The 60,948-nt window shown below is 40.2% G+C and overlaps 1 long non-coding RNA gene across 1 annotated transcript; it reads left to right on the top strand.

Moving 5' to 3' along the window:
- Positions 1–52,337: 52,337 nt before the first annotated feature.
- On the top strand, positions 52,338–60,737 carry LOC132654696 (uncharacterized). Its single transcript, XR_009592378.1, has 2 exons — positions 52,338–54,421; positions 58,368–60,737. It is a non-coding gene; the product is annotated as an uncharacterized LOC132654696 (long non-coding RNA).
- The last annotated feature ends 211 nt before the right edge of the window (positions 60,738–60,948 follow it).

Below are 60,948 nucleotides of genomic sequence, written 5' to 3' on the forward strand. Positions count from 1 at the left end.
CAGCCTGGCCTAGAGCTGTATTAACCTATGACAAAATACCTGAAATACTGCTGTAGCTACCTACTCACTGGCCAAGATGTGTAAAAATCTCCCTTTAAAATATAATAACTTTGATCTAACCAAAAAAAAGTACAGAAGATATAAAAATGAATAATATCTGATCACAGTGGATATATCTTTAATCTCAAAAATAAGTAAACAGAGGCAAGTGGGTCTCTATGTATTCAAGGTTACCTTATCTACATGAAACTCTGTTTTAAAATATTAAAACACTGAAATGGTAGATTTAAATGTATGAATTGCATTTCTAATGTTGAATCAGTAATTTAGAATAACATTCCAATTTTGTGAAAAAAAATACAAAAGGTAGGCAAAAGGTATAAATCATCTGATTAAAACCATTCATGAATCATCAAGACCTACACCAAAAGAAACAGACAAAACCCCAAATCCCAGATATGAAAAGAAAATCAGCTCAGCAATAAGATGAATAGAGTGTTAAGCCATTTCCTTTAGCTCAATTCTGAAAATTCAGCTAAAGATTTAGAAGCAAGGTTTCTGTGGGGCATAAAAGGATAAAAGAACTCCAATTAAAGAAGGGAAGGAGTAATGTTTGGAGCCTGTACTCACAAGGACTATTCCTTTGGAAGCCTAACATGAACTGACCATCTCTGCGATTATTGCCTACACTTGAAACACAGTAGTGTGATCAGAATCACAGTGAACTTGTCTTTTAATTCTCTGAAAAATATTCAGCAGGCTTACTTTTTCAAGATTACTAATGCATAAGTCTGAGATACCTCAGTGGTTAAAATCACATAGGGGTTTAAGAAGGCACCAGCAGTACCCCTGTCTGGTGGTTCACAACTGCCTGTAACTCTAGCTCCACAAGACTCAACGATCTCTTCTGAACTCTACAGGCACCTGTACTCACACAAGTAGATACTGCTGCACATATGTACATAATTAAAAATAAATATTTACAAAAGATTATTACAATATAATTAATACAAAATAAATACACACACTTAAAATGTAATTAGATGAGTCTTGGTGTGATAATCTTGCCACAATGAATATTATAAAGACAGAGTGTCTATGCAGCCCTGGCTGTCCTTTTATTCTTTATGTAGATCAAGCTGGCCTTGAACTCACAAGATCTGCCTACCTCTGACTCCCTCCCTATGCCAGTTGCAGGGATTAAATGTGTGCACCACTATGCCCACAGAATTATAAACATGCCTTACCCAAGCTCTCTTTTTTTCTTTTGTTGTTTTTTGTTTTGTTTTTATTGTTGTTGTTGATGATGATGATGAGGAGGAGGATAGAACTGAAGAGTTCAGACATGAAGGATAAGGATAGATTCTACCATCAAGCTATAGAGTTCTCAAGGTTTTTCTTTCTCTCTCCTTCCTCCTCCTCTTCCTCCTCCCCCTCCTCTTCCTCTCTCCATCTCCCCGCCCCTTCCTTAAAGACAAGCTTTTATTATGTAGCCCTTTTTGTCCTGGAACTCACTATGAGACCAGGCTGGCTCCAGATCTGCCTGCCTCTGCCTCCCAAATGCTGGGATTAATATGCCTCACACACCTGGCTTGCTCCCAACATTTCTTTAGATGTGTTTGTGATCTTTGCCTCTTACTTGTTCCTACCTTAAAACCCACACCCCATGCATAAGCAATCTCTATCTTCTTTTTATCACTAAATATTTGTCTACACTTGAGGAATTTTATATTAATATACAAAAGCTATTTTTGAGGAGATGGGAGAGCTTCTATTATGAAGATACAGATAGACCTCAATGTTTGATGCACTTATTCACTGAAGGAAGACATGTGAGTTGTTTCCAGTTTGGGCTATTACAAATGAAGCTATTAAAACATTCTCATACAAGTCTATGTATGGACATAAAGCATGACATTTTTCCAGGTTTCTTCTTTTGTGTGTGTGTGTGTTTCTGGGGATCAAATGTTGAACCTTATCAGTGTTAAGCAAACACTACCACTGAGCTACATTCTCAGTTCTACTTTAAATGTGTCTGGTAACAATGTCATCAGTACCTAAAATACAGCAATAATCAAATGTTAAATTTAATAGACAAGTAAGTAAATATTAACCAAAATAAAACTGTATACCTCTATTCACTTCAAATAGGTTTTCAGGTAAAATGCATTACCCAAAGAGACACTCACAATAACAAAAAGCTTAACTTCCCCATGAAGATGTGATCATTTACTGCCTAATGGCAGCCTCAATATATTAGAAACAAAAATTGAGAAAGAAGTAAAACTGGCATAAATATACAGTATATAAACATGTCTGTGTGATGGTGAAAAGAGAGTTTTTCTCAATCCAAAAGCATGCCATGGCTTATTCTTCACTATAAAGGAACTGAGAAAAAGTAGACCATCCAGGGGTAACTTCAGTCATGATGACGTCATTAAAGAATTTATATCCTGAAAATAGGTTATTGGCTGCTTCAGTTATTATAAAGCATGTATAACTTTCTCTTGGCTCATCTCTACTACTTGACCTCTCTTTAACATGGGTTCACTTCCCTGTAATGCTAAGCTGAAGCAGGATTAATATTCCAGTCAAATCTGGGTGTGGCAGCCCATGCCTGTGATCCCAGCACTCAAGGAGGCAGAGGCAAGCATATTTCTGTGAGTTCAAGGACAGCCTAGTCTACAAACGAGTCCAGGACAGCCAATGATATACATAAAAGGCCTGTAACAAAGACTCCAGCCAAAATCTAAGGAGACCAAGGCTGCCTATTCTTAGACTATCATTGAATACATGAGTGAAATTCTCAAAAGTAAAGGAAAATATATACAGTGAAATTTTAAAAATTTAAACCTATAGAATTTATGAGATATCATCAAGTAAAAAGTATTTGCATCATAGAAAGAAAAGGCAAAGAAGTAAGGGGAAGTTTATTTAAAGAAATGATGAATGAACTGGGCATGGTGGCACACGCCTTTATCCCAGCCCTTGAGAAGCAGAGGCAAGAAGATCTCTGTGAATTTGAGGCCAGCGTGGCCTACACAGTGAGTTCCAGACCAGCAAGGGCTATGCAGTGAGACCTCGTCTCAAAAAAAATTTCTAAAAACCAGGGAGTAAAATGAACTCTCAGATCCATGAAGCCTGGTCAGTAAAACCTAAGCAGTTCTATACCAAAACACATTGTAGGGCTGCCAAGATGGCTGAAAAGGTAGAGATGTGATATACAAGTCTGGTGAGTTGATTTTAATCTCTAGAACCCACAAAAAGATGGAAAGAGAGAAAATCAGCTCCATAAGATTGTCCTTGACCAACACACACACAAAAAGCTGAGCCCACTCAAATCATGCACACAATGATAAACTTTAAAATTATTTTAAGAAGCATATTGTAATTAGATTATCAAGTGAAAGAGGGATAAATACCAAGTGAATTTCCCAGCAGAAATTATGAAGGCAAACTAACAGAGAGACACATTTAAAGTACCAAAGAAGCTAGGTGTATAGTAACAAGAAACACAAATCAGGTGGCTTCTATTAGGGCCTTTTAATAATAATTCAATATCACAGATAAGTTAGCACTTGTTTGCATTTCTTATATTAGCACTTACTGCTTTTAGCTCTACAAATACCCAATTCGTACTAAATTTACTCCATATATCCAAATAACCATTTACTTAAATATTTATAATTATCTTTTTTTTTACTTTTTTAAATTTATTTTTATTACTTTGTATCCCCCCTGTAGCTCCGTCGCTCCTCCCCTCCCAATCCCATCCTCCCATATCCCTCCCCTGTCCAGTGATAGGGGATGTCCTCCTCCCCTTCCCTCTGATCCTAGTCTATCAGGGCTCATCAGGAGTGGCTGCATTGTCTTCCTCTGTGTCCTGGTAAGACTGCTCCACCCTCAGGGAGAGGTGATCAAAGAGCAGGCCAATCAGTTCATGTCAGAGACAGTCCCTTTTCCCATTATTATGGAACAGACGTGGACACTGAACTTCCATGGGCTACATCTGTGCAGGGGCCCCAGGCCATCTCCATGAGTGATCCTTGCTGGGAGTATCAGTCTCAGAAAAGATCTCCATGCCCAGACTTTTTGGATCTGTTGCTCTCCTTGTGGAGCTCCTGTCCTCTCCAGATCTTACCATCTCCCACTTCTTTCATAATATTCCCCGCACTCTGCCCAAAATTTGGCTATGAGCCTCAGCACCTGCCTCGATACCCTGCAGGGTAGAGCCTTTCAGAGGCCCTCTGTAGTAGGCTCCTGTCCTGTTCCCTGTTTTTTGCCTCCTCTGATGTCCATAATTTTTGCCTTTCTGAATGGGGATTGAACATGTCAGCCAGAGTCTTCCTTCTTGAGTAGCTTCCTTAGGTGTATGGATTTTAGTACGCATATCCTACATTATACATCTCAGACAATTAGGAATAGCGCTTCCTCCAGATACAGCTATACCACTCTTAGGCATATATCAAAAAGACTCTCAATTATACAACAAGGACATTTGCTCAACCATGTTTGTAGCAGCTTTATTTGCAATAGCCAGAAGTTGAAAACAACCTAGATGCACTTCAGTTGAGCTATGGATACAGAAATTGTGGTACATCTACACAATAGAATATTACTCAGCAATAAAAAAACAAGGAAATCATGAAATTTGCAGGTAAATGATTGGAACTGGAAAAGATAATCCTGTGTGAGGTAGTCCAGAAGGAGAAAGACACACAGGGTATATACTCCCTCATAGGTGGATATTAGACATATAATATAGGATAAACATACTAAAATCTATAATTATCTTTTAAAGACTTATTTTACTTTTAACTATGTGTATGTGTGTCTGGTGTGTGCTTATGTGCGATTGTTAGTATAAGTTTCTACTGAGGCAAGAAGACAGCATCAGATGCCCCTAGAGCTGAAATTAGAGACACTGTTTTTATATATTACTTATCTACATCATCCTAATTTCATTGGGATAACTCAAATTCTACTTGACAATAAAGAAATTAGTTCAAGTTCAGAAATTTTATAAAATTATAGAAGTCCACAATTTATTAACTAATATGCTCCCACCCATTTTGTGCTAATAAAATTATCTACATTATTGTTTCAAAAAAACTAAAGTATTATGTATCCTTGATAACCAATTTCCTAAACACTAAGGAACACATTGGTATAGAAAAATTATAGCCAATATTTAGGGACTATGACGTACAAAGTAACAATTCAGAAATAAAATGGCAATTGAATCTTACAAATTAGCAACATGATTAACAATAAGAAAGATCCAGATATTTAAAAGTTAAATGAGATGCTAATATGCATTCCAAATATGCTAAAGACTATCAACCACTTCGTGATGAGCCTGAGAGTGCTGTTACAACCCTTACATACTGTATGAAATGGTACAACTACTCTGAGGAAGGTATTGTCACTTCTTATCAAATGAAACCTACAGTGGCCCAAGACCAGAAATTCAACTGAGTGGTATTTATTCAAGAGAAGTTAAAAAATTTTTTCACAATAAAGATATTGGTAGCACAGTTTTAAAATTCATTTTAGCCAAATACAATGAAGCAGTTCAGTTGTCTGTCAATTGCATGGATAAGCAAAACTGGTTTATTCATGCAATAAAATAATGGAAAAGGAGACAAAATTCTAATAGAAAAACATGGATATATTTTAAAAGGGGGATGCTGATTGAAAGAAACTTTGCCAAAAAAGAAGTATAATCCACATGATAACTTTCATGTTACATTCTAAGATGAATAAAATCAGTATGCAGCAGGAAAAAAAAAATCAGAACCTTCACTGCCTATGGAAGATAGCAACAGGAAATGAATGGGAAAAACTAGTCTTGAAGGGAATTAGTTGCAGGGTCTACTGATGTCACCAGTACCATGTAGTTAATCTTGAACAAGTCAATAGTTTTTTTTTTTTTGTTCAAATAAATGTACAGTTTATTATATAGATTAAAATTATATAGTTCTTGTCATGAATTTTTTTTTTCAATGCAGTTTATTCAGGAACATTGAACAATCCTCGGACCCCGGGGAAAGCCAGCCCACAGCTTAAATAGCCTCTGGGTAGCCAACCCAGGCGTGCCACGGGGGCAATGCAGATAGGTCCACATACATGGAAGCAAGCCAGATCCTCGGCCTTAGCCAAATGTGGAGTTGTTCCTGACAGAGAGCACTCACCATCGGGAAGGTGGAAGGCGGAAACCAGCTCCATCTTTAAGGCATAGCATTCTGCAGCTCTCTACAGTTCCCCCTTTTTGTTTTAGATGCATCAGGCAAGAGTAGAGGTCTGATCTCTGATATTAGAAATAAATTGGGACTTTGTACTGATGTTCATTTAGGTGTCATCCACCCAAAGAGCATCAGACCCGTCCAATACCTTTTTCTCAGAGGCGGGACCTGGGGCATCAACCCGCATGCAATCAGACATGCTCTTCTCTGGGTCCAAAGCGGCTGACCCTGAGTGCAGTGCTTAGCCTCGCATCCTGAGCGTATCATTTTAGCTTTTTATGGTATCCAACCATGCTTGGGGAGAATGTCTTGCTTCAATGGCTGTAAAGGCCTGAATGATCATGGCTGCATCACACTGTTGTGAGACTCTAATCTTGCATATATACCACAGGCAAACCAAGGAGACCAACACCAGAAGGCCTGCTAACACTCCCATGCCCGCCCATTCCTTCAGATGATTCATGGCTGCAGCAATCCATGTTGATAATCCTGTGGCTAGTCCTGCGTCCACTCCGGTAGAATTTACTGTGACAATGGCCACTCTCAGCTGCTCCATCGTAGTATCGAATTCTCCAGTCCAATTACCTAAAATATAGCTCGACAATTGTTTAGACAGATTTGCAGCGCAGGAAAAATTCTCATGTTGTATGCTAGTGACACAAAGTCCAGCATACTTTCATTGACAGCCAGGTTGAGCGATTTGCCATAGGGTATCAATTTGCTCCTGCAAGAAGTCAATCCTCTGATTGAATACCATCAAGCTTCCTTTTAGTTGAGCATTAATTCCTTTATGTACAACTAAGGCATGAGCTACATTGGCTAAATGATTATTCAGGGTCTGAGCAGTCTGCCCAGTATGACTCATGGCTAATGCCCTGGTGGTAGCTCCAACAGCCGTCAATGAGATGGTAGTAACAATGGTGGCTGTAGTTCCAAGATCCCTTTTCTGTCTGAAGAGAGTCATAGCGTGAGGGGCATCAATGGGCATAGGCACCCAGTGAGGCATGCGAGTAACCAGGGCATACCTAACTTTACTAGCATTGGGGTTTAAAAAAAAGCGAGTATCATTACCACAATTACTTGGCTCTATCTGGCTAATAATGAATAAAAATGGGGGATATAGACAAACGGGTGTGGGCTTATAGGAAATATTATGAGAAGCCTTAACCCCTCGTTGGAACATCCTGCGTCAGTTCTAGAACTAGCAGTGGTGGTGTCCGAGGTCTGAGTAGGTTCAGGAGACCATTGCCCCCAGGGGCAAGACGTGCTCCATGCCAATTGACTAACTCCATGTTTTCCTCCAATTTTGAAAGTCATTTAAGGTTCTTAAATTATTTTTTTCCCTTTTTTTCTTAAATTTTTCATCAATTACACTTTATTCATTCTGCATCCCCCTATAAGCCCCTCCCTCCTCCCATCCCAATCCCACCCTCCCTCCTCCCTCTGCTTGCATGCCACTCCCCAAGTCCACTAATAGGGGAGGTTCTCCTCTCCTTTCTGATCTTAGTCTGTCAGTTCACATCAAAAGTGGCTGTATTGTCCTCTACTGTGGCCTGGTAAGGCTGCAACCCCCCCCCCCCAGAGGGAGGTGATCAAAGAGCAGGCCAATCAGATTATGTCAGAGGCAGTCCCTCTTCACATTACTATGTAACCCAATTGGACTCTGAACTGCCCTGGGCTACATCTGTGCAGGGGATCTAGGTTATCTCCATGAATAGTCCTTGGTTGGAGTATGAGTCACTGGGAAGTTCCCTATGTTCAAATTTTCTTGTTCTGTTGCTCTCCTTGTGGAGATCCTGTCCTCTCCAGCTCTTACTATTTCCCAGTTCTTACCTAAAATTCCGTTCACTCTGCCCAACAGTTGCCCATCAGGCTCAGCATCTGCTTTGATAGTCTGAAGGGCAGAGGCTTTCAGAGGCCCTCTGTGGTAGGTTCCTAGGTTGTTTCCTGTTTTCTTCTTCTTCTGATGTCCATCCTCTTTGCCTTTCTGGATGGTGATTGGACGTTTTAGTTAGGGTCCTCTCTCTTGCTTAGTTTCTTTAGATGCACAGGTTTTAGTGGGTTTGTCCTATGTTGTATGTCTATATGAGTGAGTATATACCATGTGTGTCTTTTTGCTTCTGGGACAACTCACTCAGGATGATCCTTTCCAGATCCCACCATTTACCTGCGAATTTCATGATTTCCTTATTTTTCATTGCTGAGTAATATTCCATTGTGTAGATGTACCACAATTTCTGCATCCATTCTTCAGTTGAGGGGCATCTGGGTTGTTTCCAGCTTCTGGCTATGACAAATAAAGCTGCTACAAACATGGTTGAGCAAATGTCCTTTTTGTGTACTTGAGCCTCTTTTGGATATATGCCCAGTAGTGGTATGGCTGGATCTTGAGGAAGCGCTATTCCTAGTTGTCTGAGAAAGCGCCAGATTGATTTCCAGAGTGGTTGTACAAGTTTACATTCCCACCAGCAGTGGAGAAGGGTTCCCCTTTCTCCACAACCTCTCCAGCATGTGTTGTCACTTGAGTTTTTGATCTTGGCCATTCTCATGGGTGTAAGGTGAAATCTCAGGGTTGTTTTGATTTGCATTTCCCTAATGGCTAATGAGGTTGAGCATTTCTTTAAGTGCTTCTCTGCCATTCGGTATTCCTCTACAGAGAATTCTCTGTTTAGCTCTGTTCCCCATTTTTTAAGTGGATTACTTGGTTTGCTGCTTTTCAGCTTCTTTAGTTCTTTATATATACTGGATATGAGTCCTCTGTCAGATAAAGGGTTGGTGAAGATTCTTTCCCAATCTGTAGGTGGTCGCTTTGTTTTGATGACGGTGTCCTTTGCTTTACAGAAGCTTTTCAGTTTCATGAGGTCCCATTTATTGGTTGTTGCTCTTAGAGTCTGTGCTGTTGGTGTTCTGTTCAGGAAGTTTCCCCCTGTACCAATGAGTTCTAGGGTATTTCCCACTTTTTTTTCAAGCCGATTTAATGTGTCTGGTTTTATGTTGAGGTCTTTGATCCACTTGGACTTCAGTTTTGTGCAGGGTGACAAGTATGGATCTATTTTCATTTTTCTACATGTAGACATCCAGTTAGACCAGCACCATTTGTTGAAGATGCTATCTTTTTTCCATTGTATGGTTTTGGCGTCTTTGTCAAAGATCAGGTGTCCATAAGTGTGTGGGTTTATTTCTGGGTCCTCTGTTCGGTTCCATTGATCCACCATTCTGTTTCTATGCCAGTACCATGCAGTTTTTAAAACTGTTGCTCTATAGTACAACTTAAGATCAGGGATGGAGATACCTCCAGAAGATCTTTTATTGTAGAGGATTGTTTTAGCAATTCTGGGTTTCTTGTTATTCCATATGAAGTTGAGCATTTTCCTTTCCAGGTCTGTAAAGAATTGTGTTGGTAATTTGATGGGCATTGCATTGAATCTGTAGATTGCTTTTGGTAAGATGGCCATTTTTAATATGTTAATCCTACCAAGCCATGAGCATGGGAGATCTTTCCATCTTCTCATATCTTCTTCTAATTCTTTCTTCAGAGATTTGAAATTTTTTTCATACAAGTCTTTGACTTCCTTGGTTAGGGTTACTCCGAGGTACCTTATGTCATTTGTGGCTATTGTGAAGGGTGTTGTTTCCTTAATTTCTTTCTCAGCCCTTTTGTCTTTTGTATACAGGAGGGCTACTGATTTTTTTGAGTTAATTTTGTATCCTGCCACTTTGCTGAAGGTGTTTATCAGCTGTAGGAGTTCCCTGGTAGAGTTTTTGGGGTCACTCACGTATACTGTATCATCTGCAAATAGTGATAATTTGACTTCTTCCTTTCCAATTTGTATCCCCTTGATCTCCTTCAACTGTCTTATTGCTCTAGCAAGGACTTCCAACACTATGTTGAAGAGATATGGAGAGAGTGGGCAGCCTTGTCTTGTCCCTGATTTCAGTGGGATTGCTTTAAGTTTCTCTCCATTCAGTTTGATGTTGGCTATAGGCTTGCTGTATATCGCCTTTACTATGTTTAGATATGTGCCTTGTATCCCTGATCTCTCCAATACTTTGAACATGAATGGATGTTGGATTTTGTCAAAGGCTTTTTCAGCATCTAGGGAGATTATCATGTGGTTTTTTTCTTTCAGTTTGTTAATATGGTGGATCACATTGATGGATTTCCGTATATTGAACCACCCCTGCATACCTGGGATGAAGCCTACTTGGTCATAGTGGATAATATCTTTGATGTGTTCTTGGATTCGGTTTGCAAGTATTTTATTAAGTATTTTTGCATCAATGTTCATAAGGGAGATTGGCCGGAAATTCTCTTTCTTTGTTGGGTCTTTGTGAGGTTTAGGTACCAAGGTGACTGTGGCTTCATAGAATGAATTTGGTAATATTCCTTCTGTTTCTATTTTGTGGAATAGTTTGAAGAGAATTGGTGTTAGCTCTTCTTTGAAGGTCTGGTAGAATTCTGCGCTGAAGCCATCTGGTCCTGGGCTTTTTTTGGATGGGAGACTTTTGATGACCGCCTCTATTTCTTTGGGGGATATAGGTCTATTTAGTTGATTTACCTGGTCCTGGTTCAGCTTTGGTAAGTCAAATCGATCAAGAAAATTGTCCATTTCATTTAGATTTTCAAATTTTGTGGCATATAGACTTTTGAAGTAAGTCCTAATGATTGTTTGGATTTCCTCAGTGTCTGTAGTTATATCCCCTTTTTCATTTCTGATTTTGTTGATTTGGGTGGTGTCTCTCTGCCTTTTAGTTAGCCTGGCTAAGGGTTTGTCGATCTTGTTGATTTTCTCAAAGAACCAGCTCTTGGTTTCATTGATTCTTTGAATTGTTTTATTTGTTTCCAATTGATTGATTTCAGCCCTGAGTTTGATTATTTCCAGCCGTCTACTCCTTCTTGGTGTGTCTGCTTCTTCTTTTTCTAGGGTTTTTAAGTGAGCCATTAGGGTGCTTGAATGAGCTGTCTCGAATTTCTTCTTGAAGGCACTTAGTGCTATGAACTTTCCTCTTAATACTGCTTTCATTGTGTCCCACAAGTTCGGGTATGTTGTGTCTTCATTTTCATTGATTTCTAGAAAGACTTTAATTTCTTTCTTTATTTCTTCCCTGACCCAGCTGTCATTTAGTAACAAGTTGTTCAGTTTCCATGTGTGTGTAGGCTTTTTGTTATTTCTGTTATTGTTGAGGTCCAGCTTTATTCCATGGTGATCAGACAAGATACATGGGATTATTTCAATCTTCTTGTATTTGTTGAGGCTTGCTTTGTGACCCACTATGTGGTCTATTTTGGAGAAGGTTCCATGAGGTGCTGAGAAGAAGGTAAATTCTTTTTTGTTTGGGTGTAAAGTTCTGTAAATGTCTGTTAGGTCCATTTGATTCATGACCTCTGTCAGAGACATTGTTTCTTTGTTTAATTTCTGTTTGGTTGACCTGTCCTTTGTTGAGAGTGGGGTGTTGAAGTCTCCCACTATTAATGTGTGTGGATCTATATGTGCTTTAAATTTTATCAATGTTTCTTTCACAAATGTGGGTGCCCTTGTATTTGGGGCATAGATGTTCAGGATTGTGATGTCTTCCTGGTGGAATTTTCCCTTGATGAGTATGAAGTGTCCTTCCCCATCTCTTTTGATTAATTTTGGTTGAAAGTCTATTTTATCAGATATTAGAATGGCTACTCCTGCTTGCTTCTTGGGTCCGTTTGCTTGGAAAGTCGTCTTCCAACCCTTTACCCTCAGGTAATATCTATCTTTGTGTCTTAGGTGTGTTTCTTGTATGCAACAGATTGCTGGGTTTTGTTTATGCATCCATTCTGTTAATCTGTGCCTTTTTATTGGAGAGTTGAGTCCATTGATGTTGAGAGAGATTAATGACCAGTGGCTGTTAGATCTCTTGATTTTGATGTTGGCTGTGGTCATCAGGTTGTGTGTTTGGTTGCTTTTTGTTTTACTGAAGTGAGGTTATTTATTTCCTGTGTTTTCTTGAATGTAGCTAGCTTTCTTGGGTTGTATTTTCCCTTCCAGTGTCTTCTGTAATGCTGGATTTGTTTGTAGGTATTGTTGAAATTTGTTTTTGTCATTGAATATCTTGTTTTCTCCATCTATGAGGACTGAGAGTTTTGCTGGGTATAGTAGCCTGGGCTGACATCTGTGTTCTCTTAGGGTCTGCATGATATCTGTCCAGGCCCTTCTGGCTTTCATAGTCTCTGTTGAAAAGTCAGGTGTGATTCTAATGGGTTTGCCATTATATGTTACTTGGCCTTTTTCCCTTGCAGCTTTTAGTATTTTTTCTTTGTTCTGTATACTTACTGTTTTGATTATTATGTGGCGGGAGGATTTTCTTTTCTGGTCAAATTTGCTGGGTGTTCTGTAGGCCTCATGTATTCTAATTGGCCTCTCCTTTAGCTTGGGGAAATTTTCTTCAATGATTTTGTTGAAAATATTTTCTGGGCCTTGGAGAAGGGAGTCTTCTTTTTCCTCTATACCTATTATTCTTAGGTTTTGTCTTTTCATATTGTCTTGCATTTCTTGGACGGTCTGTGTCAGGAATTTTTCAGATTTAACATTTTCTTTGACAGATACATCGATTTCTTCCATTGTATCTTCTACACCTGAGATTCTTTCTTCCATCTCTTGTAGTCTGTTGGTTATGCTTACCTCTGTAGTTCCTGTTTTCTTCCCTAGATTCTTCCTTTCCATTATTTCTTCCATTTGTGTTTTCTTTAATTTTTCCAATTCTATCTTCAGGTCTTGAGTTGTTTTGTTTACTTCCTTCACCTGTCTGATTGTACTTTCCTGTTTTTCTTTTAGTTCCTTCAACTCTGTTTCTTTCATTTCATTCAGTGTTTTAAGCATTTCCTTTCTAAAGGCCATAAACTGTTTGGCTGCAGCTTCCTCTATTTCTTTACGGATGGCAATATTCTGTTTGAGTTTATCTTCCTCTATGTCTTTACGAATCTTATTTGTTTCCTCTGTTATCATCTTCATGAGCATACTTGTTAGGTCATCTTCTTGGATTTCAGTTATGGTGGGGTGTCCAGGGCTACTTGCCCCTGGGTAACTGGGTTCTGGAGATGCCATATTGCTCTGTCTTTTGTTGCTTGAGCTTTTACGCTGGCCTCTACCCATTGTGTTATCTTAGGAGTTTGGGGTTATTTTCTGGTGGTTCCTGGGGATCCTGTGGGGGAGAGAATCCCCTTTGCAGAAAGCTGGATTTTCCTGAAGGATGTCTTCTCAGCTTTTTGGGTATAGTCCCTGGATGGCTGGTGTTTTTTCAGGAGTTACTCACCTCAGGGATATAGACCTGAGTGGTAACTGTGGTCTTTGTTAGTCGAGAGGGTTCTCCTCTCACCCAGGGAAGTCCTGAGGGCAGCTGCCCTGTTTCTGGGTTTCTTGTTGCAAATTTAATGATCAGCTGCTGTGACCCAGTTGGACATCAGGCGTGCCTCAACTGTTTGTGCTTGTGTCTGGAGCACAGCTGAGTGCTGGCGCCTCGGCCCCACTAGACTGCTAGACTTTTTCTAGGGAAGGATTGGGTGATTTAGATCAGTACAGTTTCCTTCCTTCCCCGTGGATTCTCTGGAGACACGGACTCCTAGTGTCTTTTTTTGCCCTGGCGCACACTGCTCAGTGTCCGCCTGCTGGCTGGCCACAGAAATTTGCCTGTGCCTGGAGCACAGCTGTGTGATGGCGGCTCAGTCTCTGCCAGCTGTCTGGTGCGCAGAAACTGCCTGTGTCTGCCTTTGTGGCTTTTGGGAGTCTGAGTGGCTCCCTAAGGTGGGTAATTTTCCGGTGACCTTTTCAGGTTGGGGGTGAGCTGAGTGCTCTGAGATCAGACCCGCCGTTTCTATCTCTGGCGGCGAATCAGGCGCGCAGGCAGGCAGGGCTCTGTGCCGGAACCTGGGTCCCCGGCTCTGGCTCCGGGATGGCTCCTGGGGTGCCCGTGGAACCCGCCCGAGTCTTTTCCAGGGGATGTCTGGGTGACCTAAGGCCGGTCCCAATCGTTTCCTGTACCCTGGGGTTATCTCTCGACTGAAAATTCCAGTCTCTGATAGTGTGGTGCCCAAGGTTCAGTCTGGGACCGTGACCAGAGACACTGGCTTGTAGCTCTGGGCTGGGGCTGGGGCTGGCGGCCGGCAGCCAAGCGTCTGGTGGAACCGGGATCTCTTCCGCGGTTTAGCCGGGTGAGTTAAAAGCTGATTGAATCCACCACTGTGGGGTATCCTCTCACCTGGGAAACACAATGACTGTGTTTTATGGCCGAGAGTTCTGATTGCTGGTCACTGTGCTGATCCTGCTGTGCTGCTGCTCAGAATGAGAGTCCTCCCAGCGCCGCCATCTTGCCCCAAGTCAATAGTTTTAAGTCTCATTAATTTTCACCTACACGGTTGTTGTGAAAAATTTAATGAGACCAGTTAAGTCTAGTACACAGTGTTCGATAATATGCATTTCTACCTGGAACTATGCGTTCCATCTTTCACACATTAAATAAAAAGACCAAATATGGATATTTTGTAAAATTTAATTCATATTGTGACAACTTGACCAAATGCTATATTTACTTTTTACATTTTCTTCATTTTTTTACATAAAAATACCCCACACATTCAATTTGAATAGGACACAGCATACAAAGAAGTTAGTTTTTCTTGCTGTTGTTGTTTGTATTTTCAAAATTCTTCTTCTGTTTTTTTTTTTTTTTTTTTCTGTTCTAAATGGACTTTGTTGTTTCTTTTTGTTTCAAAAGAGAAAAAAAAAGTTTTACTACCTTTAATTTTCAATGTGTTTGTTTACTTGAGCTAAAATTGTTTGGTAGAACATCTGTCTCAAAAGAAAAAAAAATAACATTCTTTTCAAATTCCAGAGCAGACCATGTGAGACAATTATATAAAGCATCCATAAAATTTACTCCAGTACTAACCGCTACTTTCCACTGCAAACTAAATTTCTTACCATTATTCTGCATGTTTGTATGGACAGTGAATTTCACTCTGAATGTTACTAAGCTTTAGCTTCAACAGAAAAAAATACAAAAGATTCATTTGAACCTACAACCAGACATCACTACCTACAAGCAGATTTTTTTTTTTTCACTTAAAAATTGCTCTGGAACTTTCAATTTTCTTTAATTTTTCATTACAAGTTCTTAACTATATTTTAAGTGAATATTACAACAGAATATTTGGTAGAGAAAGAAGAACCTTGAGATTTCAAATTTAAAAGCAAGCTTTTTTCTTCAAACTAAATATTTAAACATGTCAACTAATAAAACAACAGATCAATAGAAAAAATAGCATTGCGTAATGGTCTCATCAGTGGAAACAAGCATTTCTTCATCAGACAAGATACAAATTCTTTCTCTTAATCTGTCAAACATATCACTGAAAAGAAAGGTCTACACCTATCTAACTCAATAATCAGACTGCTAAAACAATAACAATACTCTGCTGAAAGGATTGCTTCTTTTTCCAGTTTCTCTACTCATAGACTACTGGGAAATATCTGGACCATGCTGTGTATTGCAATCTAAATAAATCAGGTAAATACCAAAGGGAAGACTTTAAAATTTTCATAATTCATATTTCTGTTTTTAAAAAACCATTTGGATACAGTGAAGACCAAAGGCAAATGCTGTTTTTAACAAAATCTCAATCTTTTGATTTTACCAATAAAGACTCAGGAGCCAGATGTGAGATGAAAGCCTGCTGGCTCAGAGAGGCAGAGAAAGTACCCAGCCAAAGTTTCAGCAGGAATGCCCCTCTCCTACCATCTCAAACAATCTCCAAACTGATTTTCTCTCCCTTCTACTTCCTGTTAGTCTCTCTATCCATCCTCCTGACTTCCCTTCCTGTCTTTGTCTTCCTCTTTACGTTTTTTTCTTAATAATCCTATGTTCACTTCCCATCAACTGGTTGCTTGGTTCACCTCTTGACCTAGGCTGTATTTAAACCTGTTTACAATATTCAAGCAGAAAACTATTGGATTAAAGGTGTGTTTGAAGGCTGAACCACACCACAACTAAAAACAGGTTTTCCCAATAAACCCAATCTCAGGGTTTACAGTATGATAAAATATCCTGAAACAGGCAAGTACCGATTTTTACTGTTTGTGATATATAATATTAATTAAATATAAAGTCTTATCTTGAGCCAACCGCTTACAAAAATTCTCATCCTTACAAAAATCTAAATTTTCTCTGCTGTTGCTTAAGAAGTAGAAATGGGCATGTTCCTATACTGCTAAATTAGCATAACCTTTCTGGATGACAATTTAGTGTAGACCTAAAAACTATTAACCTAAGGATGACTCTAACTGGCTCCATTTTAGGTGGGGGTTAGCAAAGCTGGATTGTTGCAAAAGATGTCAACCCCTAATTATAGATAACAAAAATCAAACCTAAGTATTACTCCACTAAAGTCCAACTTGCCAAACAAGTGGACTTATTGAACTGACTTATAGAGCATGGATGATCCCCAAAAAGCCAGCAACACCAAAAGTTCCACCACATAGCTGAGACTTTTATAGTCAAACTTGCAGTCTCTATGTGTACACACAAACACATACTTGCACCTGGAAAAATAACAAGCAATTAAGGTGGAATCACATACCACTCCTGCAACATGCAGAAGTGAACAGCAAGAATCTCTGGAAGGGCCCAATGACCCTCACTACCCTTTCTCTCTATATCCTATGAGAGAACCCCAACAGTTAATGAGCCTAATCTTAGGGGTTTTTAAATAGTCACAACTGCTCTAATAAAAACATTGTTGACTGAAACTTGGTCTGAGGCCACAGTACAAGATGCCTAAACCAGCAATGCTAGGCATAAACTGTATAGATTTCCAGGTGAAACACTTATTGTGTGGCCCAGCAGTTCTGCTTCTGTGAATGAAAGCTTATACTGTAATTGTGATCCAGACATGGTTTTAAGCACTTACAAAAAAATTAACTCAATCTTTTCAGTAAATCTAGGAGGTAAATATTGCTAGCCACTATTACTCTATTTTGTAAATGCATAAACAGAACAAAGTAGCTAACCTGTCTAAGGTCAGAAGTATTTAGAGGCAAAACTAGAAATCAAGTTCAGACTACATGGATTCACCCCACACTTTCAACTTCACTAGACCTAAACTTTATATATTTTAAATGATAATCAGACACATCAATAAACCTTAATACTATTATAGAATATGTATTATGTCAAAAGTAGGTATTAAATATGCAGTTAGTACAGACTGTATAATGAAACATACTATGGCCTTGTTTCATAAAAAGTAAAGTAATAATGCTCATACATATACATACAAATGTACACAAATAAGCATATATCTTTGAAGGCACATATATATGAATGCATACAAAAACTCAGGAAAGATCTTCAAAAATGTCAGCAAGCATAATGTATACCACTTTATTGCCACTGGGATAGCCATGACAATAGAAGAACAACAAGGCAAGAATTCTAGAAAAACCAGAGTGTATAATCTTGACTCCTTAGAAGGACAGCAAGGTCCCAGGTGAGGCTTACTTTTAAACCATTATCAACTACTCATGCAATTTCTTTGAGTCCTTTAGCAATGTCTTCAATTGCTTCAAACCTCATGACCACAAATAAACAGTGATTTTCATAGCAGCTTTATTTGTAATAGCAAGAAGCTGGAAACAACCCAGATGACCCTCAACTGAAGAATGGATGCAGAAATTGTGGTACATGTATACAATGGAGTATTACTCAGCAATGAAAAATAAGGAAATCATGAAATTTGCTGGTAAATGGTGGGACCTGGAAAGGAGCATCCTGAGTGAGTTGTCCCAGAAGCAAAAAGACACACATGGTATATACTCACTCATACAGACATACAACATAGGACAAACCCATGTTTGTTAGTTTCTAAAGAAACTAAGCAAGAGAGAGGACCCTAACTAAAATGGTCAATCCCCATCCGGAAAGGCAAAGAGGATGGACATCAAAAGAAGAAAACAGGAAACAACCTAGGAACCTACCACAGAGGGCCTCTGAAAGCCTCTGCCCTGCAGACTATCAAAGCAGATGCTGAGCCTGATGGCCAACTCTCATGCAGAGTGAATGGAATTTTATGTAAGAAGTGGGAAATAGTAAGAGCTGGAGAGGACAGAGTCTCCACAAGGAGAGCAACAGAACAAGAAAATTTGAACACAGGGAACTTCCCAGAGACTCATACTCCAACCAAGGACTATTCATGGAGATAATCTAGAACCCCTGCACAGATGTAGCCCATGGCAGTTCAGTGTCCAAGTGGGTTACATAGTAATGGGAAGAGGGACTGCCTCTGACATAATCTGATTGGCCTGCTCTTTGATCACCTCCCCCTGAAGGAGGAGCAGCCTTACCAGGCCATAGTAGAGGACAATGCAGCCACTTTTGATGAGAACTGATAGACTAAGATCAGAAAGGAGAGGAGAACCTCCCCTATCAGTGGACTTGGGGAGTGGCATGCATGCAGAAAGGGGAGGGAGGGTGGGATCGGGAGGGGAGGAGGGAGGGGCTTATGGGGGGATACAAAATGAATAAAGTGTAATTAATAAAAAATTAGAGTAGGGAAAGGGAGCTGGAGCTATAGCCCAGTAATAATGTTCTTGTGTGGCATGCAGAAGGCACTGTGTTCAATCCCAAGTACTGCAAAAAAAAAAAAAAAAAAAAAAAAAGAGTAGGGAATGAAATATCTCCTCAGATATATTTTCATCATCAATCATCAGACTGATCCCTGGCCGGAATATGAGATACAGGAAAGGAACCTTACAGAAACCTGACAGTAATGGAATTGTCTGCTGGCCCCTATGCAGGGTGTAGATACTGTCAGACATGTTGAAATGTGACTTTTATCATAGAGTATGAGACAATGTAAATAAGTAAGATAATACCCCTTTAAGAGACGACAGCCTAGAAAGGAGTAAGCAATACCTAACAAACTGTGCAATTGACTTAAAAGTTATTCTCTGGTTTCATCACCCATTCATTTTCACTATTTAGAAAATCTTATTTCGTTGTTCCAGCCTTGTTTTTCAGCACTTCTCTGAAAATAAAGAGAAGGTCATTTGGTTCAGGGTGACTTGGGCCAATATATTAAAGAAATGTGTTGTTCTAAGAGAGCACTAAATAAATAGAATTGAAGCTTTGAGGTCAAGCCAAACTTTCCCAAGCAGGGGTTTTCCTTACACTGTCAAATTTACAGGTCTGGAGTTTCACATTATTAAAAGAACCAGGAAGTGCCTGTACTGGTCCTTAGAAACAAATTTACTGTGACAAGCTCTAAAGAGACAAGACAACATACTTTATTTTAAGATTTTGCAAATGTGTACTATTTCAATATGATAGAAAACAAATTAGCAATATGTAAGCAAATATGCACAAGGAATGCCCAACAGAACCATACAGTTGAGTCGAAAGTAAGTAGAAAAGGAAACTGAGTGGAGATCAGTGGCACAACACACCCTTAGTATGGCCCTGGGTTCACCTCAGCACCAAAGGAAAGAAGAAAATGGAAGAAGGTAAGGAAAGGAAAGCAGTTAAGCGAAGATTCTAACCATGGCAGCTCGGTCTCCAAGTGGCTCCCCTAGTATGGGAACAGGGACTGTCTCTGACATGAACTCAATGTCTGGGACTTTGATCACCTCCCCCTTGAAGGGGAGCAGCCTTATGAGGTCATAGAGGAATACGATATAGAAAATCCTGATGAGACTTGATAAGCTAGGGTCAGAGAAAAGGGGAAGTGGACCTCCTCTATCAGTAGACTTAGGAAGGGGCTTGGGAGGAGATGAGGGAAGCAGGGTGAGTATGTGAGGGGACAAGGAAGAGCTACAGCTGGGATACAAAGTGAATAAACTGTAATTAATAAAAAAATAAATGAATTTAAAAGAATGTTTGAGTGTGTTTGTGTGCAGACACTTCTGCCATGGTGTGCATGTGCCAGTGAGAAGACAACTTCTTGCTGTTTATTATGTATATCCCCTATGTGAGTTCTAAATCTGAAACCTGAAGAGCCTTTTTGGCAGTGACCACACTGGCCATTGTTTACATTTAAAAATTATTTATGTATGTGCTGGTGTATGAGTCTGCATACACAACAGTCCAAGTACAGAAATACTAGAAAATTTTGTAAGAGTAATATGGGCTACCCGGGGATTGAGCTCAAATCATCATGTTGTAACCACAATGAACTTTACCCACTCAGACACTACTCTGACATTCATTTGTAGTTCTAAGAAAGTGTTATGGACAAGTCTTACTCCTAAGAATGAACTAACACATTCCAAAACACAAAAGCAGTAAATCATTTTCATTTGCAAACAGCATTTATTATTGAAATCGTTTCACTTTCTTCCATCCTTAAATGACAACATGTTTATAATCCCACCATCTTCTCCCACTCCTTCTCCCCTTCTTCTCAGGAAATGGAAGCCTCCCCATACCAACTCTCCTCACCACATCAAGTTGCATACTAACTAAGTGCATTTCCTTCCACTAAGGCCAGAGAAGGCAGCCCAGCTAGGGCAAAGTGACTCATAAACAGCTAACTGTGTATATGTCACAGCCAGCCCCCATTTCAAATGAAGACAAAGCTGCCCATCAGCCAGATATGTGTAGATGCCTAGGTCTAGCCCATGCTTGTTCTTTGGATGGTGGCAAACAGCCATTTTTTTATGCCATGCTACCAACTGAATTTACAAAAAAAAAAAAAATTAAAAACCCTCAGAATTTTCAGCAGGGTTAAGAAGACATATTACACAGAAAGACAAAATAAGACTTCTGTAATTACTACACAGCCACAACAATGAAGTTTGTGCATAATTTTTGTGAAAGAATAAAGCAAAAATGCCAAGAATGTAAGCCCAACAATATAGCCAAGGTTTCATCAAGATACCTAAGGAAATTCAACCAAGAAAAATTTGAAATGGATCAATGTTACCAATGATTATATACATATAGAAATTAAACAAACAAAAATGTCACAACTCTCACAAAAAACTCAAACTGACCCATACACTGTTCAAATTACCCTCTAGATATTACTGATCTTTTTTTTTTTTTTTTCCAAACAAAGTCCCCATGCTCTAGATCTCTCCCTGTAAATAGAGGTCACCAGGAAGGTAGGCTATGGCGCTGTAGCACCTCATGGCCCCTAGTCACTGCAGGCAAACCCAGTCCCACTGATGCCCATAAACTAAACAATGTTAAATAGTAATTTTATGTCTGTTCCCTGCCACATATATTACAGCACAAGATGTGAAATCTGCCCTATCTAATTGCATAACACCATGCACACTTGAGACATCGCTGATGCTCCTTTTAACCCTGGAATTGAGTTCCTTAAGTCACATCATTGTGGCTGCTGTTAGTGGAAAGGTTAAATGATGCTAATCAAATACTACTGAAGTTTGATCCACATTTCCTCTTTGACACCATTTTCTAACCTATTTGTAAAATTTATCACAAAAAAATTGAATTTAGAAACAATGTTAAAAACTTCTAGAATTTGGACTTTCCTTTTTTTCCAAGCTGTCTTCCCACTGCACACAAAATAAATAGCTCAGTATATGTTTCAAATGAGTAATTTTAAAACTCAGCTGTGGTACAGCCTTTAACTTAAGAATTTAGGAATTTTAACAAATAGGAAAGCAAGGTAATTCCTCTAGGGAGCAATAGACTGGGATCAATGTGACCTGAGCCAACAAACTTTGTCTTAGAAATATTTTTCCAAAAGGCTGAAGATGCAGGTGTTCTAGAATTAATATTCACCACCACTGCAGAAGTATGCCACACACAATTAAATGGTTAAGTGAAAAAAAAAATCTCTTTAATTGTAGCATGTATCCAGCTCTAGTTAATGCTAAAAAAGAAGACAGCCTAAAACTGATTGTGTGTTCCATACATGCAGTCCTCCTTAAGTCTCCTTTAAGTTTAGGCTCCAGGTTATATAATAACAATTTCAATATGGACTAGAGACTTCAAGTCTAGCCACTGAGACAAATGATTTACACAGCAAAGATATTTCTATAATGACTGAAGTACTCCACTCCCCTAATATAGCAGGTCATTATTCAGTGACAGGGTATAAGTGAGAAGTCTCAGAGGTTTCAAATGTTAGGAAAAGTAGAAGGTAGAAAACATAAAAGCTGGGCGGGAAGGTCTTGTACAAGCTATGTCTTATCCCAGCTAAGGTTCTTTAGATGAACAGCATCTTTTCTACTACCTCTATGATGCAAATGGAAGGAAACAGTTGACATCTATGAATTCATCAGAAAAGCTCATACAATGGGATCAAATCATGAGTCTAATAAAACAGTGCTGAATAAAGGGAACATTATTTTGTAAGACCATAGTGGCCTAGGAATTGATGAGCATTGCTTCATGTTTTGGGAAGAGTTGTTTTTAGAAACTGAAGCAAGCCCCCCTCAAATGCCCTGGCCCAGTAGATCACCCAGGGAAAGCTGTGTTTGATCAGGTCAGCCCTCGACACAGCACTGTTTTCCCTGTTCAAATGGTTGTCATCAGAGGTCTTGCCCATGTGGTAGAACTATACTTTTCTCAAGAAGAAAACTGCAGCATGACACACTTTACTGTTGGCTGTAATTCAATAATGCCCCTTTGAGCAGCTTGTTAGATGTCTCTTCTTTGGTATGGAGATGGGCCAATACTTGGTACAAATCAGGGATGTCCTAGTTAACTATGGTTATGGTTGACTATCCTCATGAGGAAACGTGTTTTTGTTTTTGTTTTTGTTTTTGTTTTTCCTAGCACCTTAATCTCTAAATGGCCTGGATGACATGCTACTTATCTATGGGATTTTAAAAATTTAGTTATTTGTATTAATTTTTTTTTATACCAGCTGTAGCTCCCTCCCTCATACTGTTCCAAAACCACCATCCCTCCCTCTTCTCCTCCCATTTCCCCCCCTAAGTCCACTGATAGGGGAGGTTCTCTTCCTCTTCCATCTGACACCAGCCCATCAGGTCTCATCAGGACTGGCTGCATTGACTTCCTCTGTGGCCTGGTAAGGTTGCTCCCCCATCAAAGGGAGGTGATCAAAGGGCCAGCCACTGAGTTCCTGTCAGAGACAGCCCCTGTTCCCATTAGTAGGGAAGCCACTTGAAGACTGAGCTGCCATGGGCTACATCTGTGCAGGGGTTCTAGGTTATCTCCATGCACAGTCCTTGGTTTGAATATCTGTCTAGAAAAGAGCTCTGTGTCCAGATTTTTGGGTTCTGTTGCTATCCTTGTGGAGCTCCTATTCCTTCCAGGTCCTTCTATCTCCCCCTTCTTTCATAAGATTCCCTGCACTCTGCTAAGAATTTGGCTATGAGTCTCAGCATCTACTTCAATATACTGCTGGGTAGAGTCTTTAAGAGGTCCTCGGTGTTAGGTTCCTGTCCTGTTCCCTGTTTTCTCCCTCTTCTGATGTTCATCCCGTTTGTATTTCTGAATGAGGATGGATCATCTTACCCAGGGTCCTCCTTCTTGTTTAGCTTCTTTAGGCATACAGATTTTAGTATGTCTATACTATATGTCTAATATCCACTTATAAGTGAGTCTATACCCTCTGTGTCTTTCTGGTTCTGGGAAACCTCACTCAGGATGATCTTTTCAAGTTCCCACCATTTGCCTGCAATTTAATGATTTCCTTTGTTTTTAAATGCTGAGTAGTATTCCATCATGTAAATGTGCCACAATTTCTGTATCTATTCTCAGTTGAGGGACATCTGGGTTGTTTCCAGATTCTGGCTATTATGAATAAAGCTGCTATGAACATGGTTGAGCAAATGTCCTTGTTGTATACTTGAGCATATTTTCGATAATCTTAGGAATGTAAACCTCCATATAAACAAACTGAAGGAGAAAATCTCCTTAGAGGCTGAAAAAGCATTTGACAAAATCCAATACCTATTTGTGTTTAAGTCTTAGATTGATTTTATAAGGGATATAAGACACATACCTCAACATAGCAAAGACAATGTACAGCAAGTCTATAGCCAATATCAAACTAAATGGAAAGAAACTTAAATCAATCCCACTGAAATCAGGGACAAGACAAGGATGCCCACTCTTTCCATATCTCTTCAACATAGTACTTGAAGTCCTAGCTAGAGCAATAAGACAACTAAAGGAGATCAAGGGGATACAAATAGGAAAGTAAGAAGTTAAAGTATCACTATTCCCAGATGATATGATAGTATATACATGAATGACTGCAAAAATTCAACCAGCGAACTCCTTCATCTTAGAAACACCTTCAGCAAAGTGGTTGAATACAAAATTAACTAAGAAAAAAATCAGTAGCCCTCCTGTATAGGAAAGACATAAGAGCTGAGAAAGAAATTAGGGAAACTACACCCTTCACAATAGCCACAAATAATATAAAGTACCATGATATAACTCTAACCAAGCAAGTGAAAGATCTGTTTGAATAAATCTTCAAGTCTCTGAAGAAAGAAATTGAAGAAGATAACAGAAGATGGAAAGATCTCCTGTTCTCATAGATCGGTAGGATTAACATAGGAAAAATGGCCATCCTGCCAAAAACAATCTACAGATTCAATGCAATTCCCATCAAACTACCATCACAATTCTTTACAGACTTTAAAAGAACTATTCTCAATTTCATATGGAAAAACAAAAAAAGTCCAGAATTGCTATAACAATCCTGTACAACAACAGATCATTTGGAGCTATCTCCTTCCCTGATCTCAAGCTGTACTACAGAGCAATAGTAATAAAAACTGCATGCTACTGGCATAGAAACAGAATGGTCAATCAGTGGAATTGAAGCAAAAACCCAGAAATAAACCCACATACCTATGAACACTTGATTTTTTACAAAGAAGCCAAAACCATACAATGGAAAAAAGACAGCATCTTCAACAAATTGTGCTTTTCTAACTGGATATCTACATGTAAAAAAAAAAATGCAAATAGACCCATATTTATCACCCTGCACAAAACTAAAATAAGTGGATAAAAGACCTCAACATAAAACCAAACACGCTAAGCCTGTTAGAAGAAAAAGTGAGGAAGAGGAGACAACTTTCTGAACAGAACACCAACAGCATAGGCTGTAAGGTCAAACAATCAATAAATGGGACGGACCTCTTGAAACTGAAAAGCTTCTGTAAAGCAAAGGAAACTGTAAACACAACAAAATGAGAGCCTACAGATCTTCAGAAACCCTACACCTCACAGAGAGCCAATATCCAGAATATATGAAGAACTTAAGAAGTTAAACACCAAAAAACCAAATAATCCAATTAAAAAATGGTGTACAGAGCTAAACAGAATTCTCAATATAGGAATACTGAATGGCAGAGAAACATATAAGAAATGGTCAACATCCTTAGTCATCAGGGAAATGCAAATCAAAATGACCCCGAGATTTCACCTTCCATTCATTAGAATTGCTGAGATCAAAAACTCAAGTAACAACACATGCTGGAGTGGATGTGGAGAAAAGGGTACCCTCCTCCATTGCTGGTGGAAATGTAAGCTATGGGAGGGTTTAAAACAGTCCTTAGCTAAAAGGACTGTTACTTTCCCCTAAGCACTGGTATCCTTTACATCAACAATGCTAATGAAGCGCTACTGAACACGTATGTTAATTTCAACTTCCACAAGATTAAGTCCAAATGAATCTTACACCTACATGTCAAATGCCAAGGGCAAAACATTTGAAGATATAAGGAAAGTAGGCCTCTCCGAGTTTGTGTCCTGCCAAGAACATTTTTATGTTGAAGTACCTGCCACAAATGCTGTGAACATGCAGCTCCATAGTGTGTAAGGAGGCACCCTCCAGAGCCCAGCCTTCTCCCCTATTTTGCTAGCAAGGATAAACTAACTTCACATTCCCAATCTTACAGAGCCATCTCCCACCCGGCCCCTTGTACATTTTCCTAATTATCCGTTAACTCGTTAAACTTGCTGTTACCTTAACCGAGGAGTATAAATTGTAAAACTATCCCCTGCAAAGCACTCACTTACTACAGAGGACCACCTTCTTTTTTCCCTGATCAACTTGACTTCTAGACCAAATGTCTAGGTGGATAAATTAAAGACATTGGATTCCAGAACGAATGTCTTGGAAAACAGTTAAAGGCCTTGAGCCCAGGTGTTCTGGATCAGTGCAGCATCCCACAGAAACTCCCTTGCTTAACCCATAAGGTTAAAATTTAATTGGATGACACTCACCAAGGGCCTCTCAAATTGTGGATTTAATCTTTTAAATATACAATAAAGTTTACCTTCTAGAACCATTCAGATCCAGAACTGGATGCCTCGCTGAGCTTAGAAAATAAAGCTTTCATTTTAAACTTTTGTTCCTGATGTGAGTTTTCTCGCCCTCCACTGTGAACCCAAATATAGTGAAGATATTCAGATGTCCCCACGGCGTTTAGGACTAGTACACGGGATCTCTCTTGTGGCTGCTTCTGGCTGCCGGTTCCCACCCAGGAACTCTACACGCAGGTCCTACTGTTCAGTCTTCAGCTCCACCAGGTTGCGGCAGCGGACACACACACACCATGTTTCGACTTTGGAACACAGCTGAAATCCCCTCACAGCACACAGCAGCTGCACTCATATCAACCACTCAAGCCGGCTCTGCTAAACAGTAAGCAAGCAAGGGGCACCAGGAAGAACCCACCTCTTCCTCTGACTGTAGGGATGGCCTGAAGTTCCTGATTGGTCTTGAGTGACATGAATACCTTCCTTAGGGTTAGAGTGTATTGAAAGAAAAAGGTGAAGTCGTTCCTAGCCCAGGCTTACATTTCAGGACCAGACATTTTCCAGATCTGCAGAGATTTGTATTTCAGTATAATTTGTGCCATTCCTCCCCTAGCCTACCCTCTGTCTTCCAGCACTCAATAGGTACTGGCCCTCTTTCCCGGGAATCAAGGTGGATAGCCGCACAGCCGATTATTCAGCCTGCAGCAGAGTTTACAGTCTGTCCCACAGGTGGCCGGATGCAAAGCATATTGTGAATTAAAGAGAGATTTTAGGAAATGCAATGAGATTTTTTTTTTCTGTGACTTCACAGAAAAAAAAATGGGAGGGGATGATGCTCAGTTGGTACAGTGCTTATGTAGCATTCATGAAGCTGTGGGTTCAAGACCAACACCACATAAAACTTGACATGGTGGCATTGCCTGTAATTGAGGTTCATGTGGGGGAATAGGAAGTTCAAGGATATCCTTGGCTAGTGAGTTTATGACCACACTCGGCTCCACGAGGTCCTGTCTGAAAAGGAAAAGCAAAACAAAACAAGCTTTTTGTTTCTGTTTTTGTTTTTACAGCATTAAGGATGAAATCTTTGGTCTCACTCATGCTGAACATGCTTTCTACCATTGAGCTACATCGTCAGATTCCCCAAATTTACTTATATCAATTAAAAATTAAAAAAAAAATGAGAGGGCAAAAGGAATGGATCATAAGAAAAGAACACTTCCTGCTATTTCAAAAATAAACCTAAGTTTGGTTCATAGTATCTACTTAGTATCACAGCAGCTGGTCCACTTCCACAGGATCCCACGAATTCTTCTGGCCTCCTCAAATGACAAACACATGAATGGAAGTAAAACAAACAAACACATAATAAATAAATAGATGATAGATAGATAGATAGATAGATAGATAGATAGATAGATAGACAAATGAAGTCTTTAATTCCATAATTTGGGAGGCAGAGTCAGGCATTGAGCTCAATTATTGCCCAAGCCCTTCTTCATTTGTAAGCCGAATAAAAGCCAGAGAGACTGGAGGACAGTCATTCACTGGCCTATTTTTCTTGTTCACTGACCAGTCAAGGCCCAGCCTGGAAGGAGTTTTAGGACTGTTTTTCCAGCACTGTGAAGCAGAGGTGGAATAGGGTGCTCAAAGCAATTCTTGATAACATGGCATGAGGCAAGCCTGGGCTATAGAATACATTGCTCTATACAGAAATAAATAATCAAAAACACTTGAGAAAAATGGAAAGACATTCCCAATACATGGAAACATTAGGGAATAACAACACATAAAAGATTAGAGCAGTGATGCATTTAGAGACAATCAAATTTAATATAAATCAATAATTGACTTTTTAAAAAGATAAATGTAATTGAAAAAAAGACCATAGCTATAGTGACTTGGAAAAAGATCAGACCATTTCCTGGCAGAAAGAATGGCATTTATAAGATACTATGTGCCCTTCCCTGATGTGTGAGGTTGCTTGCTTAAATCTGAACCTGACACACACAGCTACAGTGAATGACTTGTGCCTCAGCCCTCAGTACTCACATAAATGTGTAAGTGGATTAGACATATCTTCAAAGGACAGTCACATAGTTGGATATTCAGTATTCATTGGCTCAAGCTATCCTCCCCAAATTGTACATCCCCCCAATCTGGTTTGTTGTCATTCATCTGACAATAATTCATATGTGTGGTATGGGTCCCTTTATGGTTTCGGAGCTGAATGCATTGTGAATAGGCTTTATCACAATGATTACATTTGTAGGGTTTCTTTCCTGTATGTGTTCTTTTATGTATTTGTAGACTACTGTGATACAAGAAGGCTTTCCCACACTGGTTACATTCATAGGGTTTCTCTCCAGTACGTCATGTGCTTTTATGTATTCGGAGACTATTGTGAAATGAAAAGGTTTTACCACATGTGTTACATTCATAGGTCTTTTTTCCAGTATGTTTTCTTTCATGTCTTTGGAATTGACTGTCCCCTGAAATGGCTTTACCACCTTGTTTATATTCAGAGGGTTTCTCTCCAGTATATGTAGTTTTATGGATTTTGAGATGAACATTTTCTGGAAAGGCTTTACCACACAGGTTACATTCATAGGCTTTCTCTCCAGTATGTGTTCTTTCATGCCTGCAAAGATAATTGGTGCATGTAGAAGCTTTGCCATATTCATTACACTGATAAAGCTTTTTATCTGTCTGAATTAATTTTATAATTTGGTCTAATTGTAAAGAAAAATCAGACTTTATGGTTTTATCACTTCGTTTACATTTATAGCTTTCCCCTTCATTATGGGTTGTTTTGTGTCTTTGAAGATACCTGTGCTGGTAAGAGTATTAATTACATGGCTCAAATTATACATATTTTTTCTTTAAGTTTTTTTTATGTATTTAATCTGGAAGAACTCAGAGTTTTATTATACTGATTGCATTAATAGATTTTTCCATAGAGTGACTCACATTACATTAGTAAAATAAACCAGAACAAACAGAAGAAATTTCACATTCCTTGTACTTATAGGGGTTTTCCACAGTGTAAGATTGTGGATGTAATCCCAACGAAGTTAGAAAAATAATTGTGTTAGTTTAATGTATTAGCAGTCCCCCACTTAGAGTAGATTTGGTGTTATACTAGTTTACAATTAACTTATTAACAATAAATTAGTTAACTAAAAATGAACTATAGATTCACAGTGTTATCAATATCCAATTTCATGTTGCACAGATGTACTGGATATTTTAGAATGCACTGACTTATGATGACGTATATGTGAACTTCACTCAGAAAGAGTAGGCTTTGCTGGATTTGCTCCAACAAAAGTCTCTACAAGCATGTGATCCTGGAGACCTACAAGAACCTCACTCCTATAGATTGAACAGTGATTTTTTTTCACTTTTTAATAATAATTTAATTATTATTAACTAATTAATAATTAATAATAACATAATTGTAATCCTGTATCACATTTAGAAAGTGTACACAAAGTGGGGACTATGACATGTCTTCTGACTGTTCTCAGAGATAAGTATGTTACTTCTTTCAGTACCCCTATGCTCACATGGCTTGTAACTATTGAAAGGGTTAGACTAACTTTGTAACCTATATGTCTTCTAAGGCCTATAGTTTTGAGTTTTAGGTCCAGATTAAGCTAAAGCCTCTTAGTACCTTTCCAGAGAGTGAAGGAATGTGACCCTATCTGTGAGGACAGATATAAAAAAAGGGCAAGCAAGCAATGACCTTCAGTCAGCAAAAGAAGGACCAGACCCTTGTCCTTGATAGCATTTCTTAGCAACGAACCTAGACTTCTTCTGAGTAGCTTTTGACCTCCAGCCAAAAGTCTGTAGCCCCTAATCTTCAAGGATGAGCTAACCACCTCCACCTTCAATTACAGCTGCATCCACACTTGGCAGGACTGGCCAAGCTTGAGCACCTAAGACTAACCAATTATCTTACTTTATAACTTCCTCATCCAATTCTAAATTGCCAAAACTGCAACTTCAAATTTCCCGCAATTTTTCTTTTAAAAACCTAAAGGCCTTTGTCTCCCGGTGCCACTCTTTGCTGACCGGCAGGGGTGACCCTGTTGTACAATAGTTAATAAACCTCTTGCTTTTGCAACGAGTCTTGGTCTGGGGGAGTTTCTGGGAAGGGCGCGATTGAACTCCTGAGCTGTGAGACCCCAGGTCTTACACTATCATTTGACAACTGATAAACCTATTTTTAAAGCAAAACCACAATATTTATTCCATTGTTTGCTAAGTGAAATTATAGGTTACAATAAAAAAATAAATGAAGGCAAAATCCTTAGTTGCTGCTTCTAAATACCAGTAAACACTTGCTATGGAATTCATACTTTATATCTTTTAAACAAGGAAGGTGTTGTGCCTGAATCGAAATACCCCAAAAGACCACCACCAGGAGCCAAATCTGTTGCAAAACACAGGAGGATCTTTTTATTACAAATCATTACAAGCTGTAGCTTGGGCTCAAATCCCAACACCGCCAAAGTTGTGGGAGCTGAGAGCCCCATGCTCAGGTTAGTTGGGTGATTTAAAGATTCCGGTCCCTCCTAGCACGCCCAAGGCAAGGGCGATTCCTGTCTGGCAAGCATCTTGTTGTAGGCAACAATTAATATTTACTATTAATTATCTTCTGGTAATTCTGCTGTTAGTCCTAAATAGCTGTATAACCAAATCACCACACAGAGACTATGATTTATTTAATTAACCTACAACACAATGCTGGGCAATATTTACTCCATCCTAAACCTCCAAGCCCTCATAGTTTCCTAACATTTAGATTTCCCACATTATACTTGCTTCTTGTGAAATATTATGTCCAGTCCATTTCCACGTAGTTCCAAGATCTCTCCTCCAGCTCTGTTCTCCTAGCCCTCTCTCGCCCCTTCTCCTCCCACTCATTTCCTGCCCCCTGGCTCCTCCCCTCTTTCCTGTCCTCTGGCTCCTACCTTTGCACAACATTGTGGCTAGTTGTTTTATTTTGGCCTGTTTACACACAGTTGAGACAGGATGTTTAGAATGAGTATCACAATGCAATATATGGATTGAAACCAACCAGAGAGTGGTTGGGGAGAAGAAATCAGCATTTGAATGAACAAAGGTAAGGTGTATACATTTCAAAAGAACATTATACCAACACATCTATTGGTCAAAACATTGCATTTTGAATTGATTGGCTATAGGAAGGTCCCCAAACCATTAACGATCTGGTGTCCCTCCCTAGGGGGATGGGCCAGTTTCCTAGCAACTGTATCTCTAGTGGGTGGGAAAAGAATGCAGTAAGGCAAGTTCTTCCCCCCAGGGCATTACTGGACCTCTCCACCCAGCTAGTCTTAGTTCAGGCCTTAAACATTAAAATAATAACAACTGATTTTTAATCTTTTGGTCTCTCATAGGTTGTTATGTGTTCAATGCTAAGAGGAATTTTATCTGCCAAGGCTATAAAGTCAGTTATTGGAGTTCCTATCCAGCTCAAGATTTTACAATGTCTGAGAATATTCTCTTACATTAGCTGTGACATAAGTGAGCACTTGTGTAAGTAGCACATTTCCCACTGTAGTAAGAAATTCAAAGTTATCCTATTGCGGGAGACACCTTTACTGCAAGGGTTCTTAGGGGCTGAAGATGGGAGAATGTTGGGAGCCGCCGCGTGAACGTTACGCCGGCAGAAACGCACGCGACCACAGGAATCCTTCCGCAGCAAAAACTTTATTAGTCACGCGATGAAGAGGGGAGAGAGGCCACCGGGCCACCTCGTGGGCGCGGGCGGCTTCCCGCGGGCCGCGGCCCCGGGCGGGGAAACGGGGAAGGAAGAGAGCGAAGGAGAGGGCGGGCCCCGAAGTGGCACTGTTTATATAAGCCCGGGTCGCACCTGAGTGACGTGTCAATACCCTGATTGGCTGCTCACTCTTACCGGCGTGCCTACGCAATTCTTAGCGTGCTTACGCAATCTTTAGCGTGTATACGCAATCTACGCATGCGCCCTGGAGGTTTATAGTTTTGAGGGCGAGATGTCAGCGCCACCTAGTGGCGTCTGAGTCTCGGCTCTCCACAGGAGAATAAACAATGCCCTGCAAAAATCCCCCTTCTCCCTGTTTTCTCCCCCTTCTGTTGTCTATACCTATTAAAAGAAAATTAACAAGTCAAAGATAAGGGGAGCTGCTGGTCTGCCAGGATGCTTTGTTATTTTGATCTCAGTGGAAACACATGCTTTCACCCTAGCCTTCACTGGAGTAAGTAATAAGCTATCAAGTCTATCTCCTTTTTTTTTTTTTGAGGTAGCAGGTGGGATGTCTTGTCAAGATCACACCTTTTGTTTGTGTGAGGATCACACAGACAGGTGGGCAAGGTAAAGAAGTTTTTAACTTCCCTGTGAATTCATTCATTGTACTGAGGTGCTTTTGCTAATCACTTAAAAAGGGATTACTGGAATAAAGCAAGGCAACTAGTGTCTACTAGAACCCTCTCAGAAAGATCCCATGTGTTGTGTGTTGGTTTATTAATTTTTCTTTCAATCCTCACATCTGACTCCATAACCATTTGACTCTGCTGGTGGGCTCCAGCACAAATATTACCAGATTCATACTGTTTGACATTTTTGTACCTTGGGGACATGTCGTATAGGAATTAAGGTTTCTCCACAACAACATCTTGACTCTCTTAAACTGTCTCTGTCATCAAACAAGTATATGAATAACACAAGCTCTTCTGTGGATTATTTGCTTATTAGAAAATTATTGGACATATACTTGTCACCTAATCAATACGTATTCATTTTGCAATGTCTGTGTGGTATGAGATGATACAGATTTTGAGTTCTACAGCATAGGTCTGATGTGCCTATGATTCAGATAGTTGAAATATGTTAATGCATTGTTTCCTTGTCTGCTTTCTTAGAGGAATACCTTGCAAACAAAAATCAGATACCTGACATTGACGTATTTGGATTTGTGAGAATGTAATAATCATCAATATGCTTGAAGTAGTGCTTTTTTACACCTTTGATTTTCTTTAAAATTTCTGGGACACATTAACCTTTCTTCAGAGGCACTTTGAAAACTCATATTCACATCACCTTGCACATGAAATTTACCTTCCAAGTCTTCAGAATGTTGACAACATTCTTCAATATCATGGTGTTTCCAATTGTAACCTAAAATGTGTACCAGAAAATCTATGATCTACTATTAGAAATTCCACAAATTTTAAGTTACTATCTTCTGTGAACTGTAGAATGATGCCTGATTTATTCAGCTTATTCTTCATTCATTACAATTAAAATTACAGAACACCAATAACCAGAACAGAAGCAGCAGCAGCAACAGTTATCCCATTGTTTTAGAAAGTGAAAGTAAATTCAGTCTTACAATAGCAAACAAGTTCCTGTAGGTCTCCAGCATCAGACTCTTCTGGGAAGGATCCAGCAAAGCCCACTCTTCCCAAGTGAAGTTCATATGCATATCATCATGGGTCACTGCATCCTAAAATATCCCATACATGTGTAAAACAGAAAGCATGATAGTCACATAGTATGCTTTATGGAAAATATAGTTACATAGTACGCTTTATGGAAAATATAGTCATAAAATTCTGATGCTTCCTCCACTTATTTCCTTACATAGAAGTCTTAATGTAATCCTTAAGTCATTTTAAAAGGAAACTGAAAAATGAGGTTCACCGTTTTATTTTCTGCAGCCTCTGGATAAGATATAGCCTGGCAAGAGAAATGCCAATTCACAACAAAAAGAGAGAGAAAGATCAATCAGACAAAAAGTATTGAGCACAATCAGAGAAGTTGTACGAACTAACTACAAAAATTGATGGGTGAGCTGGGAGTGTTGTCTCATGCATTTAATGCTAGCACTCTGAAGGCAGAGATAGAGTTGGCTTCCAGCCTAGTTATGTTATGTATTCTAGGACAGGCAGACATACATATTAAGGCCCTGTCTCCCCTACAAATATCACTCTAATAAACAAAAAGATTAAAAGAACTCAGGGGATTGTACTGAAGTCCCTACAAGGAATTATACATCCACCCCAGTTCTGTATTCATCTTCTAAAAAAGGGTCCCAGTTTAAACTATAATATTAATAGCATCTTGGTAAAAGGAAATGCATGTTTAAACAGTTATAAATGGACAAATGAAATACTAGCAATGCAAGTGTGGATCACAACAAAGACAACATAAGACAGAACAAATGGTTCAGCTTTGAAGATCTCCTGCTGGTGTTGCAAATAATTGAGTGCAATTGCCAGTATTTACATGGGTCTCACAACTATCCATTACTCAAAATTCAGAAGTTCTGAAGTTATCTTCTGACTACTTCAGGCTTGCATGTTGAGGATAGAAAAACTATTGCCCAGCATTGTGCTCTATGTTAATTAAATAACTCCTCATCTCTGTGTGGTGATTTGATTATATAGTTGTTTAGGAATAACCACTGCTTAACTAAAACATAAAGCAATGATAAATATTAATAACCCACAACAAATTGCGCCCAATTAATCTAAGTATCCACACCCTTTAAATCATACTTTATCATAATTTGGTGGGTGTTCCCCCACCAAAAAAAAAAGCATCCAGAGATAAAACCAAAACTTAAAACCTAAAAACTCCCAGGTCAATTATTGTCTCTTTAAGAGAGACTTTTAAACGGGCCCTGGAGCAAAAGACAGCCTACTGTATGCAGACTTAAGACTTAAAATAACAAAACTAGCTGGCTACAGTCTAACAGGATGGGAGAAACAATAAAACAGACTTCTTGGAGCTTGGCTGATAATCTCTTCTATGGTTTTAAGACAGAAATAAATGAAAGTTTAGAAATTATGACTATGCTTACATTCATAGTCCTCAATTTAACTTTAATCATTGGATTAGCCTTTTATGTCTTCTCAAAGACAAAGGCTTTAGAAATTATTCTGGAACTGTTCTGCCCAGTTCCAGAACCCCAAAAGACCAGAGATAAATAGACTCCACTGTAAATACATAAGGTTTTTAAATTGTATATGTGTTCAAACACAGGATGCAAACCGCCTCTGGAAACAGAAAAGGAATGTGGCCCTGAGGTTTTTTAAGGGAAAAAAACGCAGTTACATACAGGCTTTGGCATTACATGATTGGGTAAATGAATTCGACTTTTGAAATGATTGGTCCACTTTAGGTGCCAAGACTACAAACAGTTCTGGCCTGGTCATATGGGCTGGTTTCCTAGCAACTATATAATTAGAAGGCAGGGAAAGAATGCAGTAAGACAAGTTCTCCCCCTCAGAGCATTACTGGACAAGTCTCCACCCAGTTAGCCTTATATCAGACCTTAAACTTTAATAATAGCCGCTGATTTTTAATCTTTTGGTCTCTCAGAACAACACAAAGAATAACTAGAACAATATAAAGAAAAAAATGTTGGAAGCAAAGCATAAAATGAGATTCAAAAGATTATTGAACAAAACGACAGTATGAAATATGGGTACAAGCTTTAAGAGAAGAGTTTAGAATACTAAGTAAAGAAAATACTCAGGCAGAGGCAAAAGATAAAAATAAAGAAAGCCAACCAAAGATGATTAGAAAGCAAACATTAGCTTATCTAGTCAGTATACAGCAGAGACCAGCAGATGATTATCATCTACAGGGTTATCACAAAGTTGAATGGTGTCCTGTGGAAGTGCTAGATCTGAGGAAATTTAAGGCAAATGTCAATAATTTTGGAATGCATTCACCATTTGTAAAACAAATGTTGACTTCCTGGTCAATCAGAAGTAGAGTAATCCCAAAGGACCCTAATATGGCAAAGGCAATATTAGAACCTGTTCCATATTTACAATGGCTATCATGGTGGAGAGAAGAGGCTAGAGAGATAGCACACAAAAAATAGAGCCAAAGGCATTGGTGTTTCTAAGGAACAGCTGCTTGATGATGGCCACTATGCTGACACCGAGATACAAGCTGTATATAATGAAGAAACCTTAGCATTACGTCACCTAGCAGCCTTAAATGCCTGGAACAAGGTTGAGGAATCAGGAAAAAGGCTTGAGCCATTCTCTCAGGTCATACAAGGTCCAAGTGAAACATTGACTAACTTTTTGCAACGACTGACCTCAGCTATGGATATAAGTATATCAGATCCACTAGCTAGAAAATCACTAATAGAATCTTTAGCTTTTGAAAACGCTAATACTGAATGCAAAGACACAATAAGGCCATTAAGAGCAAGATCTGCTCCAATAGACAAATGGCTTAGAAACACCATTGACATCAGACCTCATTCTACCAATGTGACCTTGATAGGAGAAGCTACCCCTAAAGACCTTGGGAAATATATTAATTGTGATGGGCAAGATTGCCACAAAGGGAGTTACCAGGACAACCAAAATAATTCAGAAAGGGAGCCTATGCTTCCTAGAATATGCAGAAGATGTAGCAAGGGTCGACATTGGCTGAGTGAATGTAGAGCAGTTACATATATGGGGTAATCCTTTATCAAAAAATGCCCAAGGGCAAATCGCTCAACCTGGCTGTCAATGAAAGTATGCTGGACTTTGTGTCACTAGCATACAACATGAGAATTTTTCCTGCGCTGCAAATCTGTCTAAACAATTGTCGAGCTATATTTTAGGTAATTGGACTGGAGAATTCGATACTACGATGGAGCAGCTGAGAGTGGCCATTGTCACAGTAAATTCTACCAGAGTGGACGCAGGACTAGCCACAGGATTATCAACATGGATTGCTGCAGCCATGAATCATCTGAAGGAATGGGCGGGCATGGGAGTGTTAGCAGGCCTTCTGGTGTTGGTCTCCTTGGTTTGCCTGTGGTATATATGCAAGATTAGAGTCTCACAACAGTGTGATGCAGCCATGATCATTCAGGCCTTTACAGCCATTGAAGCAGGACATTCTCCCCAAGCATGGTTGGATACCATAAAAAGCTAAAATGATACGCTCAGGATGCGAGGCTAAGCACTGCACTCAGGGTCAGCCGCTTTGGACCCAGAGAAGAGCATGTCTGATTGCATGCGGGTTGATGCCCCAGGTCCCGCCTCTGAGAAAAAGGTATCGGACGGTCTGATGCTCTTTGGGTGGATGACACCTAAATGAACATCTGTACAAAGTCCCAATTTATTTCTATTATCAGAGATCAGACCTCTACTCTTGCCTGATGCGTCTAAAACAAAAAGGGGGAACTGTAGAGAGCTGCGGAATGCTGTGCCTTAAAGATGGAGCTGGTTTCCGCCTTCCACCTTCCCGATGGTGAGTGCTCTCTGTCACGAACAACTCCACATTTGGCTAAGGCCGAGGATCTGGCTTGCTTCCATGTATGTGGACCTATCTGCATTGCCCCCGTGGCACGCCTGGGTTGGCTACCCAGAGGCTATTTAAGCCGTGGGCTGGCTTTCCCCGGGGTCTGAGGATTGTTCAATGTTCCTGAATAAACTGCATTGAAAAAAAAAATGCCCAAGGGGGCCTCTTGCAGGTCCCAATACCAGAGAGGGATATTCCTCCACAAGAAAATTAAACACCGCTGCTCTGGGAATAAACATTAAAAAATTAGACAGAGAGGCCAGAGTAAGTTCTACAGAGAAATCAAAATACCAAGAAGAGAACAAAAAACAAAAACAAAAACAAAAAAACCAAATATATTGGCAAACCTCTATAAATGATCAAAGGCCAAAATTAAAGATAATTTTAAATAATATTGAAATTGAAGGCATGGTGAATACTGGGGCTGATGTCACAATTATCACTCCTAATCCTGGCTCAAAATTGGCCGCTTCAAGAGGTGGATATCCAATTCCAAGGAGTTGGAATGTTGGGAGCCACTGTTCTAGCAGCTGCTTTGATATTTAAATCTCAGTGGAAAGACTGGTTTTACCAGGCCTTCACTGAAGTCAGGGAAGAATTTCCAAGTCCATCTCCCAGAAGGTGGGAGAGCTTGTCAAAATCACACCTCTTGTTTCACCTCCTTATGAATTTAACTCATTGTGCTGAGCTGCTTTGACTCTGGATTAAAAGCATTCTGAAATAAAGGCAGGGGGCTGGTCAAATCAAGTCTCCACTAGAGCCTCTCAGAAAGGTCCCATGTGTTGTGTGTTTATTTATTTTAATCCTCACTCCCGACTCAAGAACTGTTTGACTCTACTGGCAGGCTCCAGCATTGGAACTTTATCTAAAATAAAACAAAAGTGTGAGATGGCTTAAATATACAGGACCAGAAGGTCAAATAGGAAAATTAAGGCCATACATGGCTGAGATAGCCATAAATGTATGGGGAAGAGATCTGTTATAACACCCAGATTAACATCCTCCCACTTTCACAGGTAAGCCAACCCCCCCCCCCAAAAAAAAACCCAACCAAACCAAACCAAAACAACAACAACAACAACAAAAACCCCAGCAAATATCCCTGATGAAGATGTTAAAACTATTACAAAATCAGTTACAGACTGTCTAAGGTGTCCATAAACAAAATACAGCAGAGGCTGTCTTTTCAACTTCATGGTGGGAAGCCACTGCTAAAAAAAACCCCACAGCCTTGCCAAATAGGTGAACCAACCTATTTGGATTGAACAATGAGTAAAAAAAATAACTGGCACTAGAACAGTTACTCCTGGAACAGCTGGAGGCTCAACATATAGAGGAGTACAACAGCCCTTGGAATTCTCATGTATTTGTTATCAAAAAGAAATCTGGCAAGTGGAGGATGTTAACAGATCTCAGAGTAATTAATAAAATTATTTAGCCAATGGGATAGTTACAATCCAGAATCCCATTGCCTTCTTTGTTACCTAAGGAATGGCCTATTATAATAATTGATTTAAAGGATTGCTTTTTTACCATTCCTTTACATGAACATGATAGGGAAAGGTTTCCTTTCTCAGTACCCACTGAAAGGTTCTAAAACTTAAAAGTTAATTCCGTGACTGGGGCAAAATCACAGTCCTTTCAGAGCAGAGGTCCAGCAGCAGCCCCCTACCCAGATTAACATTAGAGTGTGACTAGGGTCACATAGGCCCTAAGAAAGCCCATGGAATGTGTTAACTCCCCCTCACCCTTGCTACAGCCTAACCTGCACGTACGAGGGGGTGGTCAGGTGTCCCCCAGGTAGCCAGACTTACCGTTTGCAGTTTTGGCGCCTAAAAGCAAACCAATCATTTTAAAGGTCAGCTCCCCTAGAGACCCTTTCACCCAATCCTGTAATGCCAAGACCTACACTTCCCTGCTTGCGTTTTGACCCCTTAAAAACCCTGTTCCTCCAGAGCTGGGGGTCGCTTGCCCCTTTGTTCTTGTAAGGGCAGCTACCCAGCTTGAGTTTGTAATAAAGGACCCTCGTGTGTTTTACATCTGGGTATTTCACCACTTTGAATAAAAGCTGTCCAATAAAGAGGTATCACTGGAGGGTCTTACCACAGAAAATGTTGAACAGTCCTACTTTGTGCCAATATTTTGTACAACAGCCATTGGAGATAATTTGTAAGCAATTTCCTCAATCCATAATTTACCACTATACGGATGATATCTTATTAGCTGATTCAGATAGGAAAACATTAGAAAATATTTTTGATGAAAAAATAGCACTTTGCCTTGTTGGGGATTACAGTTTGCTTCCAAAAAAATACAAAGGGGAGATTCTATTAATTACCTAGGATGCAAAGTAGATCTATGGAAAATTCAGTCACAAAAAGTACAAATTAGAAGAACCCAATTTAGAACTCTTAATGATTTTCAAAAAATGCTGCGCGATATTAACTGGCTATGGCATACCATGATAAGGACTTAAAAAGTCAATAACATTATCAACTGAAGCCGAAAAGGAATTGACTCTGGTAGAAAGAAAATTACAAGATGCATATATAGACCATATTGATCCAAAGAGGGTCTGTACTTTAGTTATCTTGCCTTCCACTCATACTCCTACAGGAATTCTTATGCAGAGGGAGGACTGTGTCTTAGAATGGATATTTTTGGCACACAAACAAAATAAAAAATTAAAACCTATATGAAAAGGTTCTAAAAGGAAAAATGAGACTTCGTTAACTGGCTGGAATAGATCCAGCTGAAATTGTGGTGCCCTTTACCATGCTGAGATTGTGTCATTATGGGCAGACAACGAATATTAGCAAGGAGCTTGTTGTGAATTTTTGGGAGAAATCAAAAACAGATACTCAAAAGCAAGCGATTTCAGTATAAAAAGAACCAATTGGATTCTCGGTCCTATAATAAAAGGAAATCCAATTTCTTGAGCTCCCACATTTTATACAGATGCCAATAAATCAAATAGGGCAGGTTATAAGTCAGATAATCTGAGTAAAGTGGTGAAGAGTAATTATAATTCAGTTCAAAAATCGGAATTATATGCAATTCTCTTGGTGTTATCAGATTTTCAGGAATCTCTTAATATAGTCACTGACTCTCAATATGCAGAAAGAGTTGTTCTACATATAGAAACTGCTGATCTAATTCAGGATAATTCGTACTTTACTGTTTCTTCAATTACAACAAGTAATCAGAAATAGAAATAATCCATTATTTATAACACATATCAGATCTCATACAGGTTTACCAGGCCCTCTAGCAACAGGCAATGATGAAATTGATTGACTATTGATAGGAAGCATGTTAGGGGTCTCAGAATTTCATTAAAAAATCCATGTTAGCAGACAAAGCTTAAAAAGAGAGTTTTCTATCACTTGGCATCAAACAAAGAAATTGTGAGAAAAATATTCCAATTGTTCTTTATATAACCAAACTCCACTACCTGCAGAAAGTAACCCTAAAGGTAACCAAAGAAATGAAATTTGGCAAATGGAGGTGCTTTATTTTACAGAGTTTGAAATATGTACACCATACTATAGATTCATATTCAGAGTTACAATGGGCAACAGCCTTAAGTTCTAAAAAGGCTGATTCAGTTATTACGCATTTGTTAGATGTGACGGCAATTATGTGTATACCTAAACAAATTAAGACTGATAATGCTACAGTGTATGTCTCTAATAAAATGGAAAGATTTTTTACATATTATAAGATAAAACATGTAACAGGTGTAACTCACAATCCTACCGGTCAAGCAGTCATTGAAAGATCTAATCGTGCTTTAAGGGACATGCTTAACAAACAGAGAGGGGCATTAATTTAAGGTCATAATGCTTTATTGACCTTACGTTTCTTAAATGTTAATGAACAACAAAGAACAGCTGCACAGAGACACTGGGTTATAGAAAAAATTGCTAAATTATTTCAGCCTTAAATATTTCAGTTACCCTAACTTCACAATGGAGAGGAAGGAATGTGTTACACTGGTGAATAGGTTTTGCATATGTTCGTACAGGAGAAGAGAAATTATGGGTTTCTTCAAAACTAATAAAAATCAGGTATCACAGAGGAAGACCACCTGAAGACCTTGCCCACACACAAGAAGAGAGAAACCAAGAAGACCAAACCGAACAGGTAACATAAGTTGATAATCCCTTCATATGGGAACAACTCTAAAACTGACTGAGACATAAAAAAAAATAAAATAACAATTAAAAAAAATGTCTCTAGCCAGAACTCCAACAATACATGGCCAATAAATCCTTGGCTATAATAGCCTCAAAATTTATTATGCCATTCTTTTAATTGGCATAGATAAAATTGGTTTCATTCTGAACATCTCATACATTTATCATTTTAGAACTGTATAATGCTTGTGAGTAATATTATGTTTGCAAAACAAAAGGACTGAATACTGAAGATGCTGGAGCAAACCTGACAGAATCCTCCTTCCAGCGTGCTGAGACATGGACATATCTATTCCAGTATCTTGCATGTTCCAGCATTCTGCTAGTTCCTGCCTCAACTGCTTCAATTGCTGTTTCTCATCAAAACCTGCTCCCAAGAGAGCTTTGAAGAAAGCTACAAATCTTAATTGGTCCAGCATTTTAGACTGTTCTAAACAGGACTTTTATTAAGCCTGAAATTTCTCAACATTCAAAGACTGTACCACAAAAGTTATTTCTTGCTTAATTAAACATTTTTCCAATTTTCTTTGGGCTCCCTAACAGGATTTCTGCGTATCCAAAATGTCAACTAGAAGAAGTATGGAAAATTGGACTTTGTTCTCATGGGTATGTTTTTGGTTGTTTTCTGTGGCTACGAAAGTTTATTATCATTGGGAGGTGTTTATAAATTATTAATGGTCTTACTCAGAGTGAAACTGCTATGCCCAGTTCCCAAACCCCAAAAGACCAGGAATACACTCCACTGTAAATACATGAGGTTTTTAAATTGTATATGCGTTCGAACACAGGACGCAAACTTCTTGTGGAACCAGGAGCAGGATGCAGTCCGGATATCTAGGGAAGCAAGGTTTTTATGGGGCAAAACTGTAAGCAGGGACTTAGATGCTTTGGTATTACATGATTGGATAAGGGAAATTGACTTTTGAAATGATTGGTCCACTTTAGATGTCAAGACTTCAAACAGTTCTGGCCCGGTCATATGGGCTGGTTTCCTAGCAACTGTATAATTATTGGGCAGGAAAGAATGCAGTAAGGCTAATTCTTCCTGAAGGTGGCTGGACATGTCTCCACCTAGCTAGCCTTCAATCATGTTCCTGCTTTAAACTTTAAAACAATACCCACTGATTTTTAAGTCTTTAGTTTCTCAAACCCATTAAGAACTTCTTGGAATGGAGATTAAAAAAAAAATGAAATAAAATGAAGTTTCAAATCTTTCTTCCATCTGCTTTTTTTCTTTTTTCTTTTGTAAACACTACTGTGTACCTTCCTTATGAAAGGAAACTGGCAATGTGCAATCAGGCCTGGCTCTGATTTTTTTTATTTTAATACTATTATTATATATTATTATCATTATTATTACTTTGGGTTTTTGAGACAGGGTTGCTCTGTGTAACCATGGCTGTCTTGGACTTGCTCTGTAGAACAAGCTGGCATTGAACTCACAGAAATACACCTGCCTCTGCTTCCCAAGTGCTGGATTTAAAGGTGTGAGCCACCGTGCTTGGCGGCAGGACTTTCTTATAGCCCGATTGAAGTCATAATATGTGACTTAGAACATGTTCAGACATGTGAGTGTCAAGAGCTGGCAGGGGGTGCAAGACCTTGTTTTTGGAGATAGGGTTTCTCTTTCTCACCTTGCGTGTCCTGGACTTGCTTTGCAAACCCGGATGACCCAGAACTCACACCTGCCTTTGCTTGCCCCACTGATGGTCACAGGCATGTGACACCACACCTGGTTTTTTAATGCAATCCTTAAAAATGATTTATAATCTCTGTGTATGGGTCTGCCTTCCTGAGACAACCCTGTTTTGACTGGGAGAATTGGCGCTCCCTAAAAGTAAGGGGCCAGGACCCCAGGATTCCTTCTCCAGTGAGCAGGGACTGATTGGGCCCTGGCTGAGCAGGAGAATTTAGACTGGACACATTTAAAGAGGGATTATGTAAATTTATGCTGGGGCTGTGGGGACAATAAACTAGCTTTACTTACTAATGGAGGGTTGTGTTTTTTCCCCTCTCCTAAGAAGTGTAAATCCCATCTATTTGTTTATTTTTATGTGTATTAGTGTTTTGCCTGTGTGGGAAGGCGTGCCTGTGTACCAGGTGGATGCCGGGTGCCTGAAGAGGCCAGAAGAAGGAGCTGAATCCCCTGGAATTGGAGTTACAGATGGGATGAGCTACCAAGTGGGAAACACACCTGGTCCTTTGAAAGAACAAGTGCTCTAAACCCCTGAGCAATCTCTGTAGCCCTTGAACTATAAAAGGCATCCATGATCTCATCTTCAGTGCTGTGGCATATTGGTAGAAATCCTCTCATGATATTGACCATAAGTCTAGAAGGTGGTCGCTGAAATTTCTGGATTTCTTCAATGCTTTTCAGCTACCGTGACCTTGCCTCTGGTGCTATGGGGGTCAGTCAGGAAAGTGGCCAAGACAAATGCAGAACACCAACACACTGGGTGTCAGGAGCCTGGCTTCTGTAAATTAGGTGGAAAGCTCTAGATAGAAAAGCCATAGTGGACACTCCTCAGTGATGGGACAGCTGGGTATCCCAGGACCCAATAGAAAGCAGGAGTTGTGTCCTTGTTGAATATGACAATTGCCGTGGCCCAGGAATATAGATTTGGGTCACTCCAAATTTCAACGTGAAATTTCAAATTTCAATGTTCCAATGTGGAGGCAGTCCCGTGAAGTATTTATACTATCAGAACAGCCATAAATGCTCTTCAGTTAGACCTTAGAAAAGTGGGTTATGGCAGATCATAGAAAACTCAGCTATGGGCCTCCAATGCCATCAGGTGAAATTTTTAACATCAGGGCTGGCAGAAGCTTGTGTTTTAGTTAGCATCATCATACAGGTATTTACTAGTCCTAGGACACTAGGTCCAACAAAGAGGTTGGCAAGGAATGGCTAATAGGGGCTAATAGGGGCTAAAGATGGCCCAACACAAACTGTTATTAGGCTCTGGACATACCAATATCTCCACGTCACTCCAGTTCGGATAGGTCAGTCAGACTCTATAGACAGGGCTCCTCTGTGGGAATTCTCATTCCCATGATGAGGTGGGTGGTCAGGTTCAAGGTGTACAACTCTGTCAACACAGGGGAGACATTACCACCAAACTCCACAGACAACAGGTCGAATCCAAGAGCAGATGAAGAGAACAGATGTTGATATCAGCAACCACCTCAGTGTTCCTGAATTATAGTAATATTCACACAGAGATAGCAATATTTCCTCTCTCTATATATTTTGTCTGTCTCTCTGTCTCTCTCTCTCACATACACCCCAAAAGAATCATGAACAGAGCCTCAGAGTCGCTTGCTAGGTTGCACAGACGACTGTGCTGTAGTGGCCAATGAAGAATAAATAGCAGAGGAAGCAGCAGCAGCAGATAATCAAGAGATGGCTTAGAATTCTGGGATTACTCTCAACAACGGGGCAAGGCTTAGGACTTCAAACAAAACAAAACAAAACAAAAAAAAACCACTACTGTGATAACTGAGATGCGCCAAAGCCATGACCAGGGGACCCTAAAAGGAGGGGCAAGATCACTTGTTTGGAGAAGTGGATTTGTGTCATGGGCACACACTTCTGTATTTCATAGAGAAGAAATTGTCAAGCTCCAATTTTCCAGAAAGGGCTAGTGTCGTCAATAAAACGACTGACGTGTCTACAGTTATTAATAAAAAGAAAGAAGAAAAAATGTGAGAGATACATGTGGGTGCAGAGAGATACATATGTTCGCTGTTAGAGAAATACCATAAAAGCATGAAACCGGAAGCCATAATGCATAAAGGAACACTATATATAACCTTGACAACCCACAAATATGCCCTTAATATGTTGTCATCTGTTGCCGCTCATGGGGCTAACCCATTAGTCTGGTTTGTGGCCCCAAAACGACTCTCTTGGAGAAAACTAAGTTTTAAATTTATTATTATTATTATTATTATTATTATTATTATTATTATTATTTAAAGAGGTAGTAAGTGTTCTTTTTGTAGGGAGAGGAACTTTACTGATGATCCCTGGTGCGGTTCTTTTTTTTTTTTCTTTTTGAAGATTTATTATTTTTACAGTACTCTGCCTTCATGTACACCTGCACACCAGACCTCACTATAGACGGTGGTGAGCCACCTTGTGGGTACTGGGAATCGAACTCAGATCTGTTGGAAGAGAAGCCGGCGCTTTTAGCTCTGTGACATCTCTCCAGCCCTCTTATTTCTTATTTTTAAATTTTTATTTATACATTTTATATACCTGTCTTAGACCCCTACCTCCTCTCCTCCCAGGCTTACCCTCCCTGTTTCCCCTATCACCCCTCTCCTGGCTCCTCAGAGAACGGGATCCCCTGACCCTGTGCCCACCCATCCATGCCAGCATGTCAAGTCGCATCAGGACTGAGTACATCCTCTTCCCCTGTGGCCTCGAAAGGTAGCCCTGACAGGGGAAAGTGATAGAAAAGCTAGGTTGTGGGTCAGGGTGCATTCACATGTGTGATGGACCTGCCATATTTACAAGGGCTTGTTACCTTCGTGTCCTTCATCCTCTCTGGATGAAGTGTCTTACACTCTGTACACAGAGTTCCTTGAGCCCTTAGGGGAGGAATTTGCTGGAGTCATCTCATTTAGGGTGGAATGATCCAAGGCCTCTCACTCTCTGCATATCGAGTGGATGTGGGTCTCTGGATTTGTTCCCATCTGCTGCAGGAGGAAGTTTCTGATGATGGCAGAGCAAGGCACCAATCTGTGAGTATGGCCGTGCTCCTTTAGCACAACTATAGCATTTAGATCTCTCTTAAAGTCCCTGGCCTGTGAAGACTCAGGCTCCTGGCTACCCAAGCAGTATTGGATCAAGGTTTCTTCTCATGGAGTAGGCTTCCTGAAACCCAACCAGATATTAGTTGGTCACTTCCATGATTTTTGTGACACAAGCTCACCAGTAAATCTTTTAGGCAGGTCACTGTTGGAAAGTAAAGGGTGTATGGCTGGGTTGGTTTGTACTTTTCTCTTCTGGTGGCAAGCAGCACATGTTTCAGTATCATGAACAGTAGTCCGTAGGGGGTGAAGGTTCTAGGTAGGTGCCAGCTGGAATTCTCTGTGTCCAATGACTTGCGGAGGTGTTGTCCTCAGCAACAGAATCTTACCATCAGGTAAGGGAGAGCATGAGAGGATGGACACAGTTTGGGTGTCCCTAGTCCCTGTTTTGATCTAGCACATTGTCATCCCGCGTTTCGACTCCACAGGACTCTTGGAGGCCGGCTCTCGAGACAGTCCTTGGTCAGTTCATATTAAATTGAAATAACACATAGTATTAAATTAAACACATCATGTATATAAAGCTAGTTAGTGACACGTGTTTAACACCAGAGGGCACCCCATCCCTTGACAGATGGTTTGAGCGCTACCGTGTGGTCCCTGGGGATGGAACCCCGGACCTCGGGAAGAGAGGGGGATTCTCTGCGTCACAGAGCCCTGGCTGTTGGGATGACAAAGGTCCGCAATTTTTTTTGATTCATTCATTTATCCATCCATCCATCCATCCATCCATCCATCCATCCATCCATCCATCCATCCATCCATCCACCCATCCATCCTTTCATCCATTCATTCACTGTACAGCATTCTGCCTGTATACCAGAAGGGGGCACCAGATCTAATTACAGATGGTTGTGAGCCACCAATGTGGTTGCTGGGAAATGAACTCAGGACCTCTGGAAGAGCAGCCAGAGGTGTTAATCTCTGAGCCATCTCTCCAGCCTCCGGTTTTGTTCTTTTGTTTAGTTTTTAATCTTTAAAAAATATTTATTATCCCTGTGAGCGCGTTTCTGCCTTCCCGAGACTAGTCCTGCTTTGACTGAGAGACTCGAAATTACTTTAAAAAGGGTGCAGGATCGCAGGATCCTTTCTCCAGGGACCAGGACTGCGTCTGATCAGGAGACTTCAAATCGCATATTTTTCTGGTACACAAGCGGCTTCCAGCAGCTGGGCATATTTACTTCTGGTACCAGGGGGCGGGGCAATGACGTCACGAATTGGCTCCGAAAGGCTCGTGATTCTGAAGAAGTCGAGGGGTGCAGGCGAGGACGTTTACAGAACACCGGGACCAGGGAAAACGCTGTGTGAGCTGTGGCGACGGGAAAGGGCTTCAGAAGATACTTCTGGGTCCCTGCAAAGCTGCCGGCACAGGAAGGATACAGAGGTTGGCGGGAGAGTGTAAGCAGTACGCACAGTATTCTGGGGATTGTATTTCCGCGTCCGCGTTTCTGTACAGCAGAAGAGAAGGTGAGACCTGATAGGTGACTACAAACAATCCCAGAAGTCCTTGCTCTAAGGCCAGCCATGTTTGTAGTTCTGACAGAGGCTTACAGCCAGCACAATGCAGTCTGGGATTGTTTTTAGTTCCCTGGCTGTGGCGAGCTGGGCAATAGAAATTCTCCAGGTTTGTTATTCACATCCGTGTTTGGGACTTTTCATCATGAGTTCAGTGCTGTGTCATAACGATGTTCACAGTCGTACTAGGTAAAACAGATAATTTTTGGCTAAGAGACACCTGTAATGCAACGTGATTGGCTGTATGTGTGGCTGAAATTCCGTAGATTCAGGGCCTGGAAGGATCCTAAGACAGGGATGATCAGACAGGACTGTGGTGAATGTTAAAGAGATGCGAGCACCCACAAGCATGCATATGTCTTCAATGTACTATTGAAAAAGCAGGCACTTGAGGAAAAGTATAAGGTTATATTTCAAGAACCTGACAGTTGGTGGAAATTCAAAGTTCAAGAGTTAGCATGGCACCTCTTCGTCTTCCTATTTTCTCATTCTGTATTATTAGTTGGATACTAAGAGAAGGAGGGAAGGGAGAGCAGGACATGATGGGGAGAAAGGGGGGGGGTGCCCAGAGAGAGAGAGAGAGAGGAATAAGAGAGTAAGAGAGTGACCACGTATTGGGTTGTCCCTTTAAGGGGCAAGGTAACCACACCTTCCAGGTGTGGCCACCTGGCCTGTGACACATGATGACATCATAAGTTGCTAGTAACCCAGAAGCAGGTTGTATTCCAAAATACTAACATTCCTCCCTTTTTTCTATAATTAAAAAATGAGGAGCGTGGGCTGCTTTTTATAAGGTAAGTCAAAGTATATAAATTTAGGCTCATTGGAAGCAGCTTTTGGTTGTCATGCAGGGGGTTGAGAGAGAGAGAAGAATTATAGCAACAAAATGGTCAGATTACAAGGTCAAGAGTAAGGGAAGCCTCTGCCCTGGAAAATTTAGGGTAGAGGTTTGTCAATAGAGAGTTGCCAGCCATGCAAGGCAGGAGGTAGGGCCTGGGAAACGCTGGGAGAACCTAGAGCTGCTTGACCTGGTCCTGAAGCACACTGTTTCAGCCCTTTGTTAATAACAAGTGAATGACGGGCGTAGATTCTCTTCTGGCTACTTCCTGCTGACACTGGGGGCGCTGGAGGGAGGTCAAAAGCCTGAAATGTTGGCCAAGTCCAGGAAGAACAGGCTATTTTGATACTGTCCAGGGTCTGCAAGAATATCCATGGCTGGAAGGGAAGGTGCAGCTCCAGTTTGTTGGAAGTCTGTGAGGTCAGAGTTGAACATTTGTAGCTGCTTTGGCGCTGTTGTGGCTATAGGAAACATCTATGTCTGGCAGGACACTGAAACACACACACACACACACACACACACACACACACATATATATATATATATATATATATATATATATATATATAAAGTTGAGTAGGTTATGGGAAAATCCTTTAGGTATGCATTGAAAACTTTTGGGAGAGCAAACAGAGGTGGAAGGTTTGGATCAATAAGACTTGAACATGGGAACCCCTGTCTCCCTGGGGGGACCTTTATTTACACAATCATTGGCAGTGGTTAAAAAAGCCTTTGTTTTGGGTCTGTCATTGAGGTGAGGTTTGGTTACAGAAGTGTGTAAACTTAGAGGCCCTCGTGCTAGCTGGCGCTAGATGTAGAAACTTAAAATTCTCCAGAGGACATCCTATCTGGGCATCTCCCATTGGGACAGAAGTCAGGAACCTTCCAAAGGCATCCCAAAGGCATGGTGTGACTCGAGTGAGAGGTGCTACCTGGTCCAATAGCTCATCAGCATTTGGCCAGGGACTGGGGAGCAGATGCCCAGTGGGGCATGGTCGGGGCATATTGTCCTTTAGCTAAAGGGATGGTAAAAGTTACATTTAGGCTTTTGAGTCTGGCAACAAAGCATATTATTTCTAGGTCTGATAATAGCAGCTCTAGGACTTAGCCTTAAGGCCTGGTCTCCTGCAGATGAAGAGAACTGGGAAGGCATCTGAAGTCTTCCAACACAGAAGTTGGCAATATATCCTTGAGACCTCATTGTGAGGTCAATAACAGACCTGATGTTACCCTGGGCTGGACGAGAGTTGTGGAGGTTGCTGAGTCAAGGAGCCATTTGTCCTCCGCCAGGCCAAAGAGCTAGAAGGCTGGAAGTGTCTGTGGCTCTTGTGCTGGTTGAATCTCCATGGCTGGGCACAGAGGACAAGCCTGCTTGGGAGCATTTTGACTTACAGAGGCCAGTCTGCCAGCAGGCAGCTATGGCATGTTGCAGCAGCAGTGGGACCAGCATCCACTTTGGCTGCATTTGAAAAAGTCACCTGGCAGAACTGACTTTTGGCTATGCAAACCTCTTGCCTTTTTTGCAGGAATGCCAGAAGTCTCAGAGCGCCTTTAAGGTTTAGAGCCAGTTGGGATGGCTCACTATAGATCTCCTGTCTTTTGTGTGGGAATGGCAGCAGCCTCAGAGCACAGCTAAGGTCTGGAGCCAGTATGGATGGCTCACTGTAGACCTCCTGTCTTTTGTGTGGGAATGCCAGCAGCTTCAGACCATAGCTAAGGTCTAGAGCCAGTCGGGATGGCTCTTACTATTTTTACCAACTCCTATATGGTGACTCAAGGACCATCCTCAGCTGTTTATTAAAAATTGCAGTGAGACCATGTTTGTATCTATAGGACTATAAATATATATCTATGAGATGACTATTAACTTGCATTTGTTAACCATTAAATATTAGGACTTTAGGTTTTGTTCTTGCTAAGTTAGAACCTTAAAAGTTATGAATATAATTTATTAAAGTGAGAGCACAAGAGTTTTTTGTATGATTTATTTATAAAAGTTTATAGCTTATAATAGTCTAAGGCTATACTGTAGATTAAGAGAACAAGACCAAGCATATTTTAACCTTTTGATAGTTTTAAGACCAAGCATATTTTAACCTTTTGATAGTTTTAACCTTTAACATACATTTTTTAAAAATTAATAGATCTTAATTTAGAATATTGGTAAACAACTTGTACGTAATAATGAACCCATGGGCTCATTATTTAAAACCAACAATATAGTAGAACAGTATAAAGCAATTTTAAAATTATATTTGAATTTATTATAACCAACATAATTTGAATAGACAGTTATAACTTTGAAATTTTATTATATAAAATTTATTTTGAAACAGGGTTGAATCATAGGTAGTAAAATGTAACTTTGAATTTTTATAAAAATCTATACCAATTTGAAATGAGGCTCGTTTTTGTGGCCTAGTCTAAAAGATAAAATAAACAGTTAATTATGATTAAGACTTATAAATGTAAACCCAATGAGAAAATTATATAAAGCATTAGATAAGGAATTTAAAATATAAGAGTAAGGTGTATAGAAATCAGGAAGAAAAGATTTTTTTTAAAGCTTGGAAGCAGCCTCTTAGAGTAGTCAGAATTTTAAAAGACAGAATACAAATGGGAGCTAGGAATGAAAGTGGCTTGGTGGGGGAGGGGGGAGTGCATGGAAAGGTGGAGCCCGAATTCAAAATGGTGCCACAACCACCTGAAAATTTATGGTGAAGCTATGGTTCTGCCCATTTCCTCCCAAAACCAACATGGCACAGAAATCTGGCGGGAAAATTTAAAAGCTCCTCGGCTGTGCTGGGTTCTTAGAACTGTCTTACCTAAAGCAGCACGCCAAGTTTTTAAAGTTGATTTTTGCATTATGTGAGTCTCCGCAATCTCGGAGCAGTGGCCTGTGTGGAATCTCACTGTCAGCTGCCACAGGCAGCAGCAGGCTCCATAGCAGGAGTGGAGTGTTGGCACCACACTGATAAAGCCGCACACCAAGTTTTTTAAAGTTGATTTTAGGGTGGCGTGAATCTCCCAGGCTTGGCACCAGAATAGCAACACACATGGTCCCTTTGGTTGGCACACTAGATCTCTGTATAGATGGTTGTGAGCCACCACGTGGTTGCTGGGAATTGAACTCCTGATCTTTGGAAGAGCAGCCAGCGCTGTTAACCCTTGAGCGCTGTTAATCCTTAGCCTCTGGCTTGTTTTTTTTTTTTTTTTTTTGTTTATGTTTTTTTTTGTTGTTGTTTTAATGTGTGCGCGTTTCTGCCTTCCCAAGACCAGCCCCGCTTTGACTGGGAGAATCAAAATGACTATAAAAAGGGGCAGGGACCTCAGGATCTCTTCTCCAGGGACCAGGGACCAGGGACCAGGGACCAGCTGGACCGCATCTGATCAGAATTCAAAGTGCACATTTTTCCTGCAAACAAGTGGCTTCAAGCAGCTGGGTGTGTTTACTTCCAGAATTAGGGGCAGGGCAATGACGTCATGAATTGGCTCCGAAAGGCTCGAGATCCTGAAGACGGTGAGGGGCACAAGGCAGGCGAGGACAATTACAGAACACCGGGGACCAGGGAAAATGTTGTGTGCGCTGTGGTGACAGGAAAAGGCTTCCGGGGATACTTCTGGGTCTGGGCAAAGCGTGGGAGGAGGAAGGATACAGAGGTTGGCAGATGGTGTAAGCAGTGCGCACAGCATTCTGGGAATTGTATTTTCACATCCTCGACTCAGCAAAGCAGAAGACACGGTGAGCGACCTGGCTATGTGACTACAAACAATCCCAGAAGTCGTTGCTCTGAGACCCGCCATGTTTGTAGTTCTGACAGAGGCTCGCAGCCAGCACAATGCACTCTGGGATTTGTAGTTCCCAGGCTACGGCGTGCTTGGCTTTAGAAATTCTACAGGTCTTGTTCACATCCGCGTCTGGGACATTTCATCTTGAGTTCAGTGCTCTGTCATAAGGATGTTCACAATCGTACTAGATAAAACAGATGATTTTTGTCTATGAGACACCTATATTACAATGTAAGTGGCTAGATGTGGGGCTGAAATGCAGTATATAGATTTAGAGCCTGGAAGGCTCCTAAGAGGGTGATGAATGTTAAGTGGAACTGTTAGGCCCAGCATGAGCCTAATTCTAAGAAGGTCTGAAGAGAACCCAGGAAACTAATCATCGATGCAAAAATCGCATGAGGTTTGTTTGTTTTGACCATTGCACAATGGGGTCACCTCTGCTGGTCAGCAAGGAGTGGCACCAGAAGACAAAGGCCTTGGGTTTTTGAAAGACAAAGCGCAGGAAATTCCAGGGGTTGCAATATTGGTGAGTCAGGATTGGATGAGGTATTTAACTTTTAAAATAATTGGGCACCCTTAGGTCTGGTCAGCCCTCTCGTAAATATCTGATTTTCAAATCAGTTTGGAATTTCCTGCCATATGAGCTATAGCCACAGTTAAAGGTGGGAGAATGATTAACTCATCCCGTGTCTGTTCTGAGGAGAGGGGGTTACAGGCTTTGGATCAAAGGTCAGGAGCTATTCAGGAGAAGGATTGGGGCCATTTGGCCCAGTTTCCAAACAAAGCTCATCTCACAGGCGCCAGCCGGTGATTTTCTCTCCGTTTAGTAGAGATCTCTGCTTGTTCTCTTCCTTATCTCTGCCCTCACATATGGCTAATGTCAGGAACTTTTACATTCCTTGGCTCTCTGGAGAAGCTGAGACCAAAAGATAAATTAGCAGCTATTAAGACCTAAAGTAGGTACCGTAAAGAAGTTTAGTAATGCCCTGAGGGGAAGAGCCACTTCACTGCATTCTTTCCCCACCCACTACACTACCTACAGTTGCTAGGAAACTGGCCCATCCCCCTAGGGAGGGACACCAGGTCATTATGGTCTGGGGGCCTTCCTATAGCCAATTGATTCAAAATGTAGCATTTTGACCTATAGATACTTGCCAGGCAGGAATTTCCCCTGCCTTGGGCATGCTGGGAGGGACCAGAATCTATATATCACCCAACTAGCCTGGGGTGCGGTGCGCTCAGCTCCCACCGCTTCGGCGGTGGGTGTTGTGGGCCCAAGCTGCAGCTTGTAATTTACAATAAAAAGACCCTCATGTGTTTTGCAATGGAGTCGATTCCTGTAGATCTTTTGGGGGCTCGCGAACTGGGTATAACATTTGGAAGTCCCACCGAGATTCCAGGGCTCCCCAAGACCTCAGGACTGATCCGGAGGGTCTCATACCAGCTGGTAAGTGTCGTGTCTATGTCTCAGTCTCTGTCTTTGTCTCTTTGTGCTTTGTGCAATGTGCAGTGTTCCTCCCATTGGCACCTATCTTCTGAATTCTGTTCTGCCTCGAGGCATCTGTATGAGTGACTAAATGTGATTTAGACAGACGTGTCAAACAATCACAGTCACTGAAGTTGGAAGAGACATCCCCCAACTTCATCAGTTTCTGGAGGTGGTCTAGAACCACCCACCACTCTGAGGCTTCTGTGGCAGAGGAGCCAGAGTGGGAATCTTAAGGTCTGTTTTTACAGTACCTTACCCAGGAAGGGACTTGGGCCCATCCTGGAGGAATTTCTGAAAGGCCTATGTTCGACCTGCCCCAGAAGAGGGTTTTGGTCCCGGGAAATTTGGCCAGCTGGTGAGTGTTTTTTGTCTCAGTGTCTCTGTGCAGTATTTGTTTGTGTCTACCTTCTGTTTTCTGTTCTGAAAGGCCTCATAAAACTTGTTTAAAATGTGTGCCTACGTGTTTATAAGGTCTATGAACACATATGCAGAGGTTACCATGTGGTATATGAAATGCCTCAGTGCCTCACCACCATCTTGACTTTACCATGTGGGTTATAATGTGACCACCATCTTGGTATGGGTTAAAAAAAAAAAAAAAGAAAAGAAAACCTTGGTCAAATAATTCTCATTTCCTTCTAGGTTAAAAGTTTGAGTTATTTTAAATTGTTATTGGTCTAAGAAATTAAATTGTTTGCACTGGTAAATTCTGGTCTTAAAATCTGGTTTTGACTTTTAAGATTATGGTTATGCCTTGTGACTTATCTCCTACAAAAGTGGTACTTTATATTGCAAAAACAGGTTTTAAAAAAAAGTTTAAATGTTTAAGGCTATAAAATGTTTAAACTTTATCAGGCATTTGGGTATGAAAATGATCTTGGATAGTCTAACAGAAAATTTGAAAGTTTCTCGATCCTTTTTGAAAGTTTCTTGATCCTTTGGGGGAGAATAAAAATGCTTAAGTATTTATTTTATCAATTTTACTAAATGAAACACAGCCCTATGTTTTGTGCTAATTGAGAAAATTCCAGTTTTTAGAATGTATCTTATGGAGAGCTGTTTGTTTGTTAAGCTGCTTTGTTTATAGAAAAACATGTTACCACCCTGGTCTTTACCTTCAGAAAGAAAAGAGGAAGTTTCACCAAGTTCCTTAAAGCTTGTTCTAAGTTTCTTAGAGTTTATGTGACCTTGGACCATCTTCTCTGCTACAGGGAAGTAATTTTAGAGAGAGAATTTAGCAGTTTCAAAACTTTTTGTATTAATGTAACTTGTTTTTGCTTTGCCACAAGCAAATTGTGGATGCTGGGCTCCAGCAGGATCATGTTAGGATGGAAAGGATTTTGATGAGAGTTTTTATGTTGTCTGAAAAGCAAGAGAGAGAGCAAAAAAAGTAAGAATGTCTGGTTAAGCCAGAAAAAGGAAGCTAGGAAGCTGAAGGTATATAGGATATTGTAGAAGGTTAGTGGATGTATTATAAAAAGCCAGAGAGTTAATATGATTTGAGAAAGAAATATATTTAAATATGTTATAATTCATTTAAAAGGCTGGTAATTCCTCATTGCAAAATGTTTTCTTATACTCTTTTAAGCGGAAAGAATTCTGGCTGATAATTTTGGTGTGGCCAGAATAATTCATAAAGTTTAAAATTGTTCTGTACTGTTCTGTTTTGCAGTTGGTTCTAAAACTTATTTGATCACTACGTTAGAACTTTTGGTTGTAGGGGATTGTGAATGCTCCACAATGGTTGCTGTATCATCAGCAACACCTAATGGCTATGTTTGGTATTGTCAGTCGAAGCCTGTGCTAACACATGACTAGCCACCATGATGGTTCAGGGATAGAGAGTGTGTGAAGCTGTAGTTTTGCTGCTATATTTGTTTAGGGCTTCCAGCTGAGTTAAGTTACACGTGGCCAGCCACCATGCTAGTCCAGAGATAAAGAGGGTGGAGTCATTGCAAGTGGTAGGAGCAGCAAGATTTGCTAGCCTCTCTATAAACTGCATCTGATTAAAAGGTTTGCTTTAATTTTAGTTCAGAAAGAGCAGATTTAAAGTTATACTAACAACTGCAGTTAGTTAAGATGTTAAGCTATATCTAGTGTCTTTGTCTTTGTTTAGGTTTTTTTACACAGTTTAGAGCAGATGATAAAGACAAAGAGTAACTCAGATATGCTGACCCTCAAGCTTCTCAGAGATCTGATAAATATGGCATTTTAACATGTGTAAGCTTATTGTGACAGAAAGTCCTGAAATCCTGGCAGTAGCTCCCCAAGGTCTCAGAGAAGATTTGGGCACAACCACAAATGACTGTGACTCTGGATTGTGGTATGCTAACCACTGGGCAATACTGTCTCAACTGGCCCACTGCTAGGGCCCAGCCAAAACTGTGGACACCTGGAGAATCAATGTTTCATGTTGCTAAGGGTGAGGTGAGGCCATTCTTTCGTTTCTTTCTCCAAGAAACAGTCTCTCATCTTATGTGCCTGGCAGAACTGCCTTTGTTCAGGATGCCGTGAGACCACAGGAGCCAGGGACACTGCCTAGGTGATGGACTAACTAGTCATCTCTGTCATTTTGATTGGCACATGGATTGCTATATTATTATTTAGCTTATAATTTATCCTTCTCAGGTCTCTGAACACCTTGATGGCTAAGCTTACGGTAGCTATGCAGCTAGAGAGAAGACAATTCGATCCACTGTTAGCTCATTGATCAGTTCATTAGATAGAACTACTAGGTACTAGATCTCTTATTTAGAAAGGAAAACAGGTTTGCTTTGCTCACGGAATTCATGTTAGTTGTCTGTGTCTTAAGATATATATAGCTGGATAAAAAATATGGAGCCTATGTAGGGTCTGAGGATATAGGAATTTAGGTTGTAAAAATCTAGAGAGTGTTGTTATTTAGTCTGAGAAAATGTTACAGGGTTGATAAATGCAAAAGATTGGAGAGTCTAAGTAGGTGTTTTAAGGTATAATTATGAGTTATAAAGATACAAAAATAATTTAAAACACATTAAAAATGAGAGATACTTTAGATTCCCCCCCCCTTTGCTACTGTTGTGCTTATGTTATAAGATTTCAGAAGTTCAGAGTTTTGGCATTAATCAATAGAGTTCTGATAAGTTGATAGAGCACTGACTGCTTATTATTCAGTCACCAGGTTGAGATTTTAATTTCCTTTGATTGGCTTCAGGAGATAGACTTACAGGTGCTTCTCGTCATGTTAAAAACATCTGTCTAATGTGTGTATCTGACCCAAAAGTCATAGCTTTTACTATAATATTCTTAATATCTGCCATTTCTGGGGTAGACTTTGACACAGCAATATCTTAAATCTATTCCTTCTAGTTGCTTTGTAAAAGAAAAGTCCAAGCATCCAGAGATTAGTACTAAAGCCAGTAATGTATTTCTGCCTAACTTTCCAGTGTAAACATGAAAGTGGGAGCTAAGTAGATGCTGAGTGTATGAAAAATGGCCAAGCTCCATTTGTGGCTGATTGCCAACAGCTATGCCCACATAAGAAATGTTACCGTGGACACACTTAAGTTGTTTATAAAGGTTATAAAACAAACAGCTAACTGATACTCATTCAGTGGGATGCAGTTTTACCTGTTACTCTCAGAATGTTATGTTAGATTTACTGAATATATATTATCTTTTGTGTACCAAAAAATTTCATATGAATTTCAGGATGTGACCTGGATCTGGCATAGCTCGAAAGGATTGCAGATGAGATTTTTCCTGATCTTTCCCATTTAATAGACAAATTTTAACTTCTGTCTCCAGTCTGAATTTGTCTCAGCAGATTTTCACCTGTTTAACTCTGTTCCGGGATCAGCTGTGGACTGCAAGCTGAAATCTGGATTTCCTGGAAACTGACATGATTGCTCCCTGCTTCTTTCAGTGGATCAGCTAACCAGATGCTTGGGACTGCCCTATTGCCCAGCCTTTGACTGGCATTTCAGCCTCCATCGCTCCTGATGTCAGCGGTCCAATGGTCAGCATTGAAGAAGCTCCAGAAGATGGATCTTCGCCCAAATCCCCCCTAGCAGGCTGAAATGCTAAGTCAAAAGGGGTTCCCTGGCATTAGCTATTATCTTGGGCATCTGCTTAGCTGAAATGGAAACTAATATTGCAGCAACTGGGCTAAAAGCCTAGAGAGACCCTAAAAAAAAGGATAATAGTTCTCCTTGGCTTACTATCCCTATATCTACCCTGAAGGGACCCCTACTCATTTTGATTTTTTTAGTTTTGGGCCTTATATTTTCAATTGCTTAATGGCTTTCATAAAAAAAAATGCTTGAGAGCAATACACTAATGGTATTCAGATCCCATTATAAAAAGGTAAATCTATAAGATACAAGGGGTCATGTCTGGAAGACCCAAGATTGGGTCTTCAAATGATCATGGGAAAGGGGGAAATGAGAGACCAAAAGATAAATTAGCAACTATTAAGACCTAAAGTAGGTACTGTAAAGAAGTTTAGTAATGCCCTGAGGGGAAGAGCCACCTCACTGCATTCTTTCCCCACCCACTACACTATCTACAGTTGCTAGGAAACTGGACTATCCCTCTAGGGAGGGACACCAGGTCATTATGGTCTGGGGGACTTCCAATCGATTGAAAATGTAGCATTTTGACCTATAGATGCTTGCCAGGCAGAAATTCCCCTGCCTTGGACATGCTAGGAGGGACCAGAATCTATATATCACCCAACTAACCTGGGTGCGGTGCGCTCAGCTCCCACCGCTTTGGCGGTGGGTGTTGTGGGCCCAAGCTGCAGCTTGTAATTTACAATAAAAAGACCCTCATGTGTTTTGCAATGGAGTCGATTCCTGTAGATCTTTTGGGGGCTCGCGAACTGGGTATAACAAAGCACTAAGAGGCTTTAATTAACATGGGCCTAAAACTTGAAAATATAAGTTTTAAGGCAATTAAAAGAAACATAGGTTACAAAATTAGTCTGATTCTTTCAGAACGTGAGCACGCACAAATGTACATGCCATGTCTTCAATGTCTTATGTACTGTTGAAAAAGCAGGCACTTGAGAAAAACTATAAGGTTATATTCCAAAAACCTGACAGTTGGTGGAAATTCAAAGTTCAAGAGTTAGCATGGCACCTCTTCGTCTTCCTATTTCTTCATTCTGTACCCTGTTATTTTCAGGTATTTCGGACTGAAAAAAAAAAAACAACAGCATCTTTTCTGGCTGGAAATGGACTGTAGTTTTCAGGTCAGATAGAGTAGTATATAATTTTTGAGGATTCTCTTAGAAAACCCTTACCAATAACTCAAAAGTTGACTTCTCATGCCTGGTATTAGAGTTCTTGTTAGATGGAGGGACCATTGTCATCACAGATGGCAAAGTTTCATTTAAACTAAATTTTTGTTTTATACAACTTATATGGATTATACATATCTTAGGTAGATTGTGACTAGTATGATTCAGTATTACTTTTTCAGACATCTTTATTGTTATTTTAGCTTCCTCCCTTTTGTATTTCTCTCAGTCTCACCTCTTGATTATTTTAACCCCCTCATGTTATTCCCATTTCCACTTTCAAATCACTAAAACCCTTCTACTTCCTACTGCTCCCACAACAACTCCATTCTCATCTCGGAAATGCTCTCTTTTTCACTCCTTGTTATTGCAATTACTGCCATATATAGACTCACATCTGAGTTCATACATACTTAGTTTTGAGCTAGGAACCTTAGAGGAGAGAATATGTGAAGTTTGTCATGTCATACAATGAAGAGCTTAAGATAGCCTGAATATAACTCCATTTTGAAATAAAGATCTTGACTGGGAACTGAATTCAGGTACCAGGAAATATCACAAAATGTACACCTGGTAGAAAACAAAGTTAACTCTCCTAGCAACAGCCTTCATGAAATATAACAGAATAAATGCTTCATAGAAAATAGAGACAAACTCTCTGGCAATAATCAATGGGAATCGGTTGAGAATCGGGTGGGAAAATTCTCCCCAATGCTTCAGATATGGTTTAGAAAAATAGCCATTGTGATTATATGCCTTAGCCATTGTGATTATGTGCCTCAGAAAAGGTCACCCCGCCCTGCTAAACTTTATCCAATTCTGTAATGCCAAGGCTTGTGCCCCCCTGCTTGCTGCCATGGAAACCCCTGGCTCACAGATTTTCCCTTTAAAAATCCTGTTCACTCAGAGCTCCGGGTCCCACTTCTCTACTGCTGTGCCGGTGAGACACACCGAATTTGATCGCTCTCATAATAAAGCTCTCTTGCAATTGCATCGAGTCATCTCCTGGTGGTCTCTGAGGGTCCCATGAACCTGGCATAACAAAACAATCCTGTAACCTCTAGGAAAATAAAAGCAGTCGTCAGAAGTCTCCCAACCAAGTAATAAAATAATAATAATAATAATAATCCCAGAACCAGATGGCTTTAGCATGGAATTCTACCAGACTTTCAAAGATGAGCTCATAGCAGTACTTCTGCACCTA

The sequence above is a fragment of the Meriones unguiculatus genome, chromosome 6 (genome assembly GCF_030254825.1).
Source record: "Meriones unguiculatus strain TT.TT164.6M chromosome 6, Bangor_MerUng_6.1, whole genome shotgun sequence".
In the NCBI taxonomy this organism is placed as follows: Eukaryota; Metazoa; Chordata; class Mammalia; order Rodentia; family Muridae; genus Meriones; species Meriones unguiculatus.